General features: G+C 43.6%; 1 protein-coding gene across 2 annotated transcripts; it reads right to left on the bottom strand.

The window, feature by feature from the left end:
* Positions 1–25,908: 25,908 nt before the first annotated feature.
* On the bottom strand, positions 25,909–71,429 carry DOK5 (docking protein 5). 2 transcript variants are annotated; one of them, XM_027813595.2, is made up of 8 exons: positions 70,940–71,429; positions 49,807–49,914; positions 38,798–38,912; positions 38,578–38,718; positions 37,659–37,848; positions 36,185–36,320; positions 29,410–29,530; positions 25,909–26,569 (listed from the first exon to the last, which is right to left on the bottom strand). In XM_027813595.2, the coding sequence occupies exons 1-8, from the start codon at positions 71,003–71,005 to the stop codon at positions 26,502–26,504; spliced, it is 945 nt and encodes a 314-aa protein (XP_027669396.1). In that variant the 5' UTR covers positions 71,006–71,429; the 3' UTR covers positions 25,909–26,501. The 2 variants fall into 2 exon arrangements, with proteins under 2 accessions (XP_027669396.1, XP_027669397.1); XM_027813596.2 differs by having other exon boundaries at positions 38,578–38,697.
* Positions 71,430–72,089: the final 660 nt, after the last annotated feature.

The following is a 72,089-nucleotide window of genomic DNA, read 5'->3' as shown; positions in this document are numbered from 1 at the left end:
GCAGGCTGCTCAAGCCCTCCGCAAGCTCCTCAAACCCTTCCCATCCCGCTGTGCCCAGGCCGTTCTGCACAGACTCTTTATTTGGGGTAGTGGTTTAACTCACAGCCAGGGCAGTAAACCGTCTGGACACGCTGGTGACTGGATGACTATCACAAATCTCTGCAAAGTAAGATTGCTCTGCATCCACAATGCAAAGGAGAATGACTATAGTTTATACCTCCATAAAACAGCCCTGGGTTCCAGGCTTGCATAAACCTGGGTAGCAATGGTAGAGGAGTTTGGGTAAGATGCAGAGGAAAGTACTTTAAACCTACAGCAAAGATAAATCCTAAGGGCAAAGCCAAATAGCTAAAAGGACATTTGCCTCACTACTATTTCTATCTGTCAGCTCCAAATAAGTCCTTTCGTATTATTCAATATTCATTTTAACAAGGTTAGGAATCTGGAGCAGACCAAGATGACTTTTGTAAAGCTATAATAATTTATACCTATCAGAATGTTTTGTTTTGCTTGAGGTTTGGTCAGTTTGTTGTTGGGTTATTTAGGGTTGGGGAAGAGCTCAAGAAAGGTGAATAACATGAAAGGTGACTCGCATCTGGGAAAATACAATTTCAGCTTTTGGGGAAAACTATTGAAAAGGAAACAGAAAACCCCTTTGAACTGCAGCAGCTAGCAATGAAACAAAATCTCAGAACAAGTAAATTAATAAATAAGTCAGATTGCAGATTGTTGCACAGCCACAACAAGCCGTACAGTTTATTGCTCTGTTTCCAGACCAAGGTCTACAGAAAATAAATATATGGGGCTCGGGGCATTTACAGATAATGAACATCCAGACTGAGGAATACACCCCAAGGTATTTTGGGAATCATCTCACTGACAGTACAGAAATCAGATAAAAAAAGCAAGAAAGAAATATGATCTGCGGAGACACAGAGAGACAGAGACTCAAACTGACTGGTAAGTAACAGCATCCTTCCTCCCACGGTACCAATAACTGCGTTTGAAGTTTACAGAGGAAGAGGTTTCAGCCGATTTAGCCCTGACCTGTTTCCGAAGTTTTGTGTATAGAGTGCAACTGGTGAACAGACAAACTTGCAGACCTATTGCAGCCTATGGAAGTAGCAGCGATTCCTGCCTTCCCCACCACCAACCTCCACCTGGAGCCCTTCGGTATACATTAAACCCCACCAACCAGTCAACTAGGTATTTATTCTTCACGGGTGCATTTGTCATGAGGATAATAATTTTGTACAGTCTGCAAATGGCATTTTCATTACTCCGGAGAAGCTGTCTCCGGTGCCTAAACACAGACACCTGGCTGCAGGGACGGCCACCCAGCACCACAGCCCTGGTGCACAGCACTGGCCCAGCCCCATGCCCAGCCCAGCGCCCCAGCAGCTCTGGCTTTGCTGTACAGTTCTGCACCGAGCCATCTTTCTGGTGTGTCATTTCTCAGTGCAATTCATACTGATGCATCTAATAGCCAGTTACAAAAGCAAAACCAAAAGAAAAATTTTACCTGACCCCAACAAGACACCTTCCTACGATATATAATTATTCTGGCTTAGTGCTGGCACCTATAACCCATTAATTTTTAATTGAGTAAGAAAAAAAAATAGCTGTGTAATACACATCTTTCAAGGAACGGAAAATGTACCATGACTCCTGCCACAAACCATCTCCACCAATCTCTAATAACAAATATGCCTTAACATGATCCATAATAAAACCAAGAATGAAAAGAAAAAGCTTCATGAACTCACTTCAAGTGCAATGAATTTAAAGTCATTCTCCAAGAAGAAAAAAGGTTACGCAAGTTTCTTTACAATCAATTTTTTTTTTCAGCCCATTGTACAGCACAGCCAAGCTAACCATAGTGCTGTGCTGGATAGTTGCCTTTGCGTTGTAACAGGAGTTTAGATCCTCAAGTACTGTAAACTGAGGTCTCTCTACTGACTCTGGCACATGGAGCCTTTCTGCTGAATCTTTACACCACATCAATCTTGTGCATTTCGATACTAACTTCAGTTTCCCTTTATCAACTTACAATTATTTAATCAAGAAAGGCTCTTGAAATGCGTTATCACACTTTGAAAAATAATACCAAGGATGAAAGAAAGGAAAAGCAACAGATGGGTAACAGTTCCAGCAGGACAATTCAATTTCCAAGCAACAAGCTATCACAAGCACACGAGCATCCCTGCAGGTTTCTTTTTAAGTTTAGCAATAATGTGTTAAACATGCTTCCAATTTGTGAGGAATTTCACAGCATAAACATTTTGGTGAACCTTTGGTAATTGCAGCAAAGCTCACTCAGATGCACAGCCCTGCTGGGATTCAGCTCTGCCAGAGATGCCAGAGGCTGCCCTGGGTGCTGCGGGGGCTACGGGGGTCTGCCTTTCCTGGGACTTTCTGGGTGAGCAGCACCGAGGTACCAGGGCTTGCAGTGTATTTGCCAACCAGGCATCCCACCTGAGGCTGAACCGTGTATAAATTGAACAGGGAGGGGAGAGGAAACTGGTTTTCTGTGCTGAACTCTCGCTGCCCATCACGATTGTGCAAGTGTTGCATTGTAGCTTCTCCATTCATCTTGGGGGAGATACCACCCACCCACCCCTTTTAATTGTTATCATCTATGTATATTGTTACCCAGCTGAAAAATAGGAAAGAACTGAGAAATCAATATAATCTATTAATTTAGCTCATTTTTGTCCCCCTTCAGGATGTCTGTGGAATTCTTGAATTCTTTCTACATATGAAGCAGAGTATTCCCAGAATTTAAATCTCTGTCAGGAACTACAGAGAGGATATCTGCTGCTCTAGGTTTATTTTCTGTTGAAATACCTCATAGCCTCCTTTCTCCTCTTTTTAAAAGCAGCCTTACAGAGGCAGGCACCTGGTACCAACAAGCACCAGTGCTCCAGCTCTCCCAAGCTGCAAGGTGCTCCAGCGGCATACGCAGACGCAACCCGCTCAGCCCAGTGCTCACCCTCGGCTCCCGTGCAGCCCAGCACAGAGCTGAAGCACACTCTAAGGCTGGAAATGGAACTAGTTTTCTTTTCATGCCCATAAAACTGCTTGTCTGTGTGTTGCCTACACTTGTGACTTCTGGAAGGGAAGCATTACACTAAGCAAAACCAACAAAACCTAAGGAGTTTTACATTGTAGCCAAGGCAGCAAAACCAATTTAAGTCTTGTAGCCAATATTGTGGGAACTGGGATGCTTTCTTCTTTCAATAAATAGCAATATTGCAATGTTTAATTCATTATGTTTATACAAGGGTTTTAAGTCTTACTGTGCCTCAAGCTCATGTCAATGACTGGCAAGCCTTTGGTTTGATGCAGAGAAAGGAAGGGCTTGCACTTGGCTATCACTTCAGGCAAGGTGCAGCTTGCAACACTGTTAAGTAACAATTCAATGAATAACTATTAAGATTTTCTGTCCTATTTCTCCTCGAGTTTCCATCTTCTCTGTGCTAAAAGCCTTTTTCTAGTAGCCCAAAGGATAAATGAATTTAGTATGGTATCACCTTCCTCTTCCTGGTATACATGATAATCTCCAGAATCTCTTACAGGGCAAAGCACAGCAACAAGCTTAGAATGAAAAAAACTGCTCAAACTCAATGTACAAACCTCTGCCTTCCTGCAGGCTTCCAGTGCAAAGTCAGACCATATAGTAAAATTCAGGCAACACTGAGGCATCAAGCTCCTGCTGGATTCAGGAAGCAATATTTACCTATCTGGGCTAAAGTTTCATTGCTACAACAGAGTTTACAACTTCACTCACTCACTCTAAAGGTTTTTGCAGAGATTAAAGAAAAAAACCAAACCATATGCTGCAAAGTAACCAGGTGCAGTGAGGCCATAAACACAAAAAGTACTAATTACCTCACACCTCGAGCACACGGAGAGAGGGCTGCCCAGCCAGGAGAGCACGAGGAGCAGCTCTGCGGGGGGTGACAGGGTAGGAGCCAAAAGGGACGATGTAGCAGCACCCTCACCAGCAAAGGCAGAGCCAGCTCAGTAGTACCAACAGGTCCAGCAAAGATGCAAAGTGATAAGCAGGTCCAAGAACAACCTGGAAAGGCATCAGCAAGCAGTGTTCAGGGGCAGGCAGGGCTGAGCAAAGAGCTGCTCACAACTGGCAAAAAAACCCCACATGTGGCCCAGGGTCTGCCCTAAGTGTGGCTCTGGGGCCAGTGGGTGGGTTGGGATCCCAGGTGACCCTGGTCAGGGCAACGAAGGCCTCAGCAGCAGAGGATAAGATGATTAGTCTCTGTTGCTTTTATGGAAGTTTTGACCCTTAATTTAAAACAAAAAGAAGAAAAAAAAAGAGGGAAAAAAAGTTATTTTTTCATGATGAAGCAGAGTATTTCAACATCCTCAAGCATTTACTGTCTTTATCATCTTTAATATAATTTCTTGTTTCTAATAATTTTCATACATGAAGAGAACTCTCGTTTTACAAAAGCAGCTACAGAAAGAAAATACCTGTTCTACTAATCCAAACTAGGTTTCACTTCTTAGTCACATCTGTCTGCCACTGCTAAGAGATGCCATAAATATTGAGCCCATTTCTTAGGACACCCAGGACAGTTTTTTTACTTGGCGATTCTCCATAGGTCATCTTCCACAACGCACCTTGCTAATGCCACCATTTTTTTTTTATTCCATTAGGGTTGAACAGGAGCAGGAGGTGCTTTCTGAGAGCAGCTGAGGTGATCAGCAGTTTCAAAACGTCACAGGAAAAGCTGGGATAGATTTGTTAGAAACAAATCACAAGAGCTCAAGACACTTCAAAAGTGGAATGTGTATCTGGGGTTCAAGTAACCTGGGTAGGACGTACCCAGACCATTCCCATACAGAAAGGAATGGGTGTCCATGAAATAAAAATTTGCAAATTCAAAGAAAGAGCAAAATCATACTGGTGGAAATGACAAAGATCATCTGAATGAATGGGGCTCTTATTCGGCTCCGTTCTTGCCACAGTTCTCCGTGCATAATGGAAGAGTCAGCACCTTCTTTCTTGCTCTCAGATGACACCGTAAATTTAACCATCTGCTGAGCTTTGTTAGAGCTCAGGGGAAAGGGAACAGCAACAAGAAGAGTATCTGGGCCATCAGTTGTGCATCGTATGTATTAGACAAATATTTGCATGTGTTAGCAGAGCAGTCTGATCTTTTAATTCTGATTAATGTTGATATTGCTTTCCAAATTCTGGAAACCTTTGCAGTAGTATCTGAGTGGTATCAGCACCAGCTTGCTAATGGAAAACAAGTGGGGAGTAGATGGTGAGAACTGTGCCAACATGATTGCTAAATGGACCAGCTAGCTGAGTTTTACAGAATTCAAAGAGCATGCTTCAGAAGCATTCTCCATGATTCTTGCTAAAAGTTTCTTAAATTTCCCCTATTTCTGCTGTGAATTAAGAGTCAAAACAACCTGAAAATGAGGAAATCAAAGTATTTGAGGGCACTGAACATATATCTTGCACACATCCTGGAGGGATATCTGCTATTATATGTGCATTTATACTAATAACAGAGGCAAAACAAGACAGGGAAATCCCAGATCATCCACCAACAGGAAAAAAAAAATATTTTCAGCCCAACCACATCTTTACTCGACTTTGCACCTCTCTGTGGACAGCTGTCAGGCAGGAGACCTGATTGCTCCGCCAAGGTGTGGACAACTCAGTGTTGATCTCAGCGAGACGTTCTTCTGCCCAGTTAGTGAGACAACAGCTCCACATCGGCCGGAGCCACCAGCCACCCTGTGCAGCAGGTCGCAGTGCCAGGCTCCCTCCCTACACAATGGGTGTCCATAGACAGGTTGCCAGCCGAAGCCACGGGGATTGCTGCGGCACTTGGGTTGGTAGGGGGCTGGGGGTAACAGCACCCAGCAGAGGTCCCAACCGTGCCAGTACACCCCGTACAAATGGTGGGGAAACCTTCAGAGCTGTGGCAGAGGGGGCCCAGCCTTCCTAGGGCAGGTCGCCTGATGGAGGGAGAGCAAAAGCCAGAGGGAAATCACGTCTATTTTTTTGTATCTGTCTGAAGCTCAAGCAAAGACCAGGACATCCGAGTATGTATTTCTTACGGATGCTATACCTTTTCCTGTACTGCCTTTCCATCGCTTTTGCCCTTGGAAGAGCTAACCGGTGCTTGAGCGGGGAGCTGGGCTGTGGTCCGTGCTGCAGCCGAGGGTGTTTGTCGCTGCAGAGGAGGCACGTGGGACTCTGAACCTGCCTCAAGCTCTGTGAGAGCACATACCTGAACTATACACTGCTCTCCTCCAGTTGAGTCAATAAGGGTAAGAGAAGTATTGTGATTTTCAATATGCATTTTAATATACACTTTAAACTTACATTAACCATAATGGAAACTTAGATTTGGAAGCGCTCATTCTGCTGCCAATATACATAAATACTGGAGAAAACATAATTTGAAAAGTGTCAGTATCACATACTGACACATTGCATCATTTACTTCCCGTGTGAAGGCATACTACTGATGTACATAATGCATATTCTACTGATGTACATCATATATATATATATTTGTTGTGCTTCAGCCATTTACCTGTAACCAGCTCTTCTGCCACCCTCAGCATTGCCACCAGCAAGAAGTGGGTTTTGTATCATCCTTCGATTTTATATTTTAAAATTCATTTTTACATTTTTTAACAGTTGTCTCACATTAGTTAGAAATCATCTGCTTTTATTTTTCTGTTCTAGCATGGCTTGGTTTTTTTTTTTCATTTCCTGTTTACAGACAGAACCTTAACATCTATTTAAACACAGATACATCCTGCTACCCAGAATAATTGAAGTAGCTGATGATTTTAGGTACTCAGCAATTTACTGATTCAGAGAGCACAGTATCTCGGCATACCTTCTGCTTGGATCTCACGGTTTCGCTGCACAGCAAAGAGAGTTAGGAGTATTTGATCTAGCAAGCACATGTTTTATTAAATTATTGGCATTCTGCAGATTTCCATGGGGTAGCGACGGTTTACATTGCTTATCATTTCCTTTGGCTAAATTGCCTCATTCCATGTTTGACCATGTACAAAACCAAAGTGCCTACTATGTTTACAGCAGAGATCAGTAGCATTTTAATTCAAATATATTAAATGTCCTGTGTAGTATTTACAAACTCTTCTTCTATATTTTTTAGTTAATGAATTGATTAATTTGGTACTAATTTATATATTACTATTAACCAGGAAATTTGCATTATTATGATGATGTAAAGAAATGTCTTTCATGCTCAAAACAAAATTTTTAATTTTCAGGAGTTTTGTTTTGTTGGGGTTTTTTGCAAGGAATTTACAATACAAAATAGATATGAAGGATAGCTCACACCTGGGGGAGGTCAAAATAATCCTTATACTACTGATATAGGAAAACACAGACAACATAAACAAAGCTACTAGGCACGCACCTTACATCAACTAAGTTATACAGATGCTGCTGAGGAGTTTGAGAGAGAAAACAGCCAGAGAGCTGTCACCTCCCTGCTTGGTGTGCCAATACTGGGGGTTTTGTGTGCTGCTTTGCTCTGAGCCTTGAAAATAGGCAGAGAGGCTGGATCCACAATCCAGCAGCTCCCACGCTGCCCAGGGGTCAACCGTCCGTAATTTGGACTGTAAAAAAAGACCCTCTTTGATCTGTAAAATTACTCCCTAGGCCAACAAAAACCATTTTGTTTTTGTAAAGAACATTCTCCACTGAGGCTGAAATGGCACAAGATGCTCAGCTTCACAGGGCAGACTTCAGAAACCGGCCCTTTCTTCCACACGTCTACTCCACTGTCCCAGATGTGGGATCCCAACACCCGGGAGGAGCACTAGGAACAATTTCTACACGTGCTTACAACCTACTGCTGCAGACCGCCCATCACCTTCTGCAGGCACGTTGCTCCCAGGGATGCTGCTCCCAGGGATGCTACCTGCCTCCCACCCTCCAGGGACGCTGCCAGCCAGGTACCGCTCGGCCGCTGCTGAGCACTGCAGAGCAGCGATCCAAGCACGAGGTGCTGGTGGGCCTCTCACCACCCACAGCTCCTCACTCAAAGGTCAGTCATGAGATTTTTCACATTTTGGTATAAAATAAGAATGGGATACTCATGCTGCCAGGTCCCTGTAGGCAGCATGCAGTTTGGCTGGGAAGCGGATCTGGGCCACCGTGCAGGCTGCTCTGCTCTACAGGGACACACACAAATGGATTTTAATAGCAGGAAAACTGGCCACAGACCCTGTTGTTCAGGTCATCACCAGAAGCATGTTTTAATTTATTTTCACAGAAAAGAACCTAACCCCCAAAAGAAATCAGCACCTATGTTTCCATGGCTTTCAAAAGGTGAGGCTCATTCCTTGATGCTCTCAGCTGACAAGTCAATCTTCATACCTGTGCTAAGGCAGAAACATTGCTCTTTTCTTACCATGTAATTAGACGTATGTAGGCAGGATTTCAAAGGCTTCGTGCAAGTGTATGTCCTTCTGTTTTCTTAAGAAATGGCACAGGCATTGCACATGCTCTTTAGTTAATTGTATGACCCCTCAACAGCTGTTGCATTATCCAAGAGCTGTGGGCACCCAACAGTTGCACAGGATTGCACGTTCACCACCATGATCTGTTTGGGCAATTTCTTCTACCATACATGCTCTGTTTCTGAATTTTAAGGGGTGGGTGGGGTTTAGGTCTTTTTAATTGTGGGTTTTTTAAAAACAGTAGGCCTTTCTACATGCTAAAGAGTAAAGCAAAACCAAGAACCAGGTAATGCCTGAAGAAGAAAAAGTAAAATAGGTGAAACTCTGTTTTGAACTAATAAATATGAGTCACCACAATGATCTCATGAGAAAGAGAAGCCAGGTTTGTGTGTGACATTTACACTTATGAATAGCTAAAAGTCAATTCAGCTGGTGAACAGGAATGACAAGTGTTACAGCAATAGTGTCACTGTATTGAGTGACCTCTGGTTACTCAGCATAAGACACATTTAAAAGGGGTTGTTGGCCTAGGGGTTTTAATGTATGGACGCAGAAAGGTGTAGAGGTATTTACAGGAATTTCTGTGACCTGGGTAAGGTGAGGTTTCTGGGTAGCCCCATGGCCATGGCTCTGCAACAGTGCTAGCATCCCACTTAGCATGGTCCAGCCTGTCCAGCCAGAAAATCTGGCACTGATCAAGATGGACTTAAATGTATTTCTGTAGTAGTGAGTGACTGATTTTTTTCATCTTGATAACTGCTTGTAACACCATCCGATTTGGGACATATTACTGCAAGTGCCCAGCACAGGCACACTCTGCCTTCTCCTGTCACTGGAGGGAGAAGATGAGGCTCCTTCTAGATGACACTGCAGAACATCTCAGGCTCCTTCTCTAAGTGACCCTTCCAGATCTTAGGGAGATAGGGGAAGCACTCCAGTCAGATACTTTGATTTTTTTAATGGCCAATGAGAAAAATCTGATGTTCTTAGCAAAGCCTTTAAACCGTTTCCAAAATGGCTTGCTAGGTGCTGAGCAAAACCAGTGGGCTTAATGGAACCTCAGTGGGACTCCAGCAATGCAAACAGACTTCCACCATTGCTGCATTTGGCCCTGTAGTCCCTGGGGTGGAATGATAAAGTTCACATCTCATAGTACATTCTTCTTTCTTTTTTTTCTTCAGTGTTTCATAACATTATGAAACATGTGCCACCAAATGTCTTCCTTGACCCGATGCTGCAGGCGTGGCACATCAGCAAGGGCGTTTGTTATCACACACAATGGGCTTGTGGTGCAGCAGCCAAACAGGACAGCTGAAGCCTTACTTTATGAGGTTAATTACTGATTATCCCAAATGTTGCTACACTTACATACTCCTGCAGCCGGTGCTTCAGCTTTTTGCAAAAGCAGGGGAAAAAGGAAGGTCACAGAGGACTTTTTCCCTCACAGTAACAGATGCCTGAGGCTGATGAGAGATTGCTTCTCCTACCCCACTTCTACTGCCAGCCCCAAAACACTCTGATTTTAACCTTCTTTCAATTCTCACATCCCTGAGCAGTTTCCAGAGGAGAGTGTAATTGTAAACACAGTGACCACGTGCTCACTTTCTTAACACCCTCTGGTGAGCCCTGGAGAGGCAGCTGAGGACACTTCAGAGCCCTGTAACATGGACTGAAAGCCTCTGCCAGCATCAGAATATTCTCAGCATCAGCAGTTTCCAGGCTTCACCTCTGCTTTACATCACCTAAGGCATTCAGATCTGTACCTCCTGCAGCACTGGAGAACGCTGCGCTGGGTTCCCTACGTGACAGCGATGTTGGCACACGGGCTGTTTGTCCACACACAGCCCTGTGTTACTGTGGTTCTACTGTCTTCAGCACCCATGCTTGCTCATCCACCTCCCATATGCCATGGAGCTTCACCCTGCCTCTGAGAGAGAGACACATCGAGATGCTTCATCGCACGCTCCTCCTCTTTTGACTGAGGAGAATCACTCGGGTGTTGAGGTGTTGCAGGTCACTCACTGCTTGGGGCGACTGTGCAGGACAGACTGGAAAAGGCCACTGGTTCACAGCACAGCGATGTCCCCTGCAGCCCTGAGGTTTTCAGAGCAGGTGGCACCTGGAAGGGATGTGACAGCCTTCCTCTTGGGAAGCAGTGGCCCTGAAGCAGCCTTTTCTGCAGGGATGGATTCTTTTCAGACAGGGCAATCCCAGCTTGTAAAACCCACATGAAATCAATTGTATAGGATTTGCTCAGGGCCAAGTCTATTTATCTAAAATAATGAGGGGGGAAAAAAAGGTAAAAAACCCCAGTATCTGCACCGGTCATTCAGGGAAGAAGATACAGTATATTCCTGTCTCCCCTGAATCAGGTGGGGACGATTAAAGGCTCCCATCAGGAATGGCACAAACACTAATAGAGCCAGAGATGTTTTATATACAGCACTGCTTTGGCTGACAGCTCAGAATTTCCTTAGGGTGCTTCCCTGATGGAATGAATTCTATCTCCAATCTATACTGCAAGGGGAGGAAATGGGTATTTAAGTTATCAGTGTGTTGCTGTGGACTTTTAGACTTGCTACCAGTAAAATAATATGAGGAACTCCTGTTTCAGTGGCTTTCAGTGCACGTGTTAAGGCAGCACAGCTAATTCTCTGCAACTTAGACCCTGCCACTGCAATCTGCATTACATTGCCTGGTGTTATCATAGGACCAGGGAATTCTGAGCAGTCCTGAACAAGCCTGATGCCGAAGATGTTTATTTGTGATGGGCTTGTGCAAAGTCACGACTGAGCAAGTGCACTGGAAAAAGCCTCTGGCAGAAATTCCGGTCACCAGGCGGTTGCACTATATTTTAAACAATTAATTTCTGCAAAATGTATGCGTGCTGGGGAAGGGGGGATAAAATACACCTATTCAATCACAGCCCTTCAAAATATGATGTCACAACAAGTCACATCCTATTAGAGGAATCAGAAGATAAATGTTTGCTGTGGGCTGGTGAAAGAAGCCAGGAAGAAAATAAAGCTTTCCACCCTGCATATAAATTGTAAAGGATGACTTCTTGTGTTGCCTTGCTTCTGCCACAGAAAAAATTCTTTGCTAACTAAGAGAAATACAGCAGAAGACAAATATCACAAAGACAGAGACAGCAACTGAGGCTTTTGAACAGAGAATGTCAGTTATTTCCAGATGCAGTTGTGTATGGTTTTGGTTTCACGCCACAGAGCCTGCTGACCAGGGCTTTGCTTTAATCCAAGTGACTTTATCCAAACCTAGAGGAAAAGGTTCCCATCTCAGGCTCTGGCTTCAAACATTACACAGATAAGAAACTGTTAAGAAAGGGAGAATTTGGGATCTGAGATAAAATTAATGAAGACTCCTGTTTAGACCAGTACGTGCTACTCAGGCAGCACTGGGGAAGAGGGAGGACAAGGCTAAAGTTTCACATTCCTGGGAATGTTTTCTCAGGATGCCAGGAGCCAGCGGGAGCACTGCCCAGGCATGGCACCTGCATCAGCATCTCGGGAAATGGGCTTGTTTTTGCTGTTGTGAACTTCTGCACATTTCCGTATAAGAGCTGTATCTGGTGAAACTGATGTGTTATGACAGAGCTCTCTTTTTTTATTCTTACATATCAGATTAAAAGATGCATTGCAGGAATTACACATTGCTGTCATGTCTTTGCTGCGCCCTGCTTTCCACAGATTTATATTGCTCAGAAAAGAGGAGCAGCTGTAATTCTGCCAGCCTGACAGCCATTGACAAAGACAATGAAAGCATTCTGGGCTCAAAAGCAAATGGTTATTTAATTAAAGAAACAGGAAAACTCTCTTTCTTGCGATAGTCAGCAGCCAGATGGGCTCCAGCCCTGTATCTCTCTTCATTCCTTGAATCATCTTCTGGAGGAGAGGTAAGCAAGGGTGACTAAATAGTTTTATACACTACATAAATACCAGGGACCAGCCTCCCAGGGGTCTGTGTCCTGTGGGTGAACTGTCAGGTGGGAGCTCTGCAGCACCTGCCTTTGCCTGTGTGGGTCTCTTGGGGCATCCCATAAAAGCCAAGTCCACAGATGTCTTCCCCTCTCTGGAAAACCTTCGCTCTTCTTGAAGTTTGTAGGAAGTTAATGATCTCTGAAACCATGACCACAGCATAAAGTCAAATGCAGATTACACTCAGTATCTTTCAACAGCGAGGTGCTCTGTTCTGAAAAATCTTCTATTTTGCTATAAAAGAGTGCTGATATCTTTTCAAAATATCTCTTCTAAGTTGGGAGTCAATCAGATGTGTCCTTAGAAGCTGGCTCCTAGAGCCTTTGCTGCATAACCTAATATAAGGGTTTGCTGGAGGCATATATTAATGGTTTTTAAATGAACTTTCAGCAAACGGTGCCTTGGGAGCACCCCTTTAGCCTGTGCTTCAGAAACATTTTGAAATTAAATATAGTGAAACAGACAGCTAGAAAAATAGACCATATTAATACTAATAAAACCCCTAATAGACAACAGACTCCAAGACCATTAAAATTCTAGTCATGGCTGGGAGACCAGACTGCAAACTTTGGAGACAACAGCAGAGAAAAAGCAACTAACAGCAATTTTGAAGAGAATTTGATGTGATTGTAAGAACATCAGGTGGTTCTGCCTTGGTTGTGGTTAATAGACTCTGTTGCGACCCCCTGCACGGCAGAAATATAACGTAATGAAAGACAAGGCATATAAATCAGCAATCAACTCTTTCTTCTTCTCGACACATCAGTAACAACGAAATGAAATGAAGATCTGGGATGCTCCCCTGAGCTAGTTCTGCACCGCTTAAATTGCACCCTAATCTGCCATATTTATAATGCAAGCGACTTCAATGGATTAGGTTCTTCAAAATTCTGTGTAATTTTGTAAAACAAAGTAATTATGAAGCCAGCACTCTCCAAAGGGCTATTAAGGCCACAGCTTAGTACAGTGATAAAAGCATCTGATTCCATGGAAGTTTGAATCTAATCATAAATACTTTTTGCCTTCATTCTGATGGTGGGCTCCAACAAATCGCTTTGTGATCTAAAATCTCTTTTACTACAATGTATCTATCACTGCGTTCTGTAGAAAATGCTTGTGGTACAGGGAAAAACAGGAAGGAATGATGAAAATTGCAGTATTTTAGATGGAAATAACCATCCTGATACCTTGGTGTCTTTTTTACCTCATTATACAACTCAGATACCTCCATAGGTGTTCATTACACACTCAGCTGATTGATCACCAAAGGACACCTTAAAATGGCATTTCAGCAGGACCCTGACAGGTGCCAATAAACGACAAAGAAAAGAAAATCTAGCTAGAAATTCTGATTCTTGAATATAATACTGTTTGTGAAAATTGACGGGACATGGTGGGAAAACAAGTGACATTGCAATAATGCAGCTGGAAAACTCCACTAAGCATCATCAGAGTGAGAAAAACAACCTTCTTGCTTTCATTCACTCAGAAGTAACTGATTAATTCTTTAAAGAAATCAGTTCAAGCTGCCAGCCTAGTCGGTATTTTTAACAATGTGTGGAAGTGCATATTGGCCAGCTGCCCACCTCGGAGACCGGCTGGTTCTCTGGGAGGTTCCCGCTTTGCCAGACAGGGATAGAAACTCCTTTCTGACAGGTTAGTATAAAATAAGACAATTCTTGCTGTTCTTGGGCTTGGCGCTCTTCAGAACGTGTGGAGAGGTCCCTTCTATTTTTCACTGGAAAAAACACCTTGTTAAGTTCCATATGAAGGGAGCACATAAGGAACAGGGAAGAGGGTTCTCCCACTGCTGCCCAAGCCATAGCGGGTTGGTGAGATGCCTTTTGCTGGGTACCAGCTCCCACTTCCACTCTCACCTGCCTAAGGGCAATGGCTTTCCAATGGAAGCAAGCTAGCCAAGAGTTGGGAATTGCAAGGCAGAGGAATGCCTTTTTCAGGGTCTCCCCTCCTGGGACTGAGACTCTGCTTTGCAAACCAGGATGACAGTGCTCCCTTCCTATGGCAGAGGCTGAAAGGAAAGTGAGAGTTCACTGAGAGATCCTGAAGCTCAGGCACTGCCAGTGCCAGCACACCCAGCTACCCAAATAGCCATTTAAATGTTAACACTTAGTGGTTCACCTACTTTTATCCCATTTCTCTTTACCCTAATCAGAGTTTGGCACTCAGACAAGTACTTCCAGATCCAGCTGATGAGATGATTCCCTTTTCGAGGGCATCAGGAGTTAGAAAATGTTCCTTGCACAAAGAACCCAACAAGCAGTTAAAATGTGTTGCAATGTCAAAAAGTATGTTCTGCTTCATTCAGCAGCAAGAAAGATCACACTTCCCTGCACAGGAAAGCCAGTGCAATTAGCTGTTCGAGTAACGCTCCGACTTCTTTGACTCAGGCTTTTCACAAAGGAAAAAAAAAAAAAAAAAAAGCATGTAAACCTGATAAACTGCTTTTAGTTTATCAGGAGATAAAAGGAAAGGGGCTTTTTATTACCCACCAAGATGTTTTTACTGAATCAATGTGAAAACACACCTTGGTGTACTGTGTCAGAGACAACATTACTTGGGATTTTTGACAAGAAACTGCTTATTGACTTGCTCACAAGCTGCAAAAGTGATAAAATGTAAAATGCTAGAAAAAAAATCATAAAACAGTGATGGTTCAGGTCTTCTTGCAGTTAAAACAAACAAACAGCATTCTACTAAATTATTCTTTCCTAATGACATTCATTAGAAAGTGCTTTGGCTCAGGTTATTCTCTATGGTGAGAGGGAAATCAAGGAGATGCCACAGTTTAGGAAGATGGAGAAGGACCAGCGCAATCTGCAGTAAATTGCAGGGACCAACAGGGACAGGGTCTAATCTTCACACATATTGCCTGTGCATTGCAGCTCCTGGATTTTTCTCCCAGTGATTGTCTGCTGGTTTGTATGGTATTTTGCTGCTCACAGAAGCAGCAGCCAGATTTCCTACCCTACAGACAGCAAAACACCGCCTGATCCAACTCAGAGCAAGCCAAAAGTTGAATTAACCTGCAGCTGCTTCTAGTAACTCCAAGTCAAACAGCAGAGGTTGCACATAGGTGGTAGGTACTGACGGATACATCCAAAGGATCCATGTGGCATCTTTGCTGGAGAGCTACCGCAGTAGTAGCTACCAGAAAAACCCCAAAACTTTATCATATTTTACTATCACAAAACAGCTCGTCTCCAGCTTATCATGCTGCTTTAAGTATAAGCTTCGGTCCTTGATTATATCTGGTTTTCTTAGATGCACTTTGAATGATTTCTCTCTTGCTTTCTGACCAGTCTATTTTTGTCTTCCTTCTCATTTACAACAGGCCTGGATGAGATATTGCTCCTGGGAACAGAAGTACCATCCCAGCTCAACGATGGAAATCAATACAATTAGAAGATGCTATAAATCTAGTTTTCCCTGAAAAGCAGGGTTGTATTTTGAGCTCTAAACCTGTAAAATCTCCCCACACTTTGTAAAGCAGGTGAAATCACATCTGCAAGTACCTTCTGGAGTACTAGGGGTTTTATTCTTGGGCTATGGGGTAAATAAATGAACACACATCAAAAAGAGGAGGACCACGCACAACCTCTCATGGATAATGACATGTCAATCTTGACTCTTCTAATAAAGTAAAAAAAGCATTATTGTCCAGCATCACCTAATCATAATCAAACAAAATAACTAGCATAGAAACATAATCAAATAATATACAAAGGTTTGTTACCAGCCTATTAGTTGATCCAGACAGGTTAAAAATAGTGTTGTGAGCCGCCTTCTCCTAGATTTTCTGTCTTTATTTCTACCGGGCTTGGATTTCTTGACTCATTTGATGTGTTACAGACCTAACATTCACGTTGACATTAGCAGTGACAGGTGGTAATAATGCCATTGTCATTCACCGTTGTCTTCCTGCAATCCCAAGAGTGCTAAGAAATGGTTGCCTGATCCAAGGCCAGCAACATCAATGCAAAGGATTCTTGCTGCCTCCCATGGCTCAGTTGTTCACTTTTCCAGTTTAAGGTTGAATTAAGAGATGACTATTGCAAATAAAAACATCAGCTGGGCTTGCTCAAATGTCATCTTTTATTTTGGGCTGTGTAGCTCAAGGAAGGAGCCTGGAGAAACCCTGACACTGAAGGCAACCTTTTCTCATATAATTTGCTGTACGCTCTTACTTAAACAATGGCTCCTCAGGAAAACACCAAGCTGTCCCCAGGGGAAAGACGACACACAAAAGAAAGAAACCATCTTCTGCAAATGCATCTACTTAATGGGTTCTTAATTCCAGTTTTCTTACAGGTAACAATTTTTTCCAGCCAAACTCTCCCCATCTGACATGAAGCCTTTCTCAGCAATCCAACAAAACAAGCCTACCTGCTTAGAAGTTAATGAACAATCGTATCCTCTTCTGGCAAAAATAAAGTGAAACTTTTCAAAAAATCTGAAACTTAAGTAAAACTCAAATCCAAAAGCGCTCTTCATACTGAACCAGATGTAAAGATTTTCAGTGTCAAAACTGGGCGATCATGCCTGACTTACCTTTGTTCCACTTCTGATTCAGGCACACACCAAACTCAGTAATCTTCGTAAACCAGCACAGCTTGGCACTGGTGCCAAAATTCTCCCCTTTATTTATTCTTGCCTCTGTTTTGGCCCTCTCCACGCCAGCAGCCCCAGAGTGAAAAAAAAAACTGAGAATTAATTCATTTAAATAAACTCAAGAAAAAGCCAGACCCAAATGAAACATTCCCCAAAACCAAGTGCCGTTTTAAGCAGATCAGTCTTCTGCCAGCGAAGAACAAACTCTCTCTGTGCCAGAACAAAGATTTTAAGACAGAAATCTCAATCAAGGCACAGCTTTTTTTTTTTTTTTCCTTTTTCCACCACCCAAATGAATATGGTGTGCGATTGAAACGTTCCTAATACCTGGCAGCATATCAGCATCATAGGAGCCTGGTTATGACAAAAAGCTGAGCTTTAGGTACCTAGGCTGCCCTATGGGAAAAACTTCCATCCAGATCAGGCACTGGTGAGTAAGTGGTGGATTTCCATGTCAAAAATCATAGTTCTTCAGTAAAACCTATTTCTGGCCTTAAAAAACATCGACTAAAATACAACATAACATGTGGGTCTGCATTAACCCATCTCGGGGGGGTGTAGGTATTTAGTCAGCAGCTGTAGGGATCAGGCCCATGTTAACAGGCGTATTGTACCTTCTTGCTAACGGCTCAGCTGGACAGAGACATATATAAGCACGAGACTGAAAAGAAAACACATTCTCACACGCCGGTGAACTGTGCCGTTTCAACCTGTGCACCTGGTTCTCCTACAAATGAAAACACACTTCAACAGAAACCACTGAGCAAGTAAAGAAATAAAACAAAAGCAATCAGAGAGCATCAAATCTTCCAAGATAATTAAACTCTAATTAAGCAATCTGTTCTCACTTTGAACCATAGATCACACAATTCAAGCAATTTTCCACAAGGATTTGACAGTCACGTGCAGCAAAGGAAAAGCAACTTATGATTGATTTTGTTTCACTCTGTAAGCAACTAAATTGAATAATACATGGGACAAACAAATGCTAGAAATAACAGACCCCGCCCCGACAAAACTAAATGGAATTTTTATTTTATATATTGCTGCTTTAGGTGGACCCTGGCCTTGGATTGATCTTTGTTGGCTTACTGCAAAAGGTCAGCAAAGGTCTGCCATGAAAGCATTTTTTTCTTGCAATTACTTGCTACCTTTCTGGTACAGAGAAAAGGATAGGCTGTGCTAGAGACCTGCCACGGCTTTCAGGAAGGAAAATGACTCAACCCCTCTTAAAAGTATGCATTCTGCTTGCCTTTGGTTTGATGCTGAAAACGCCTTTGGTAAGAACTCCAAATGTCTCAAGAAGAAAGGGAAGAAAACAGTGAGTGTGCAGTTAGCCCAGGTCAAGGCATGTCACTTGGCAGTATTTCTAGTAAAGCATCCCTGCCTGACGATTGCACCAAGTCAATTTTCTTTCCCACCCACAAGACTGCTGCTTGTGTCTTGGAGGGACCACCCATGAGAGCAAGTCCAACCCATTCCCCATGGATGGGTGCCTTTGGATAAAAGAGAAGGAGAGTTTTCTTCTCGAGAATTTCCACTGGGAGTCTGTATCCAAAGAGGAGTTGGGTAGCTCGGTGCCTGCCCAGCCCCAGGTCAGCAACCACTGGCTCTCTCCTGGGAAGGAACAGGCTCTGCTGGATCCTTTCCACTGGCGTTGTGAACTGCAGGATCTGTACAAGAGAGCTGGTAACTGGAGGCTGTGGGCAGGGATGGACTGCGGCGTGATGGACAGAGCCCAGTGAGTTACTGCAGCTCATCCTCCCAAGGTGTGCCTGTGTGACATCGTCCTCTTTGTGGGCTGCCATGCTCGCAAGGTGCGGCGGCGTCTGGAGCAACCACAGACTTTGTTTTTTCCAAATCCACAGATTTTTTCCAAATCCATGGATTTCTCCGATCTGCCTCTTCATTTGGTTTAAGAAAGGATGTCATTTTGCTGGGGCTATAGGTGGACATCGCTCCACCACAGCCACTCCTGCTCCCCCTCACTGCCTATGTCCGGGGGCATTCCAGTATCTGAATAAACAGAGTTCCTTTAAGCCAACCCCCAATCCATGTAAAAGGCACATGAAAGTACAGCCTGGTCTTCATTTGGAGACCAATACACGAAGGAAAGGATAGGTTACTCAAGGGCACCAAGAGGACACCAGAGCAGAGCCCTCAGCAGCTCTAGCTATCATAGTTCCTTCCAATTTCTTATCCTTCACAGCTGGCAGAGGGGCCATAAATCTAATTTTGCTCCCTTTTCCCTTCCTACACTGTAGAACAACATTTATGTGTTTCATTTATGCTAAATGTAGGTACACTTTCATTTTACTAAATGTGCCAAAAATAGAGATCATACATCATTAATACTGTCTGGCTTTCAGCTGAGTCATTACACGTTTATGGAGAAATAAGTATTTATGCATTTACCTCAGTTTTATGGACAATATATTCCAAAAGGATCCATTGCCTTCAGCACAAAGGGTTTTCTATATCATTCGTTCTGTATACAGTTTATCTCATTATGTAAAATCAAGCACTCTTTGTTCAGTCAAAAAGACACAATAAATTATATGAGCAAGTGAATTTCTCTTACTCATTTCTCTTAGCAATTTTGTAGTGTCTTTCATCCAGTGATCTCAAAATACAAACAATCTGGTTAGAAGCTGTAATTTCATACAAGCATGGTCTCATCTACTACACATAAATAGTGTGTCCACATCTGTGGTAGAGTATGCTTGATTTTTTTAATTTCACAGCAGAAAATAAAACTTTAGGACAGGAGGTTAAGGAAAGTCAACCTAGAAAACTGAGAGACAAAATTCAGGCAGCTTCCAGAGTTTAAGTGTGGCTAGGGTGCAATTCTCTTTAAAGAAAAATACCAAAAGCATTTTAACGAGCACAGGTAATTAGAAGCTCTTTTTTTATGTGTCCTTTAAAATATAATTTGTCCAACAGGACCAGAGGTCTGCTTCACACCATTTTATGTGGTCCTTACTGTATTGTTTCTGAAAATGACAGGACTGTTACTACACGTTTATCCTGGGGGCTCCTGCCTGCGGACACGCCATTCCCATTTTTAAAATGGGGAAAATCAAGTGGGAATCTCAGGACAGACTGGAAATAGAGCCTAAGCCAAAAAATGAGCCCATTTAGACATCGCTAGTTTCTTCACCTGAGGATATAAAACTCTTTACTTAGGTTGTGCCCTGCAGCAGCAAGGCAAGGGGAGGATGAATCACCCACCGCCCCATTCTCCCTGCGCTGCCGTGATGGATCAGGTCAGAGGCACACTGTTCCTTTCGCTAGCAGGTGGCTTTCTGGAAGCTTTATAGACGACCCGCTGCAGTTGGGTGACTGTGACCTCATGTCTGGAATAATTTAATAAAAAAAAAACCCTAAGCAAACAAATGAACAGCCTTCCTGCAGGGAAGCCTCTGTGCCTGCCTCCCTCCCCTGGGACGGGACGGAGCAGCTGTATGGCCGCGCTGGGCCGTGCCAACACGGGCACCCTTGGCGGGCGCTGAAACCACAGGGTCAGGGCTCATTCACAAGCTTTGGTTTCTCAGATTGATGTCAGAAGCAGAAGAAATTGGTGCAAATCCACTTGTTTGCCAGCTAATCCTACCACCCCTCCTTTCTCTGTACCAAGCCCACCAGATGAGCGGCAATCTGCCGGTGGGGGGCTTGCACCGCAGCCCCCTCAATCTTCTTCATATGGTGCAAAAACTGTACCAGGAGTGCATAGGAAAGCATTTTTTCCTACACATTTATTGCTTGTACAAAGGCAAATTATAGTTCCTTTATAGAATCCTATAGATTGTGTTTCTATAAGCTTTAGCCACAGAAATCCCTTTTCAAATAACCCACACGCCTCACTTTGTTTCTATTGCTATGCAAGCAAGGGGAGAGATAGTGGGTATAGGCTTGATACGGAGGAAATGCGGGAAGGCGGCACAAGACAGATAAAAGAGAAAAAAAAAAAAAAGGAAAAAAGGATGAGCTATCTTGACATTATTAGCTAATAACCACCAGCGCAGCGGGCTGCTGCCTTTCGCACGGCAAGGCTGGCACCCTGCGGCCGCCCACCGAGCGCCTCCGCTCCCACCGGCTCCAGCGCCACCTCAGCACCCGGGAGACGAGAGCTGCCAAAACTGGAGCCTGGCACACTCCAGGCTATTTTTGGTTATCCCATCTGATATTTTCCCACAATCACATGGCTGGAAGGCCAGGAATTCATTTCACCAGAGACTACAAGTTTTTGGAACAGCTCAGAGTGAGATGAACACGTCGCACCTTTTCTTTCTAAGATTTCCAGAGTATTTAAAAGACAGATAGCTGGAAAAATACTCCTGTCCAAACCCAATCACCCCGAATGCCTCAGCACCCAACTCCCTTTCTTCAGCTTGACAAACAGAACACCCCACAGGCTAAATACCAAAAAACAAAGCCACTACAATAAACTTTTTCCTGGCAAGTTTACTTGCCAGCATTTGTAAATCCACTGAGAAAGTATAGTGCAATCAATACAGCTGAGGCCCAAGTTCTAATTAGAGCCTTCTGTTTGAAAACAGCTTTTCTTTAAACACTACGTGGCTAGTGATAGTGATAGAATATTCCCTAAAAATAAGAAAATGATTCATTAGTGTTCATGGAAACAGAAGATCAATCTGCCCTTGTGAAAGTTAATGAGTACACAGAAATATCACATTGTGACCCCTGATCTCGGTGCCTGAGGCAGCACTATTATTATGCACTCACCAGAATTGCTCAGCAACAGGACTCAGATACAACTCTTATTGCATTAATTTTATCTGTGTGATTATTTAAATTAATGACATTCTGGCTGCAAGTCACAAACTCCAAGAGATGTTAATCTGCTTAAATATTAATGATGCTTTTCTGCTGTAAGGTATAAGAAGGGAAAGCAAAACTAAATACTAACAATTTTAAGAATAAGTATTAAAAACAGTACAAGAAATTAATAAAAACAGTACAGTGAAAAATAAAGCTGTTTCACTCAGACAAATGCCGAAACAACCCACTCAAATGGCTTCCCTCCCTCAAGGAAGCAAAAATTTTTTAAATCTTAACATATAAAAAATCTTAAAAATTTGTGAAATCTTGGTCAAGCAAAAAAATTAAGATGTCCTTTATTTAAAAAAGAAAAAACCTACCAAACAAACAAAAACCCCAAAAGTTTTGAAGTATGATGAAAATACCTTGAAATCTTGAGCAACTTTTGGCAAGTCCTCATGTGACTCCCTCTCCCTCTATAAAGCAGAAATGGAGAGAATGTCAGCCATCCCGTTTCTCCCAGCAGCGCGATGATTTACGGTAGTTATGCTGCCCTCTATGCTATTTCAGATAACGACATTTGCATTCTGTCACCTGTAATAAGAACGTCTAAGAAAAAGAAACGTAATTCAAAGTCTTGATATTATGACTTTTTCCTCCTAATGTACTTGATTCCAAGATTAGCCTTTTAAGATCATTACCTGCCGAGTTCTGCTGCAGTCTGGACCATCTCCATCTACCCACTGTGCTGTTACCAGTTTGCTGGTTCATACCTGCTCAAAAGACAGAATAACTTTTTCAGTCTGGATTTGAAAAGTGGGGTAAGCAGCTCTATATGCTTTCTCTTCTAATCCCTTTCTTCTTTTACCCCTAAAACATATTCTTCTGTCTCCACTATTATGACTTGCAGGTTGGCCAACTGGTCTTTTGTGTGATAAAAGGGAGCAGGGGCATGCATTTCTGTCCGGTCTTTGAGGAGCAGCCGTTGGAAAAATGGCACAGTGCTACTTCAAGCTGTATGAACAGGAGAGGTTACAGGGAGCCAAAGACCTGCTCATTGGGATGATTTTGCAGAACACTTTTGTGCCTTTGAAAAAGTTATCTAGGAAGATCTGTGGACATTTGAGAAAGAACAAGGTCAAAGGATATAAAAGGCCATGCTGGAATTTGGTGGAGCAATTGAAACTAGTCCATAGAATTGTTATCCTCCTTTTCACACACAGCACAAGCTCAGAAAACCCCTTGTGAAATCCTGTTAACGTGAAGGGCCTGTGTGCAGGGCAGAGACTGGAAAACAGTTCTCCAGGGTTTGTCACACACTGAGCCTCGAGTCCCACGGTAACCCTGAGCCCCACAACTCTACAAATGGACTTGCAGCACCCTCTGAAGTACATCTCTTCAGACAGAGCATAGCTCGGGTACCTGAAGGACTTCCACTCCACTTCTGTATCCATCTTCACCGGCGTATTGGGTACCAGGGACACAGCTGGCGCACGTGATGGCATCACCGTTATCAGTGCTGTACACACGCAGACTGCTGTACAGCCTGAACACCCCAGCTCCAAACACTGTGAGGACCTTCCCCTCACCATAAAGCTAGTAACTGTAGGAGCAGCAAACCCTCTCACCTCCTTCAGCTAAAGACCTTGCTAACCAAGCAAGTCAGCATGAGGCAAAGACTAAGTAATCTGTTGGTACCACAAACTGAAACGAAGCAACTTCTCCATATCGTGGCATACACACACAGCCATTCAAAGCAAACTTACTTCTAGGCCTTTTTTCCATCCTTCACAGGCGGTTTCACTAGAAAGAATAATAACAGAGCCGGTTGATTTAATGACCCTTCATTTAAAGGCCAAGGTTAGAGTGGCTTTTTTTTGGTCTTCTTTGTAATTGGACTGCTCAACCACAGATAGTTTTACTGTATCAATCACTGCATGAGTGAAAGGTGAATAAAAGCATTTACTGAACTGTCATATCCATGATAAAACAACAGATGCTGTCAGCTCTAAAGGGAATACATTAGCAGAAGTAAACCTGAAAGATAAAGACCTATTAGTCATAACATGCCTTTCAATCACTTATGTTAGCAGTTCAGCTTTGAAATAAAGTGAACATAATCCTTATTTACAATAAATTAAGCTTATCTTTGCACTACGGTGCATCTTAAACAATGATGGCATATTGATTTTTCTCCCTCAGAAACACATTTACCTTCACCACACTCACCAGGTTTGCTTCCCTGAAAACCTCCCTCCCCTCCAGTTCTGTTACTACAACCCTTTTGGATGCAGAAACCCAACATCTTACATGTTCCCAGTGTTTTACTTCACAACTGAACATAAGTTTATTAAACTGATACACGAACCCTAAGCCCAAACCAGTTAAAAAAAAATCTTACTGGAGTGACTGGTTACTTCAGGACACTGTAACAAACAAAAAGGCTGAAATTTGACTTGGAAATATCTGTTCCTTCCATATTCCTGGGCAGCAAATCTGTTTCATAAAGGAAGGTAAAGACATTTTTCAGTGCACAGTGCCATTCCAGAGGTGAACTATCCCAGCGTGCCAGCACTGCACCAGGGCACAGCTATCTGTCGTAGCTGAGCACATAGCTTGGTGCTGGCCACCGTACGGGGGACTCGAGCTGAGACCTCGCCACCCTTAACCAGAACAGAAGAATGACTTCAGCGGTCTTGAAAGCTCCCTTACGGCATTTAGTTGTTTTGCAGCAACATGGACTTGTTACCTCGTATTCCACTTGTAATGAGCTATAACCCTTACAGCCTTTCTAAAGGGCTGCTGTCTCGCTTTTCTTCCCATTACGCATTTGTGTAGTCAGTTAGCCTTGCTTAGAAGCACTTGTCCCCATTGAAGCTCTTCAATTTGTCCAGATCATTCTGTATTCTAATCTTACATGCCAGTGTTCTTTCTTCCCGTTTTATAGATCTGCAGTTTTAATAAGCACGCTCCCTACTGCTCCATCCCAGTGATTAACCACGACTGGAAGCAGACACAGAACTGCATGGATATCTGCCTCTAGCACTGAGCACCAGCAGCATCCCTGAGCACGGCTCACCGTAACTGTGAGCTTTGAAATCTACTTTTAGTCGTGGTGTGGGTCACGATCAACATCATCTCCTCCCAGTCTGCTTTGAAACTTCATATTCAGAATTAAAAGCCAAGATATCTGCTATTTTCATGCCAACCATAAGGCCATGTCATATGAAAAAAATTAGCCTGGGCTAACTTACTTTCTACATACATGAACAAATGAAGCTCGTTCTCCACAAACCTACCCTGGCCTACTACTTTTCTTCCAGGGTACCTGGTGAAAAACTACCTGCTAACATTATACATGCCTAGATAAATTAAATTATCATTAGATTTGTATCCCATATTTTTTTCAATTAACAATATGCAGAGACCATATTCCCCACCAGTGCAATCAAAGTAAGACCTAGTCCTTAAGCTTGTTAGGTGAGCATGAATGAGATGGTTAGAGATGATCCGTCTGACTTGTAACCTGCCAAGGCATTCTTACTCAGAACTTGTTAACAAAGTGATTTAACTACACCTCACTAAGCGCAGTGCTTCACTTGCATTCAAGGTAACCATAGCTTTCTATCTGCAGCTGTCATACGCCTGACCATTTGGCATAGCACACAGTAGTCAACCATGCTACTTTTGAAAAGTCCGTTTACCGTTAAATTAACATGCTGGTGCCAATCTATGAAATCAGTGCCTAACAAGGATGCTGTCACCAAACAGAAAATTCAGCTTTCTGCCACGAAATAGTTTGTGGCATTGTGAGATTCCTGTTGAATCTCTTCACTCTGCTTCACCAGGACACCCAAGGAGCGGTTGTGTGGCTCTAGACGTGGAGGGGGGATCCGAGCAAACCACTGTCCCCCACCATCCGTCCTCCCAGTGCCACAGTGGTTCCACAACAGCTCTGCTCACGATGCCAACAGCGACGACAAAAAGCACTGTACCACAAACGAAGTGGGCCTTCTTTTTTTTTATTTTAAACATTCACAGAGATGGAAATAAATACAGGAAATAGAAGATAGAGAGGGTGCTTTTAAGAGAAATCAATCAAGTCTTCACCAGGCTTCAAACAGGAAAAATTGTATCCAATGCTTAAAACTGGCCACCATTTCAAAAGCCAAGGATTAGGCTGAACAATAATGTAAATAACTAAAGATAAGCATTACAACGAACAAGGGTGACACAGCTGACATCAGTGAACACACAGCTGTAATAGACAAAATGGAACCACACTACAACAGGAAAGTCTCATATATTTACAACATACCTATTATACAAAAACATCTGGAAATATTTAGGGAGTGATTTCTTCTCTGTCCAGCTGTAAGATACAAAAGATACACTGGAGGGTTTGTTGGTTTTGTACCCCTCCCCGTTATCTACAGAATAGTTTCAGCTTTTGGCGAAGTTTTAAAAAAAAACTTTATATTGCAAGAATTTTTCATCCAACCTGAACTTTTCAGAGTTTCCATCCTTGCTTATCATCATCACTGTCATCCACTGGGGTAGTCTGTCAGAGGACGAGTTTGTAAAGTTCTTTACAGTCTTTTATCGATGGTCTGGCCTGTAGGTTGGAAAAGTGTCCGTGCGATGAAGCTTCACTGGGCTAGAAACATCTTTGCCAAGTCAGATACAAAAAAACAGAACAACACTCAGTAAGGCCCTTATTCAGCATTTTAGAAAGCACTATGTGAATTACAGATTACAGCCTTTTAATTAAACCTATCCTGGCTTAACCTGGTGCTCCATCTCAGAAACACCTCTGCTCAGTTTTTCTTCCCCAGTTCCTTAAGAACAGAAAGTTGTACAAAGCAAATTAGTATTTTTTTTAAGTTCTGACTTTGCATTTTAAATGCAAAAATGCACATTAGCTCACAATATTAGCATCAGTTCTTTCCAGTTAGAAAAGAGGACAAGAGCCAATTCAGAAATCATAAATTCTAACTCTGGTGGAAGAAAGTTCTTGCATACAAGCTTTCAGGCGCCTCTGCCATTGAGTGACATACATACGGAATTACACAACTCAGTATAACAATTATTTTGTCTTTCTTTTTCCAGTAGTAATTGAAGCATTTCAAGATTTTGGCAACCTGATCTAATTAGAAGCACTCAGAGTACCACTGAAGCAGCAGCACTGCCTGCTGAACGAGACAAGGACTTCAGTGTCTTTCCTAATTACAATGCTGGCTGCATGGCTTCCCTATTTCACAAAGACTTTTACCTCATTCTCATGACGACAACCTCCTAGGATCCTTTTTATCCACTATAACAAGCAAGCTATTTTTCTAAATATAAAACAAGTGGTTTGTACCCATACAGTCTATTTATCTTGTGTCAACTCAGTGCTGAATTATTGTTTTAATAAAGGACTCTACAGTAAGGCGCAGTAAGACCAATCCACCGATTGTGTCAGAGTGCTGCAAGCAGCCTTGTTCTCGTGTGCCACAGGCTGCCACCAGCAGGTCATCTTCCCATGCCCTAATTTATTGAACAAATTTGAACAGGCATGTAAGTACTGCTTTCATCATTCGTCCCTCCTCTGGAACACTGGCTGGCTTCAGCTGGGGCTTTCCGTGTGCCGCCTGCCCCCTCTAGTGTTGCCAAAAGGAAAAAGGGAAAAAAAGCAACTTTCACGATTTGCTGAAAATCAGAGAACCAGAACAAAACACGGCTATGTATGTCAGGGCTGCCGGTGCTTGCAATTTTTAATCACAACTTGTGATATTCCATGTTCGGGAGATGCTAAGCTCTACAATCTTCAGCTTTTTTAAACAAAGTAAAATAAATATCTATCGCTCACTATTCCTTGAGAAACTCCTTGCACCTGAGAGGAGGAAAAACAAAACCAAAAAAAAAGAACCTCTAAAAGTTTTCTAAATGAGGATGTTGAAAAGTATCTGTGTAGCGATTCCTGATAAATCTGGTAAATGGTATTGCCATGTTTAGCACCAGAAAGCCCTGCAACCTCCTGACATTTTCTCCTAAGCACAGGTTTACCTGTGGGGTTTTCTGGATGAGACACCAAGAGCAGGGCTGCCCCTTGGTGCCGCACACACCAGCCCTGACCTTCAGGGATGACAGGGAAACAACCCGCACCCTGATGGCCAAGCCGAGCTTCACTTTCTAATGCCCCTGTGGTGAAAGGTCCATCTGCATCATCCAAATGTTTAATCAAGCTAAGGCTTTATTCCATACGTTGTGAAAATAAAGCTATGACAGGTATTGGCTCCTTCCACTCAATACGCCAGGCTGGCGCGCTTCTAGTAAGCATTTAGCCTGGTTTCTGCTGGCTTTTCTGGACAATGCCCTGATCCTGGCTTCACACCTCGGCAACATCAACTTCTGCCCAAACCCCAACTCAGCCCATCCACGTAGCTTACAGTGGAAGAGTGTGTTCTGAAATACAAACGGGGTGTTGGTTGTTTGGGGTTTGTTTGGTTTTTTTTAATTCTAAAAATACACCACTACAAGATGCTGACTGTGGACCAGCTCCTCAGAGGCACGCAGCACCTGCAGCGCCTGCTCCAGAGGTGCCCCTGGGGAAAGCAGCACCAACATCAGCAGTGCACGTTACCTGCTGCTTCTCATTCTCCCAGGAGGCTGAAGTTCAGTTTTGCAACATGCTCCGATGTACAGGGGCAGAGGTGGCCCCGTCAGCACTGCGGGGAGCCCCTGTTAGCCAGAGCCCCGCAGGGGAGCTGCGCTCGCCCCTCCAGCTCCCCACCCATGCGCCCAGTAACCACTAGATGTCCCTTGGTGACCACGCAGGGACAACTGGGTGCGGAGACCTCCCTGGGGAGCGATTCCTCCCTCTCTGCAGCCTGGGGAGGTTTTCAGGCATGATGGGATGGAGCTGCGCTGCTCCTTGGGTTGACAGCAAGGAGGGGCTTTGGAGAAGACATCTGCCCATCTTCGGGCCACGCTGCGATGCATGGTGGCAGCACTGCAGCTGTTCAAGCAACAGTTTTCTAGGACTACATATGATGGCCATTTCCTTTTACTTTCCCTAATTCAGCTGTTTTCGAGGATGCCATTGTCTTAGTTGAATGTCAGCAAGCACACAAAATGAGCAACAAAGGCTGCATTGTACGTAGTGTGAGGCAGCCATCCAAAGGAGAGGGGAGCGGCGTGGTCATAAGTCTGGCAAAAAATCAGGTGCTAATAAAAGAGTTTGGTAGCAGAAATGATTGGGCAAGCTTGGTAAATGGCTATCCTGTAAAAACTGTCAGAATATTTGTCATGTGAAGGATCGCACTCTAATGGGAAGTAAGAAGAGCACCTGCTGATGACAGCCCCTCTGCGAAGGTAGGACATACCCTTCTCTCCATCAACCAGACAGCAGTGACAATTGGCTGAGCCTGAACATCAGCCTTCAGCGAGATGGACAGACACTGAAATGATCCAACAACGTCATGACCTGATTTGTGCATTGGCTCTTTCCAACCCAGCCCCTTACCTTGCAGACCGTAGAGCTGGCCAGTGCTGTGCTGTCGTGTGATGTGCTGCCAGTAGGCACTACGGGGCAAGGGCACCATGGTGCTGAGGGACACCGCTCGCTCACTCATTTTCATCTGAATCTGCAAAGTGGTAAACTGACGTGAAGGAAACGGTCTGAGAATAGCATGACCACTGGCTGCAAGAACTTCCAACGAAACAGCCAGCACAGCCTCTCCCTCCCTCCGCCTGCCCACCCTACACGAGCAGCAATGACTAACTCAGGGGTTAGTCTCCATGGGCACACAGCACTCGGGTTAGGAGGCCACGCTGCTGTTGCACACCAACGCTCACCTTGGTGCTCCCCTGGTCCTGGGATAGCACTGCTTCCCCAGTGGGGAGTTTTAACTCAAGCAGCTGAAACAGAAACCGGGGATCAGCAGAAGGTAGGAGAGCGCCGGTATGCTCCCCCTTCAGCAGCAAAGCCATCAGAGGGTCTTCCCAGCTACGCAAGCGACTTCCCAAAGCTAAATACAGCCTCAGCCCATCAAGAACCTGACTGGAGATGTTTCACACAGATGAGGACAAGTTTTGAAACATTTCTATTCATCTCCTCTCTCCTACAGCTGAGGAGCATGCCCGCTGGATGGCACAGGAGCTCAACAGGAGGTAACTGCATCCTTGGGCTGGATTCCATGAAGGAAGAGCATATCCAGGCACAGGGGCTGCAGCGCATTGCTGGAAGCCCCGTCTCACACTTACCCCTCCACACAGCGCCTTCTGCTACAGTTTCTCACATAATCACAGCCCCTTGTTATTTATACTAAACACAAAAATACATGAGAACTGACTACTTCAACACATGGGGTTTTTTCCGTTAGTTCAATAAGATGTATGTGCAAGCTGATAAAAATATTTGGATTCCTAAGCTTCACAATACCACTAGAATTCTCCTCTCAAAGCTCAGGAAAACATCAGCTCAAACATACCAAGGCTGCACTCGACTTTTCTAATTTATCAAGACAGCTATTTACAAAAGAGTAAGTTTTACATTTTAGTTTAACAAAACCTGAGGTGAAAGAATTTTTAACAAGAAGATAACATATTTTTGTGGGGAAAAAAAAACCACCGGCAAAGCAAGCACAGAAAAGAGGTGAGGGCTGGCTGTATCCAAAAAGACCCATTTCCAAGTTATTTAGAGGTGCCGGTGGACACTGTCTGTGATGTGAAGGTAAAACCAAACCAAACCAAACCTGCTCTTAAAACACCCACCTCCACATCAGCTGGATGTGAATCACTGCACCATGCCAGGTTCCACCTACACCGTACAGTGTATTTGTTACGGCTCCTTCACTAAAAGCCCCGACACCCTTTGCAGTGTAACCAACACACACCTCAGCACGGTGGAAGCAAGCAACGATGAATCTTTTACTGGGAATAAAAATCAGCAGAACATTGCGAGGATGGCATTTCCCAGCTGTAGACACATTTTTTGGTGGTTTTGTTCACTGGTGAGTCGGACAGCAGGTAAGGTAGTTCAGCTGTCAGGAGGGGTGCAAAAAACCAGCAGGCTATCTTGGGAGAAAAAAACCCAAAGAGACACAGCTAGAGAAAGATTAGATAAAGACACAGAATAAAGGCCAGAAGGGCTGTGCCTGCTGAACTCAATCAGCATTGGAAAAAAAATGAAAAACCCACCGCTAGAGAGAAGAATTAGCATGTTATGTCCTGAATACACAGCGTTTCATCAAAACACCTCGGACTGCGAGCAAAGGCAGCTTTAATGATGATCGATTTCATTCTCACAATTAACCTACTGTATCTCTGTGGCAACAGAAAGAGTAGGAGTAACTTGATAATGCCCTGGCTGTATGCCGCAGAAGCACCCAGCACCGTGTGCAGGTCGAAACCAGTCAGGATTGGGATGCTGGAACACGCATGAGCAAAGGCAGTGAGCAGAATGCCAGCGGGACAGGCAACTCCACGTATAATTAATACAACAAATAACTCGTTAACTGGAGGGCACCTAATCTGTAGCCTCTCACCCTCTTCTGCCCAGGGGAGCAGGAGAATGCTGAAAGCTGGAAGGAGATCAGGATCCCCAGAGCAATTCAAACGCAGCTCCCAGCACACAGGGCAGGCAGGCGTTATGGTAAGTCACAGAGAAACCACAGGAGCAGCAACGGAGATGTGGGGTGCAGTGAGGGGCAACACAGAGCCACCGCACAGCTCCGGTGGCCACAAGAGACGTGCAGAGGAAGGGGATGGAGAAGCAGCACTCGCAGCCATCGGCAGCCAGTGCTGAGAGCAGCCAGGGAGCTGCTGCCACCCCAACAGGAGCTTACTAAGGCAGCTTCCCATCCTGGGTGACACACAGGGTGTGAGTGGTTCCCAAAAGTCCTGGGGGGACAGGGAAGAAGGATTTTGTTTATTGGATCCCAACTTAACAAATAAGCAAAACTGCATTTACAAAATTTTAAACTTTAAAAGTATTGCTAAAAAAAAACCCAACAACCAAAAAAACCCCTGCAACCCCCGCAAAAAAAATCTAAAAGAAAACCCCTGCACACCAACATTCTCTCAAGTTAGCTGTGAACATGGCTCCAAAAGGGAAGAAAAGAAAGATGATTTAAGATTTGTTAGGTTTGGTTGGTTTCCTCAGGCTGGACAATCCAATTTGCAAAGATTTTGCAGAACAACTTGCACTAGGTAAACGTTCATCTTGAGATTCCCAATTGGAGAAGATTGCGCTCACTGTGGTTTTGAGGGGATTTTTTTCCCCAGTGAAGCGAGTTCATCTAATCAACCAAAATCAATTAGAACAATAATTGCTTAAGAAACATTTGCTAAATTCATTACAGCAAAACTATAGAATGACAAACAGAAACAACTTCAGAAATTAAAGGGCACTAAAATATTGCGGCTGGTTTGGCTGCTATCCATCTTACACTAATCCTCAATATTCTCCTCTTATTTCGAAACAGTGAGCACCATTTCCACGCCTAATTCTGAAACTCTATGGACACAGCCAGAGCAAACAGCACACTCCAGCCCAGACAGCAGCACATCAGATGGATTAAGCGCACCGTGCACACCTGAGCTGCCAAGAGGGGAAGAAGAGTCAGGAAAAGCTGCCGGTAACCTGGCTGATAATATCTTGCCATGAAGCACTGAGCTTTAGCTGCCAAAACTGGGAAGTTCACCGTCACTACTTCTTAGTGAGATGTCAAGTTGTAATGTATTTTTTAAAGCAACCTGAACTGAGAGCAGACATAAATGACAGCAGTCAAGTCACAGCGCTGCTCCTGTCAGTTTTCATGGCAACCAAATACTCCTGAAAATATAACTTGAATAGGTATTTTTTTCCATTGTCTGGCAACGCAGAAGTGAAAGGAAAGAAAGAGTCGGATGAGATGAGTTACCAAATGACCAGAATGGCTTCATGCATTGCTAAGCAAAGCCAGCTCTTTCTATCCCTTTAAAAGAGAAAAGGGAGAGATCTTTGAATTCACTGAAAAGGAAAACAAATGAAACCTGCTCGTGGAAGTGTCACAGACTCTGGTCAGCATATGCTTAGACCTCGACAGAAAGCAACAGCGCGCTAACAGCAAGTGTCAGGGTGAGGTGCCCAGCCGAGGAACCACTATCGCATCGATTTTCCACATGCATTTCAAGAGCCAGAGCCCGTTATGGTCATGAACTGAACCACCATACTGTAATATAAAGAGAGCGACTGCTAGGGAGGTGGCAGACACATTATAGCCCACGTTCTCAACAGTACTTGGCAGCTTTATTTTGCTCTACCAGCATGGGATATTCACATTTTTTTATTATTATTTTTTAAATTTTTTTTTTTTTGAACAATCACATCACTGATGCAGCACTGGTCAGGATTACAGGACCAAGCAGAAGACGTCTTTTCTCACCACCACACCTCCTACTTCCTTTTTTTTCATTTATCCTTTCTGTAAATAATAGCTCAAGCTTCACTAATACAAAAACTCACACCAGGTAAATAATTCTGGGAGACAGAAACAATACAGACAGCTGAGTGTGAAGTGCAACCATCTAAAATGAACTCCTTATTGAGGTGTTCAAAAGCAGAAGAAAAATATGGGGAAATCAATCAATCTGGACTAAGATGTACTTTACAAATAATTTGTAATCAGCAAAACAAGCCACCTAAGTTCTACACTGAAATAACAATCCTCTGCCTAAATTTCTAAAACAGACTATCCTTGAACCCCAGAGAAGTCACCAAGTCTTACTAAGTATTTATTTTGGAACCCCACAAGGTTTTTATGACAGACTTGGGAAACTTGTATTCAGGGACATGTGGAGTCATCTGGAACAGTTACATTCTGCTACTGAATTACAAGACTTTCAGCTCACCAGGAATATGTTCCTATGCCCCATCTAGCACTCTGGGGTCTGTAAAATTAGATTTAGGGGTTGTGGTTGGACACTGTTCATGAAAAAGCTTTCAGAGGTTGTGCAGCTGCTCTCTGTTGAAATGTATAGCAACTGTGCATCTGCTGAGTCTACTGGCACTTGTAAGAGGGAAATTTTACAGTAAAGCATCAGCCATCACCTAGTAAAGATGCTATTACATAAATTAAAACAAACAAACAAAAAAACCCACCAAAAAACGTAATTGCCTGTAAGCCTAGTCAATATTGTTATGGAACTTATGCCTGTTTTTTGAAGATGAAGTGCTGCTCTCAACAGGTTACTCAAATGCTTCTGATCCTGGTGGGCTACAAATGTTGGCTAGTTATGCTGACTTAGCCTAGGTTAATTTTAACCTCCTTAAATTAGTTACTGTTGAGTACTTGTATCATCTACCCATCTGTCTCAGCTTTGATAATTTTGGGTATTTTTGAACAAGAACTCCCTTCGTTAACTAGAACTAAAAGGTTCTTGGTTTAAAGCAAAAGTCAAAACCAGCAAAGACGGTGTTAGATGATGCTCTACTGGGAAACGGAAAAATACCAGTGCTGCTGGCTGCGGAGTTCACCTGATACTTCTAATATTTTTGAAAGAAAGCAAGCAAAGCATCAAGCTCTTCCTAGTGAACCTGGAAGTGCTGGGAAAAGCAGGTGGTCTAAAGGGACACAGGGCACAGATCGTTACAAAGGGTCCAAGTCAGTACTTCATTCTCACAGACACAGCATTCTCCCAGGGGCTCTACAGAAGCGACCACATTGTTAGTGACACCAGCCAGAAGTTAACAGGGGAGCATCAGCTGAATACTGGTATAGCACACTCTTTCATAGAGTGGAAAATGTATATCTATATGTAAAAACCACTAACTGGTCTCTTTCCTGTTGCAAGTAAAGACACTGCATGACCTACATAGAAACAGATATTACTTTTCCTCACTTTCCCATCTCAGTTATCCCACCTACTCTACAAATGACACAATTACCCATTTGCCTGCGTGCTCTGCTGAAGCAATCGGTTATCCAGTCCACAAGACCGGTTGGGACACTTGAAAAGACTTTCCTGTTGCTCCTCCTCTCCTCATTTGCTCCTCCTCATTGGACTTTTATTAAGAGAAGTGACTTTCCTACCATGTATTTGGCTTCTATTCTGTCTCAAGTCCAAGACAGTGGAAGAACAAAAGACATACAAGTACTTAAGGCAATTTGTTCCTTTCTCCATTCCCTCAACATCAACTCTCATCTTTTCTTAGGTTTCCACAAATAGTAATGGCATCTTCTGTTTCATCCTAGCCGGGTCTTCCAGTTAATACTAGGATAACTCATCACTACAATTTATTCCTGAAACCAAGACATTAGTAAAATTACTGAAAGTCTGCGACACGGATGTGGGTAATGGCAGCACTTATGTTTACACCAAGAGAAAGGTGTGAGTCTTGTTGCAGATTACATGATCCAGTCACTACTGCCTGGAATAGAAATGTGGTTTATAGACAAGTTCTTCCACAGTTGTCCATTCTGAGCATTTTATACATTCCAGAGGGCCTGTTATCTTCAAGATACTAATTTTGCTGCCAGGGTGACCCTGTGAATCCTGGAGTGTAGAGAACAACTGTGATGTAGGATGAACAGAATATTCTTTTTTATTCTACAGGCTTCAGGAGAAAAAAAAAATAATTTTTTTCCCCAAGTTATTAAGATCCTGAAACAAATCAGGTGAAAGTGCCATAGAATTGCCTTCCTTCAACATACTTTTGCAGATCCCATACTATCTTTTCTGAAACTGTATGTTAGTTTTGCATCTTACACTTCTATATTTCCTGCCAGTCATATGTGTCATAAAACAAGTTTTAGATAGACAGAGCATTTGTTGAAAACAGACATCCGCTGAGAGATCAGACAAACATCTAGTCCTCCCCCATAGCTTAATCTGAACCATATGACTCTTTCCAAATCATCCTTGGAGTGCAAATATCAATTAGTAAATGGAAAACTGAGTATGAGCCACAATATTTTGCAAATAGATTGACGAGAGAAGCTTCCAAACAAACTCATAATGCTGATTAATCAAAGGAATGTAATGAGACTGTGCACTGACAGGAGCTTATCATCTCTGTATTAATTCACACTTACTGATCGCTTTGCAAACACAAAAATTAAGGACTATAAGTTTCCCGTTCTTTTGATTCTTGAAAATCAATCCATTATATATATATAACCCTAAATAATATAATTGAGCAGAATTTAATAAAAGCAATAATCGGACTGCTTACTATTTGTGAATCAAAACTTAAAATCACATTCAAGAAACACATTGTTCATCAGTGCCTGGTGTGAAATAACAAGTAGCCGTACCATTGAGTTCTTCACACTCTGCAACAAGCGCTCATGTTGTTCTGCTATGGCCAAAGCAGCCGAGTGAACCTTCTGATAGATCGCTTCCCCATCTCTGGTCTGAAAGATGAATAGTCCTTCTCCTGTGTCACACATCCTGCCAAAGCAACAACAGATGGGTTCCAAGTGTGAGATTTAAGCTTATGAACAAACAAAACTTTACCATGCTCCTCTAGAAATGCTACTGCACAAGCAGTAAGAAAACAAAGGTTGTTGAAATAGGGAACAAAGCTATCTAAAGGTCTTTGCATATGCATCTTGGCAGCCCTGGTCCAATCTTACTCTTTTAGCCCATATTAGTATTGCTCTCACCAAACAGGGACTCAGCTAAGTACCGCTGATCTAACATAAGTGCTTAAGCTCTAGAGAGTTCAGGCACAAGACCCAGATTTTTAATATTCAGACTCTATCTAGAATCTGTGCCAGGTAGGATTAATTTGTCTTCTCCTTGCAGACTTAACGCTGCCTGTAATGAGTTTTGAAGAGTTTTGTCTTCCACTTGAAACAATCCTCGGCACCCCAATTGCATTGTCCTATCAGGGCTAATGCACGATCAGCTAAATAAAAATGTATCCTTGTCCTTCCCCAAGAGGACTAAGTTCTACAGTAATATGGAGATGGACATTTAAATGCCTCTTCCCTTTCCAGATAAGTTAACTGTATGATCAGTTTCTCTTTTACTATTTCAATTCTTTAATGTGCTTATCTAAAATAATGCATCCGTGTCCCCTAGAAAGGATTTGATAGCTCAGTTCAATAACGAGCGCTCCAACTTCAGCCAGCCAAAGGCTTCAGCTGATTAAGACTGAGCTGCAGAAAGCAATACAGAATGCCACCTCTAAACCAAGGAATTGCATTCAAATTTCTTATAAATCCATTTGTCAAAAATGATGGGAAACAGGAACATAACATAATCGATGGAAAACAGGAGTTCCTTCTCCATTACTTTAGGTTGCTTTTGGGAAACAACTTGGCACTCCCCGCTGCCAACTTCAAACTCCTCCTTGTACAGAACCCGTAACTCTGTGCCCAGAGGCCCACGCTGTACAAATTCTGGAATGATGCTTACCCCTTCCTCCCAGATCTGTCCATCCAAATCTCTTGCTTATATATAGTTTTATTTAAGAACAACCCTATACAGTAATACACAACGCTGCCAGCCTCCGCCCGGCAAGCCTCTGGGATCCCTCAGCTCTCCCGCCCCGTACCTCAGGCACTTTCATTCGGCATCTGCTCCCATTCAAGATGCAACCTGAGATTAACAGGGGTTTTATTCGGTTTTAGGTTTGTTTCCGTATTTTTGGAAGATTATTCTTATAGACTAGCCTCTGCCTGAAGAGAAGCTCTCATGACCTTCAACAACCTTCCAAAGCGGTCCAGTGCACCGCTCAGCACCACCGAGGCAAGCAACGCAATATAGCGAACGCACACCTACCTCCCTGCTTCAAAGGTGAACCAAGATGGGTCCCGCCCATAGCGTCGGAGGGCACTTAATGGCCAAGAGATGAGTTTTACTCTGGGATTCTGGATGTCCCAAAGACAGATATTCTCAAATGTTATCTGCAAGGTACATTCCCCATGCACATCTAAGTTAGGGGATGGCATCAAATACACATTGAATCTCTCTGGGAGAAAAACAAAAGGTTAGTCTAAAATCCCTGCCCATGAAATGCACAAGTCATTAAAGGAATTTCCTATTTTCCAGCTCTAATACAAGATCTTATTTCTACTTAGCACAATTAATTCAAAAACAAAGACTCAATTCCTTCCAGTAACTCAATATTGGGGCAGTCAGAATGCTGCACTCAAAGGGCGTCAAACATTCATGCGTGCATTCAGCCAATGAAAAGAACTGCACCATCATAATCCTGCTATTTGCAAACACATAATAAAATTGTGTGCATGAATAAATACACTGCAGTTGCATTTGTGCATGTAGTTAATTTGCATAGGAAAGTGAAGTAGCCACAGGGTCAGGTTTTGCATGCAATTACTATTATTATTTGCTTTACAGTGCTGCCAAAGAGCCTCAGTCACAGACTGAAACTGTTTTACAGACATCAGACAAGAAAAGACAGTCCCCATCTCCAAAAGCAACTAACTTGTCTGAGAAAGAGAAGGGCTACTCCAAAATAATTCTAGCTACCTTACTTGTTATTTCTGGTAGCAATTAAAAAAAAAAAAAAAGCAAAAAAAAACCCTCCAAACAAACAAAAACAACCCCCAGAAAACAGGAAGGAGGGCTTGGAAAAAAAAATCTTACTCCAATTTATTTCTGGTGTTCATATGCACAGTCCAAAAGGCTTTAAAATAATGCAGTTAAAGATTTAAACGGTCAACCTTTATGTACCTACCACTCTGCTCTCTCTCTACTCCAGATGCCAACAAGTCAGGCTCTCCAAGGCTAATGTCATTAATTCGTGTTCCAAGACATTCCATCTGCAGCACCTTGCACCACTCATCTGCCTCAAGTTCTGTATAAATGCCCAGAAAATCTGTGTGTAGGTATAATACATTTATAATTTCACAATTAATGCTCTTATGTTTTTTAATGTGCGTTGCCATTTTACCCACCTGACTCACAAGCAAAGGTTTTCGACGTGTCATCATTAAAATAAATCCCAACAGCATGCTTCTTTGTGCTTTTTGGCATTCGTAATATATTCTTCACATTATTGAGCTCTGTGACCTGAAAATGCACAATTTGAAGTTTTAATTAGGAGCTTGGAAATATATATATATCCATTATTGACTGGAGAAGGAGAGAAAATAATTATATCATGTTGCAAAGGACAGAGAAAAGGAGAAACAGCATGAAAGTGCCTATGGTTGTTCTTGAAGAAACACAGCCTTGACACGGATCACCTTAGAGAATCGACTTGAAGACCCTGGATGATGAAGGCACCGTATCCTCCAGTTCTCTCCTGTCTGCATGTGAGCTTCAGTGCAACACCATCTGAACAGCATTTTAGCCAAGAGGCAGGTAGAAACAAAGCTCACTCCTGTCTGAGAAATATTTACATGGAGGGCATGAGAAAGACCAACCTGATGTGGCAGAAGCAGAGAGGTGAAGATAAAAATCTAAAGGATTCACCCATTTGGAGGACCAAGTCCAGCTCCAATACAGCTTTCATCGTGGAGGACCAAAACTGTAAGAATGGTGAACAGCTGCTCTCTAAATTATTTTTTGATGGGAAGTTGAGGATTTGTTAGAATGGTCCACTTAAAAAATAAAAATAATTTTTAAAAAATCACAGTTTTAGTTATTAGAAAGCTTTTTAGCTTTAAAGATTTACAGACTTGTAAACACAGATTTCCATTGCTTGGTTGCCAAAAACTGATTGGAAAAATAGCTTTGACACCAAAAAAATAAACATGTATCTGTTATAAACCTTGTATACAGCTTTAATAAATACATACCACAGTTGCTTCATATATTTAACATCCACTTTTCACCCTCACAACTGTAAGTAACACTCCTAAATTTGACTGAGAAGGAATTCTTCATTATTTAATTTCCTTGGATTATAAAGGCTAACACCCAGAGAATCAGGAAGTCATATTTAAATATTCATTATCAGAAAACATTTCACTGATCCTTTCACATGGTAGGGGTTGAAGAAAGAGAGAAAGAGGGGAAACTTAACAGAAATGTTCCCACAGCTGTACAGCCTAACAGCTTTGCTGCTGTGGTCTCACTAGTTCTGTGGAATAGTCCCATATCAAACTGTGTCAGCTCTAAAAGAAATGCAGAGATTGTCTTATCTATGAGACTCAGAAGTATAAAGTTATCAGTGTTGTAGAATACAGCAACAGAAACTGCTCCTCTAGAGCATCTTGGGTTCACCGGTGCACCCACTGCATCTCTCTGGTCCTTCATCCTAGGTCAATTGCTTCTTTGAGTCAATTTATTGCCGATTCCCTTCCAGCGGGAGAGAGCAGCCAGCCAAAACCACGTTTTCCAGCAAACCCCCTGAACAGGTAATCTTACTGTCAATGGAAGGAAGAAAGAGCAGCTGGCGGGCAATGTCTCCCCAAGATAAAAATAAAGAATAGACCCAATGTCCAGAAACTCATTCTGTAGCCAGCAGCAGAAGGAAATAACGGAAGGAACATCCCATGGGGAACACATCAAACCTTCTGCACAACTGCCAAATTTAGAACTCCGGTTTTTATAGCCTCCAGGTTCAAGATTTTGAGAAGTGTCAAAACTGAGACTTCCTAATTGTGCTTAATTTTGCATGAGCATTTTTTACACTTCCAGGAAATCCTGAGATGGAAGCACATCCCCCAGTCCTAACAAGACGCCAACAAGCGCATTGTGAAATATGACAAATCTGTCATAACCTATTCCCATTGTGCTCAGCACATGACAGGTCAAGCACAAATTGTCAGCTGCCAAGTTCAACTCTCCTGTATTTTTCTCATATGCCAAGAAAGGATTTGAACGCAAGAAGAAAGAAAGAGCCAGACTTTCTCATTCAGGACAGCAGCTACCTTGGCATTTATACTGAGCTCATTTACATTTTCTGCAAATGAACATGCTAATGAAGTTTTGTACCTAGGAGTACAAAAGTTAGGAGAAGCGGAATGTAGCCATACATTTTGGTAATATCATTTAGCTATCTAGGAGCTGTCCTAATGGACAGCTCATTTCTTAAAATCAGGCATGTCACACTCCTACTGCTGGATATCCCAGTGATTGTCTCTAGCACGATGAATCCTGAGGATGCTGTGACAGGGCTCCATGAGATTATGAAAGGTTTATACTCGTCAGGGAATGTTAAGCTGCCTCCCCACGCTCACTCAGGAGCCAAAAGCACTTTTCAGTCATTAGGAGACTCAGAAGTACCAAGCAGTCAGCTGCTGCCCGTGACCCCACCAGCCCCTGGTGATGGGTAGCACGTGCTGCCTCAGCCCCGGGCAGGGAGACACGCTGCAGCCCAGCGAGGGAGCCGAGGGACACTTGGCCATGCAGGATGTTGCTAGCTACTGCACAGGGCTGGGACAGAAATACCAGCCAGCCAACCCAGACAGCATCACTAATGTCCCTGTGTGCAGACTGAGTCACACGCCTCCAGGCCAGATGGGAGCAGGTGTTTGTAACACTGCTGGGAACATGCAAAGGCCAAGATTAAAACTTTTGCTTTGTCTGCCTACGCTAAAGGAGAGACATTTCTGACCACCGTTTCTTTTACTATGACTCCAGCCCTTTACATCTTACCTTCACCACTCCCAGCATCCCTACGACAACACTTTACCCCCCAGACTGTTATGTTTTATTCTCATTAGGGCTGCAAGCTGCAGCTACTTCCCAGTCTCCCTACATGAGCTCCTGCAGCCTCTGCATCCCCGGCACAGAGTATCCATCACCCATTTCCTCTCATTTCTGTACCACTAGAGACATCCCACACTTTCCAGTCTCGGCACTCCAATCCCCAGCTCACCCCTACCCACCCAAAGGCTCCCAGCCTCACGCACTGTTGCTTGTGCACGACATCCACGTGGCAGCTCTAGCACCACGTCATCTCTGAACCCAGCCACAGGGACTGGGATTTGCTCTGGCCAGTATCTCAGATACCTGCAGTCTCCATCCACTCTAGGGTTTCACATCAGAAGCAGCTGGTCATTCCAACAAGATCTGCACAGCACACAGAGTAGGACAGAAGCCATGGACATGCCTTGCAACCACAAATTTTCTTTCTCTAGATCTTTCAGTCAAGACAAGTTTCACCAAAACTTACACAGCCACTCCTCCTCCACCCTATGGCCCAGCACAGCAAGCTCCCGTCTCCTCCCCCAGGTGAGGACAGCCACCTTTGCTACAGTCACTTCAGCCGACCATTCAGTTGGGCAAAACTCAAGTTGTCCAGAAGTACAGTGGCTGGGTGACTTGACCTCATGACAGCATAACTTGCAACTCCTACGCTCCCCTTTAGAAACAATTGTACTAAATACAAAACAGCATGAATATAATGGCATCAATGTTTTGGAGCTGAGAATAGCAATAATTCTTTCCTTCTTACCATAACTTCCTCTCAAAAGCCAGTTAGTTACCACAGTAAAGTACTTCTTTGTAATCTCAAATGCAGAGTAATATATTCCAACAGAGTCTTTACAAGAATCAGCTCATGCTTGAAATCCCAAATTTCATTTTTCTGAACAGAAATATTTGTTTTCATTTGAATACGCTTTCTCCCGCATTTGCTTTTTATTACTGTACTCCCTCTAAGCACACCATGTTACGAAGAAGACAATGCAGATTACCTAAGACAATATTTATCTCTTATCTATTGCCTTTGCAGTATTCACAGTGGTCTGTTTTGCTTTTCTGGGGTATCAACCAGCAGTTAATTCATCTTTCTAAGTGAAAACTCTCCCTAAGTCAAGAGAAGATGGAGAGCACGTGCGTGTGCTGCTGACCTGGCTGTTAGTGGAAGGGCACCTCAGACCGATGGGCTTTTCCCTGGGTCTGCAGGGTGGGAGTACAGGTAAGGGAGGACAGAAGAAGGGCCACAGAGATGGGGTGAACAAGAATAACTTAATTATATGAGGACTACTTTTTTAATGTGTTTATAGAGCTTTATCCTAAGTCCCTTCCTCATCACTTCTCCCCACCTCGGAGTGCTACATGCTGGGAGAAGGGAGGGGGGCAGGGAACCAGCGTGAGTCCGCACGCTGCAGCAGCATGCAGTAAATCAGGTGCTTCCAGGAGTCACCTAATGCCCTGTGTGAACGCAGACTGACTGCCATGTACCAAAAACACGCTCCGAGAGCCCTGGCCTGACTGCCATGTACCAAAAACACGCTCCGAGAGCCCTGGCTTACAGCCTGGTCAAATAAAATTGCAGGCAATTTCACCCCTTGGATGACATCTTGAAGAAATACTGAAATCAATACTATTGTGTCACTAATTTCACTGATAATCACGTCCTTTGCAACTCATGTTTTAGCTCTGAACTGGGGAGAAAAATAAAAAGAGTATTTCTATTTGGAGAAATGCTAGCTACAACATTTGGCAATTCCTGGGTTATTTGCGCTGCATTGACTGCTTGAGAGCTCTTGTACAATGGCATTTCGCAGAGCACAGTCTGCAAGTCTTCACATGCATCTGAAGATCTGATGGTATTTGCTTCTGTCGAGCTGCACAAGCTGACACCAAAGCATCTCCCTTTGAAGCATGACAGAGAGGTAGCCCCCAGTTCTGACCTCCAACCCACGTCCAACTGTCTCCAGTAACAGGCACATACTCCAGCCTCTTCCGAGATAGTTTGGAACTAAGGTTTTCTTCAGTACCAGACCTCACAGGCACAGGGAGAGTAACAGATGGACAAAATCTGGCACTCCGGGACTCTTCCTGAAGTCAGTGGCACAAGTGATAGCATGCAGAACTGCTCGGATTCAGTCTTTCAGCTCATGAATGCCTTCTGTCCTGGACACAACCTTGAGGTGCCTGATTTTTGCGTCTGGCAAAAATATATTCAATAAGCAGCTGCCCTCCCCAGGGTTGAACTGCCCAAGTTGCCTTCACCTCTCAGAGGTTCAATGGCACTCCAGAGCCGTAACTGCCCCTTCTGAAAGATCCAGCTTTCACCAAGAAGCTGTTCCTGCTGCCAAAGCTCAACAGTGCACATGCATTCCTGAGGGAGAAGTTGTCTAAAGATCATTTATATCTGACCTGCTGTGTCACCCGGCGCGGTGCTTCAAAACACCATCGTTATCCCAGGTGCCTAAATAGCCACCTCATTGGTCACCCTTGTGCAACAGATGGTTCAGATCGTCTGGCACATATGCACCGAATTCACACTGAAGTGGCAGGCTGCTAACATCCCCTGCACCGCGCTTTTGGAAAGGAGACAGGAGCAGACACCAAACACCTGCAAATATTTGAGGCTGAAGTTTTCCTTGTTTGCACTTCCAAAATAACTCTTCTCCTGCCAGTCTCCTGCAAAACAGTGTTCCCATGGTTAGTTGAATTCATGTCCATTTTATTTATCCAAGACTAATAAATAATGTAGAATTATAAATTTAACTCCAAAATTAAGTTTATAAACTGTGGGTAAACCACAAATATCAGACCTAAGACAGTATGAACAGAGAAATCACAAGAAGAATGATATTTTGTTAGGGGTTAAAGACCTCCCCTTTACATTCTTCTTCCCTCCCCTTTACTTTCAAGCCTCCTTTGTGTTAAGATGACAAGTCATATAACTGAAATACATTTCCTTCGATTAAAAACTAAAATTCTTGCAGCAGTGTGTGGTAGGAGAGTTCTGACCCAGGAACAGGGATTAATCACCCATTTCCCAGCCAACAGCACAAGCAGACAGAGCTTCACCCTGACCAGATACACTCAAGACGAAAATGCTTCCACCCCTCCCATTCCCCTCAAAACCATGCCAAACACACAGTTTACTAAAAATGGTCTTTAGCATTCAAACCATTGTTTGAATTAGTACATTATTCTCAAATATGGGTGGCCTTTCACAACACAACACAAGGGAGTATATTTATCACCTACATAACTGCCACATTTAATGTTTTCAAGCATCTTGTGTTTTAATCTTAATTAAGGACTTCATGGTTCTGTCTTGGCTTCCTGAAAATTCCCCCCACAATGACCAGAGGTAGAACACTTCCCAGGACACACCAGGGGAACATTTCATGGAAAACGCTGCTACCACTGCTGCAATTCCAGCCCAGTCCTGCTTGTAAGATTTGCCTGTACATAACTAACTTACTAGATATATGTAACATACTAAAATTTTATATAGTTTAAGTATTTATTTAAAAATATAAATATATACATGAATAAAAAATAAAATCTACAGCCTTGCCTACATCTCCATTTCTTCAGTGGGAGAAAACATCAGCTGCTAATTTTTCACTTGCTCACATAAGGAATTGCACACACTGGCTGTAACCACGCTGTAATCCAGTATTGGCTTATTTGGAGAAATTAAAGCCAGGAACAATGACCAGATTTAGAGATTCAGTTTTTACCATCGCTCTCAGCGGCTGCTCTGCCACTCACAGGATCAGTTGTCCAGGCACAAGGTATGTCCTCCCCTATGGAAGGACACATACCTGCCCCACAGACCTGCAGTGAGCATCGCTGTATGGCATGACCATGAAGATACCAAAATATCCTGACAAGTTACATTAATTCTTTTAAAACCTCAAACTAGGTATTTCATTCATAGTAAGTGATAGTATTCATTAAAATAAATGTTTAACAGCTAGTTATTAGCAGAGTGGTCATACTTCAAACATTTAATTTGCCACCGATACAGTTTTGCATCAGTAAGCCTGGAAAACAATTTACAAATTACACAATTCAATTTTCCAAATGGATTATTCCATAACTAGACAGAAAGACTGTTTAAATTACTTCTGCTGTTTCAAGGCAAGATTAATACAATCGGATTAAAACTTACATCCCCTTGAGGAATCAGTATATTCCTGTCAGCGGTATGCAATTAGTTGGTTTTGTATTGGAATATTAAGGGTTCTTCTGGCACATAGAGAAGTCAAATGTCATTTGGAGAAATAGGAATTTCTTCTCTCCTCCAATACTATTTCGTTAAAGTACATGGTAATTTGTGGTTGATTATTTACATTTAATAGTGAAAAGCAGACAGCTACCTGAAAGGCAATTCTCTGCATAGATTTTGTAGCCTGGATCCTAATTATTTTTTCTCCCTTGTGGGACCAAACGAATTAAGTGGGCAATTCGCTTTGCGTATGCAAATTTCCAGTTCACTTCATAAACTACAGCTGGCTGTTCTCAGATGACCTGTATTTCAGGACACTTTAACCTTTCCACTTTTTAAAAAAATAGAACAAGATTAGGAAGTATTTAAAGGTCAATATTATTTAAAAAAAAAAAAAAAAAAGTACTTCTTTCTTTTGTTGTTTTAGACTTCCAGTGGCAAGGATGCCAACAATCAGCCCCTGGTACAGGGCTGCAGAAAAGGGCACGTACATTATAGATTCAAAAGTGAATAAATTGGAGCCCCCAGTATAACAGAAATGCCACCGAGACACCTCAGAAATGCTGCTTGTGACCCAGACCTTGGATGGCGAAAGGAGAGACCTTGACTGGACAAAGGTGCCAAGGAGATGTGGCAGGGTCTCAGACCACAGCAGCTCAGCTCCAGCGACTGATACCACCAGGGTGCAAACAGAACAAGTGCTCTGGACAGCCTCTTCCTGCTAATAAATCGAAGTAACATTTGCACTTTAATTCATCACAGGGGAAAAAAAAAAAAAAAGAAAAAAAAAGGCAACAAAATGAAGCAATTTAACACTTCAGTGAAGGAGGCAGGTGCTATTGAAAAATTAGCTCCATTCATCATTTTTCTTTTTCTACCCTTTACAGTTTTATGATGGATTAAACCTTTCCTGAGATTGATGGGGTGAGCGGGGGCTCCTTGGGTTTCTAGATTTGATCCTGCTTTCAACAGCATTTGAGAATCACTTCAGAACCCAGGTAGGAAGTTAATGACCATATTTCTGAAACACTGGTAATCTGTGAGGCTTTTCTCTTACAGTATCATCCATCAGAATGGACTGCATTCATCCTCATATTCATTAGCACAAGCTTATGACACAGTGACACTTGACATGTTAACAGGACTAGCTGGACCTCTCATTTGTAGGATTAACTTTATTGCCAGGAAGAAGTAGCCTTCTGTCCAGGAGCGACAGAATTAGAATAGTCACCGAAAAGCCTCTACGCACCATCAAGCTGTTATTGCAACAGCTGCTCTTGCTGACCAAATGTGTGTCAAGACAACAGCAATGACCATCCTAGACCTCTGGATGATGTCTTGAGTACCGAAGTCCCATTAATATTATATATCAAAACCATGTGACAAGTAGTGTTAGTTGAAGACTCTGCCACATTAAGTTGTTTGTTGTGGTTTTTTATTAATAATTAACTACGTTTTTTATAAGAACGAGTTCAACTACAGAGCAGTATAGCACAGCAGTGACGTGTTCTTTTCCAACACCTCATATTTAACACTGTTAGAAGCTGCATCATTCACCACCTTAAGCTTTATAAATGTGTGAAATTCTATTTTAAAAAGAAACTCATTTTTATCCACCTGCGCTCTTCGTAAGGTAACACATTTTAACCAGAAAATGCTATTTAATATTCATTAGCTTCCTTTCAGTAAGGTTCATTAAAAATAAACAGGGCCCATCAACTTGTATAGCTGATGACAGCCTCATTTACCATCACAGCACAAAATCGGGGATGCTGCCGAGCCCCACTGCCAAATAGCAACACCGCCTAAGTGACAACCCACTGTCCTGGGCCACTACACTGAAACCACCCTACTCGTTTAGCACTGCTAATAGAAAAATAATAAATCATAAAATAAAAAATAATAACATAATAAATAATAATAGAAGAGAGTGTGGCAAAGAGGAGCGATAAACGTGGAGGGCAAATGCTTCCTGGGGTAGCTCCCACAAACAGCAGTGAGGTCGCAGCTCAGTGGTCCAGCCTGCCTGCATCCCCGTGGGCTCCCAGCAAGAGCATCCACAGCATCCAGGCTGGTGCGGTGCTGGGAAGCGAGATCTCTCTGCTTTATACAGGATGACTACAGGCCTTCTGGCAGAAACCTCAGCACTGCATCCCGTGACTGGGGTCTACATACCTGGGACCTGAAGCAGCCAGAAGTTACAGGGAAGGGCTCAGTGATGGGAGCTGGCAGTCCAGCTCAGCAGGTCCAAGACTCAAAGAAAACACAGAGAAGCTCAGACTGATCGTCTCAGGTATATTCAGCTTAAGACTCAGACCCCAAGACACCCCACCCGCCCCATGAAAGGAAATAATCTATGAAGTCACCCCCAGTGGAACCGGTGCTTTCGGGAGTACACCTACATTCCAACTGGGTTTATTCCTCCAAAAGGTAGAAATTTCTCTGCCCACTTCCCCTCTCGATGTTTGGGTTTAGGTCTCCATCCTGCCTCAAATGATCTCTAGACTTGACAAAGTTCTGATAAAACCCACACAAAATACATGTGTAAGATGTCTTACTGCTAGGACAATGTTTCTCAAAACTTCAGCCAAGACTAGGGTTTGCTTTAATGGCTGTAACTATTAATATCACAGAGCCGATGATGTAGTTACCGCTTTCAGAAGCGGCCACTTAAGCAAACAGCCGATTCCCCATGACTGATAGTGGAGTTTGACCATTGTTTATTCCTGTCAAATAAGCTACCAGAGAAGTACAGAAACTTTAATGTATAGAAGACATAATAGCTTAAAATTAAGTAACTGTTAACTATAGACTAATCTTGACTTAAAACTGAAAATCCCTCCAAGCTAGTGAGGCTTTCTATGGTGCTTTAGCCTGCAGATCCAGATATTGGAAACTGCTGTTAGGTTATATACGTGACAAATGAGCGCTAACCTACAGAACTTCTTGGAAGAAGATAAAAAAGTCAAGCCTCATTTAGATTCCTCTTGGATTCCATATCCATTACCTAATGTGAACTTCAAGTCAGCGTGTGCTGCTAATGTATTGCATTAATACAGTGCAAGAAATACAGATTTGCAACAATAATTGACAGAATCATACTAATATAAAATCAGCATTCCACACAGCACTAGAAATTGTCTTATACGCACTGTGCCGCCCTCAAACATGTCAAATGCAAATTAAAAAAATGCACTTCTCGTTACTTTTGAAAGTTGCTTAATATAAACTTGAATGAACTATTTCTGGGCATGACTTACTACAAATAGCCACAGGTTCTATGACCAATCAATTACAAATTACATGGCATGTAGACAGACAAGTCTGAATTCAGATTCAGTATTCCTCCAAGATTTCCTCCTAAATGTATGTCAGAGTGAGTAAATGCAGATCAGCCTCACGCCGAGCTGTGCTCGCCAACTCCTAGGAATTTATGCACATAATTCCTAATCTTCTAATACATTAAGCTTTTGCCAACAATGATTATAAATTAAAAGATTTCTTATTTTCATCTCCATGCCCAGGAGAATTACACATGTAAATTCTCAGCTGAATATGAAATATGCACGTAACTCCAGGGAAGTGATTAGTGGGAAAAACTTTATTCTTTTAATAGCGGTGAATTTAGCGAAGGTTTTCACACTATCATTGCAAGAAAAATTTGCACGTTGTCCTTCATTCCTGTCGCTGTCTATTTCTTCCCACAGATGCAAAATCCTAGTAAAATGGGAACCTCTAAGTATCCAACTTTTTGGATTCACATGTTACCTTGGATGGTTGTCACTGTAATTACGATGAGCAGTAGTCACCACAAATTATTTCAGGTATGATTTTAAAGGGCTAAGGAGAGGAAAGGACATCTTCTTTAAAAATAAAGTAACTTCCCATTAGCTTAGCAAGACATTCACTACAAAGCAGAAAATATAACACCATGCCTCTACTCCACTAAAGGAAGGAACACACATGTGGGTTTAGGACCTTGACAGTAAAAAAAGTTCAAATTTTCAGGCCAATTAATACATGTCAACTTCAGATTCTACTCTTAATTGTAGGTAATAAAAAGTTTTCAGAAACAACCTTGTGTCTTACCTTGTGATAGCATCTAAAGTAAGCAGCTCGTTCATCTGAGAATTTCTCCAGCCTCTTTGGCCCTTTGCTTGAAGCTTTTTTGAATACTAACCAGCATCTCTGGTAAATCTAGAAACACAAGAGAGTAAACTTGGTATCTCAAATGACTCAAATATCACTAATATTCACATAGAAGTTAAACTCATAAATCAGCTGTTGCTCTGGAACTACAATTAATGACTCTCAGTAGATTAGACAAAACATAAAATCAAGCTAACATCCTATTTCTTTTGAATTATGATACAATCAGAAATTTCCATGAAGACAGTGCATGCTTGTGTGAAAGGTGCTAGCAAGTAAGCTGTAATTATGGCTGCAAATGCAGGGCTTTCTAGGAAACAGCTTTTAAAAAATAAAATTACACACTTTTCTATATGGATTTGCTACTGGTTTCAGTCTTGCATGCTTAAGGCAGACATGAAGAAAGCTTGAGCAGACAGGTAGGAATGGACCTTCCATCACAAAAGTACGAGAGGTAAAACTGTAAGTGTATATTCTACACATAACGGTAAATGAGGATACATAAGGGAGAAGGAACTGAATCACTGGGTAATGAAAAGGACAGATCATTTAACTGCAGAAGCCAGAACCATTCTGACAACCGGCATTTTGCTTTCAAGGTCCAGCTGAATTTAAATTCAAGTTACTTGAGGCAGACTCTGACTGTACAAAGTGGTTGATAAACCACCTCTCCATCTACAGCATGAAGCCACTTCGATTCTCAAACTTCTGCCACCATTTCTTGCAATCCTCCCACCTATCCTTTAACCATGGTGCACTTTCTACCATCCTCTTACATTCAAAACCACAGCTCTCATCTTAGATAACATACTGCCTGTATAGAAGGAAAGAATTATAAGCCTTGACAACTGCTCACAGCCTACATTTGATCAGTAATTCCAAAGTAACACCTGGTAAGTTAGAAATAAAACAAAACTGCCACTAAAATTAGTGTGATTTCAAAGAAAAATATCTGAGCCACCATTATCAAGTAGTTCACAGCTCTGGCAGAGCTCCAGCGCAGCACAAATTCACAGGAGTGATCAGTGACGAGACCCATCAAGACCTGTCACTGCCTGCAGCTAACAAGCACCCAACAGGTACCAGCAGACCATGCAACCCCATCCTTTGAACCCTGGATGGGTTTCAAACCAACACATTCATCACAATATGATTATGTCCATGAAAAGTAGCTATAACTTTCTTTCTGTACCCAAAAATGGCTGTTGGTTGAGTAGCTGTGCTTCTTCCACCAGCTTTTAACAGTTTCTATAAAGCTGTTCAGAGAACCACATTACTCCCCTCCGCCCCCCCCCCCCCCCCCCCCCCCCCCCAGCTTTATTATTCTGCCTCACATGTGGGCACTCACACTCCTGGCCCACTTGGCTGCAGAAACATTTAGCAGACGGACAGGCTGCTCTGATGCCAGGCACCAGCTGAACCTATCAAGATTTTCTTCCAATTTTCCAGCTTATTGGCCACTCAACCTGTTCTGTTTAATGCAAGGGTTTGAATTGAATCGTTTGAAAATTATGAGACACTGACCAAAACAACAGCTCACCACCAGAAAAGCAATTTAGATATGCACCCGCTTCGACATCTGCCTTCTGAGAATTTTGTGTGCTGGGCCCAGGTAACCTCAGCACACTTGACAAGAAACACTCTCCAAAACCCCACCCAGAAGAGACTGTCAGAAGTTTGAGTACTCAGCCTTTATGCTTTTCAAACCCATATAGTTTTAACTTCAGCAATTAGAAGCCCGTAGAAGAGAACGGAATCCTTTAGTAAGGCATTTGCCATTGTACGGCACACACGAGGACAACTACAACGTGACGATGTCCTACTCAGACCATCTGCACTCAGAAGCACCTCTCCGGGTCAGCAAGCATCTCAAAGCTGTAGCTGCAACAGTGAGCTCGGCAGCACACAGAATCAGGGGCCAAACAGGACAACAGCATTCTAATACAAATAAGCAAATAAAGTTTTGCTCTGCCTCCAACTGGGTACAGATCCAGTATGGTTATTGCCCTCCCAAATGGCACTAGGAGCATAAGTACTATTAACAATCCGCTTCAAGCATGGTAGATGGCTCTGAGTTGGTGCTACTGGAATTTATGACTGCAGTTCACCAATTACTAATCCGAGAGTAATTCCTGGATTTAGATCAGAATCAGGGCACAGCTGGAGAGTGAAAAAAGCCTGTCACATATAAGTACCTCCAAGGATGTGAAAGCCAAATCAGCCTACAACATAAATACTGGTCTTTGAGTTTTGGTTCTGATCCCATATTACAACAATTCCCTAACAGAAGAGTCCCAGGGTTGGAACACATTATGCCAGTAACTCAGGACAACACCATCACAACCCAACTACACCTATAAAGAACAAATGGCATTCACGAAGCTAACTCGAGCAAACTGGTGGCAAGTCAGTTCATGAAGGTCCTTCCCCTGAATTTCCTCCTCCTCTGGATGAGCCAGTCTCTCCTCCTAAGGAACCTCTAGGCAGAGAGATTCTACCACAATAGTAGTTTAAAGTAGAATGAAGTATTTTGTTTTCATTAGAGACAATGAACATGGTTTTTTTGCCTGAACATACAGTTCAGAATCCCATTGATGTTAGTGATCTGATGGTTAACTCCTCTCTCATGAGTTTATATAAACAAACTCAAAAAGATCTATTCCCTCACTTGAAACCTGCTTAGCACTCTCAAAAATGAGATAATGGAGCCATCAAAAAGGGGTACTATTATCACAGTCTCATTTTTACACTCCCATGACACACATATCTCACAGGTGAACATCCAGCACCACCTGAACTGAGCATAAACTACATGATCCCCTAAACCTCTAGCAATAAAGCAATAAAAAAAAGGGTGTTGGACTAGGTGACCTTTAAAGGTCCCTTCCAACCCAAACCATTCTATGATTGTATGAATAACCAATTTGGCAGCATCTGCCTAGGAGCACTGTAAGCCCTTCAAATGCAGTCGATGCACAGAAGAGCTGTTGTTGTGCCCAAGACAGAGGGCTAATCACAGACCCTGTTACGAGCTACAATACAGAGCAAGCAATTACGTCTTTGATGCCATTATGATCTAGTGTGTGTCTGAAATGTGTCATTATTTCTTCAAGTTGAAGATGGCATGTGAACCGCCTACGTTGTTACAGCTGTTTTGACAAAAGCAACAAGAACCTGCCCCAAATGCTCTTAGGTGCCTATTCCATCATGAATCAGAAACGGTGTGGCCAGCAGGGCCAGGGCAGGGACTGTCCCCCAGCACTTGGCACTGGTGCGGCCGCACCATGAATCCTGTGTTCAGTGCCGGGCCCCTCACTGCCAGAGGGACACGGAGGGGCTGGAGCGTGTCCAGGGCCGGGAACGGGGCTGGGGAAGGGGCTGGGGGGCGGCTGGGGGAGCTGGGGGGCTCAGCCTGGAGAGGAGAGGGCTCGGGGGGACCTGATCGCTCCCTACAGCTGCCCGGCGGGGGCTGTAGGCAGGTGGGGGTCGGTCTCTGCTCCCAGGTAACAACTGACGGGACAAGAGGAAACAGCCTCAAGTTGCACCAGGGAGGTTTAGGTTGGATATTGGGAAAAATGTCTTCACTGAAAGGGCTGTCAAGCGCTGGAACAGGCTGCCCAGGGATGTGGTGGGGTCACCATCCCTGGAGGTATTTAAAAGATGTGTAGTTGTGGCACTTAGGGACGTGTTTAGTGGTGGACTTGGCAGCGCTGGGTTAACAGTTGGACTCAATGATCTTAAAGGTCTTTTCCAACCTAAATGATTCTATGTTTCTATGAATACTTAGCTCACTTATGCCTCAAATCAACATTTTCACTACTACTCCATGAATAGGAATTAGTTGAAAGTACTGCTGTAATTACTTCCACTCCAAACACTTGGGCTGACAGTGATTAGATAATCCAAACGGCAAATCAGGATCTGATGTGCTGAGAGAGAACAGTAATAGCTGTCATTTACATAACACCTAAAACTTACAAAGCTCTCCCTGTGAGATCTTCTGAGAAAGCCTAACTGAAAATTTAATTCAAGTATCAAAAATTAGCATCTACTTCCTATGGTCTCTCCTGAAAATTTGCAATGTAAAACTCATGGGAAATAATGTGCTTGTATGAAGTGGATCATCCAAAACCCAGATAGGTGATCCAATATGTATGTCCAAGGTCACATCAAAACACTTCTATTTTTGGCTCTAAAGATCAGCTGATATAAATCATTAGCACAGCTGAAGTCAAAGGAGGAGTGACTTCAAAGGAATGATGCAATCTGAGTATCTGGATTCCTGCCTCTCAGTGCTATGCCTTCAAAACCAGGCAGCATTGCTCAGCCATTCCCATGCTCCCGATGCTGGAAATACACTGAAGCAAAGGAGATATTAACCTCAGCTGGAACTGGTCCCCATCTGGCTGAGTGAAGTGGAAAAATTTCTTTTGACTTTCCAGTGTTTCATGGTTCAGTTGCGATTTGAGAATACTCTCGTGCAGAGAGGGAAACTGAAACCAGAGGCTTTGCTGTCCTACGTGATGACCCAAACCCCTGCACCATCCTGGAAATGAGTGTGGGGAGGGAGACCGTCCTCCCCACCCCTCAACTGGTCAGAAAATCAAGATAACTAAGAGCTAGATTTCTGAGTGCCTAAAATGTCATTCTTTATACGTGGAGCACCGTTCCACGTGAGAAACAAACATTTGAACTTTGTAAAATCTGCATTGCAATCCAAAGCGAGTTTCCCCCACCTCTCAATACTTTTGTTCAGCAACTGATCTAAATAAAGCATCTGGAAATAGCCATGTATTTAGAAATCGGAGGGGGGAAGGCTATTTTTTATATCTTGGGGAAGGGGGGGTTAAAACTGGCTATTTTTTAAAACTAAGATACGTGGCTTCCACTACACTATAGCAAAGCAAGGCTATTTTATTTCAGGACCAAACAATCTCACCCCTTATTTGTTTGTTATTTAAGAGGGATATCGAGGTCAGAGACAGTAGAACAAAGACTCATCTGGCAAATTTCTCCTTTGCGAACAAGAGAACCTTCAGGGAAAGCTGCCCTATTTTATTCCTGTGTTGTGATTTTCTGCTCTCTGCCCTAAAACAAAGAATTCCAATGAACTGCATTTACAGGGACACTGAACTTGCTGTCAAATAAACACAAACTCTGTTCTTTTTAAAAGCTGAAAGTACCATCATGCAGCTTGGGATGATGACCAGAAAGTCTGGGCTACTGCCAGGAACTTGCCTTTTGTGACCCTGATAACCTCTAGAAACAGATAATCTGGTAAAGGCACGGCACGACAGCACAAGCTATTTCTCACAGTGTGTTCTGAGCTTTTATTTTTTGGTAGGAAAAAAATGCTGCCACTTTATCCAAGGCTGGTAGCTAGCTCACCCACTGAAGTACCCCAGTTGCATATTGAAAACTATTTAAGTATTTTTGCTGACCTTTGCCAGGGAATCTCCAGTGGGCTGCAGTTCCAGGTACAAGGTCCCTTCCAACAGGGAGTTGTTCCCACAGGAAATCAGCCAGCTAGTGCCAAGTGTTTGGATCTTAATTCTTCTATATAAAAAAAAATGCCTTAATATGTCACTTCTGATTCAAAAGGCGGTAAAAAGCCCTGAAATAGAATTTGTAGCCTGAAGGAAATTTGTGAGGAGACTGGATCTAGAATTTTGCTTCGCATCTAGAAAAATGAAATACTGCCAACAAAGGGAGACTGCAGCTCATTCATTGAATTCCAATCACTCCTCAGGCATATCTGAAGCAGTACATCTCCATTAGGTAGCTGTTTCTTCATGGAAAACTGGAGGATTGCTTTCCAGTGAAGAGGTCTAGGTATCAGCAAGTATGATGATGCCTTATGGATCGTGTTGAATGGGACTGTGCGGCTCTAGTGAAGACCCCACAACCTCTCTGTGACTTGACAAAATCGAAGTGTTCCATAAGGTTATGACTTGCCTTTGCTTTTCCAGCCCAGCCTTGTCCCTGGCCCACTTCATCCCCATACTGGCAGCTGTGTTCAGCTCTATTTCATTCTGAAAAAACACAGTGTAAGTATAAAAAATTACAAGTAGATGGATTTCTAGAACCACATAGCCGTAAACATACCTAACTTGTACTGAAATGTGTTGAGCATGACTTAGAGTGCACAGAAACATGGCCTGGTTCACTGGCACTGTAAATTAAGCAAAGTTGTCCACATGTCTGTAAAGATACTGCTGCACTTGACAACAAGATGAATTCACTTTCCCAGAATACCCATTTAATGTGAGTGTGTTATGAGTAAGCAATAATGCGTTATTCATTGTGATCAGGTTATAATGACTATATAAATCAAAGTTGGTTTATATCAAGCTATCTTCTTCTCTGGGGGACTAAAAAATAACAAACCATAATCTAGATTTCTCCTTCCCCCAAGAAACACCTCTGTGGAGAGATAAACCTCACTGCTTCCACTCATTCAGTATACATCTTCAGAAACAATATTTTACGACTAAGAAGTCATCCACGGCTGCTAATAGGGAATGAAGCTGTAACCTTGTCCCTGTGCCTGTTCAGAATGCACAATATTGCTCAGTATTGCAAAGTTTTTTCATCAAGTTACAAAATCCAGCTTTTGGCACTGGCCAGAACTTGCTATAAGGCCAGCGCACAAAAGAACACTTCACAGATCTTTATGAATCTATACGCCTTCCTTTACTCTTACACTTATTCATACAAGTCACAACAGGTGCCTACTGTTCTAAAATATAAGGCATTTTAACTAGTCTCTGAAACTCTCCAGAAAACCTTTCTTTCTACCCCTTCCCTCCCAACTGGAATTGCATCAACCAGATGTGGGATTTCTGTTAATGGTTCAGGCTCAGAACTCAAAGCCATTCCCCCAGCCTTAGTTTAAAACACTGAACAGCTGGATTTGAGCCTATAGATACATTCCCATTTGGCACACTGGTCAGAAGGCAACCTTGCTCTATTTTATTTTTTTTTTTGGGGGGGGGGGGGTCCCCTTCATGATTACATGGGATTCATTCCACAGACAAGATTTAGTTAGTGCCAAAACATGTCAGCAACTGCAAGTCTGTGTGCTGTGACCTAGGGCACACTGTCCCAGCCATGGCAGGGTGGTGAGGAGCGTAATCTAAGCACAGACAGTACAATGGCTCAACCAAGATTACCTAACAGTTCAGTAATGCAGCCTTTGTTTTATTTTGTGTCTGCACTGTGCTCCGTGACAATGGACATTGACGGGGAAGCACAAGCAGCATTTCACAGGTTTTGCTTGTAACTGGTATATATTAGTCATTGGTTCAGACAAAGGGGAAAAAATGCTCAGCAAAAATGCTGCCGGTGCCGGCACAGGTCACCCCTGGCAGATTTCAGATGAAATGGCAAGAAGGGATTTGCTGATACATTCCAGCCTGGTAGGAGATTATTTTATTTTTTTATTTTTTTTTTAAAGGGACACCTGGGAGCTTATGAGAGCCCTTTACAGTGAATCACTGCAACTGTCAATAAAGTAGTTTAGAAGCAATGTACCCCTTCAAATTGCTGATGCACTCAGCAACTGGAAGTCTGGAGTTCAGAGGCATCTTAATTACAGATCCTGGCCAGATGATGAAGCACATCAGAAGTGAAATCTCTCTGATGTACAACCTCTTGGGAGCTTTGGAAAGACACCGCGGTTCAGTCCGGAGAGGGTAGAGAAGACACCAGACTTGGGTGGCCACCTAACGCAGCATTCTGGACCCCAAGGGGCAGGGAAAGGGCTCCAGGAATGCAGGACACCCAGGAGGATGGCACCTGGAACAGAACAGTGATAGCTGACAGTGCAAAATGTCATTAAGAAGACAGGGCTGGGATTTAAGACTTCCTTATCCCACATGAGTATCGTGTTTTGCAAAGGAGTCATTTCTTTCCCTCTCTACCTAGTTCATGGTGCCTTGAATTTGCATTGGCAGGTGCTCCTTACATGCAACTCACAGGAGGCTTGTTGATAAACTAATGTGTAAATAAATTACACTGTGTAATAAACTACACAGGAAATGTAAGGGAAAAGCAATCATGCTGTTTGATGTGATGGAGGGCAAGATGGAACTTGACTCCATTTTTTAGTTTCTCTAATGACTGTCTAGAATTTCAGCACCAAAGACATTAAAGGCAAGACTCCAACTTCCACTTTACTCTCCCTGCAAAAATTATGAGTTGGATGCAGTACCATTAGAAAGAGAGCATGACCTGAAATACCCTTCTACTTTCAGGCCCTTCTTTATGGACTTACAGCCTTCAGAGTACAGGGTTGCTGGTTTGTTGGTTGTTGGTTGTTTTTTTTTAACTCATACACAGAAAAGGTTGTAATTCTGGGCTGCATAAGGCCATTAGAGGAGAGTGCCTCCATGTGCCAAGAAGCACTTAAGAGCAGAAACTCTCTCTCGCTAGTGACAGTTTAAAAAAAGTCAGACCAGAGCTAAGTATCCGATTTAGTTCCTTGAACATCTGCTAAGCTTTATATATGGGCACAGTTAATTCTAGGCATGAAACTAGATAGGAGAAAAATCAGCCTAGGACTCTTAACTACTAAAGAAAAAATACTAAAGGCTTCAATGCAGACTGAAAACTGACTGTGTGCAGCCCGCTTGTGCTGGCTGAGCTCTGCAGAGAGCAGCTGGACGTGCTGTCCTGCTGGGTCAGGTCATTAGTGCGGTCCAGTAAATTAGTACAATTTAGTCCTGTGCTAGAATTAGGTAACTGCTGAATAACTTAAAATGACTGTGATGAATTATGGTTTGGAATTATTCTTTTTTGTTATTAAGTATCTGATTTGGTTACTCTAATTACATGGGCTACAGGGGGAAAACGGCATTGATACAGCTCATTAACAGTTCACAGAGCTCACTAATTAGTACATCAGATGCAAAGAGGCGGCAGAGCACACATGCGCTAGCCCTTGGTAACAGCCGCTCACAGCTCTGCAAGAACCCCCGCTCACCTGCTCGAGCCGCGGCGGGGAGATGCACCCCTGAACCCATCTGTCAGAAGGTGCAGACGGGACCTGCTCCATGTCTGGAGAAGAGCTGTACTTGCCCACCAGCTCCCAGCAGCAGGCTTTGCTCCAGCCCCCCAGAGCACACGACCATTTGTAAGAGCTGTATTCCAGAGCTGGACTTGTAATTTCAAGACTACACGCAACGAGACCAAAAAGGGCAAAGAGTGCCTGTGAGTTAGGCTTTGATGGCACTGAAGTAAATTCTCCAGCAGTAAGCTGCCAGCATCCAAAGCCAGGCACGGGAAAAGGGCTTTCGTTTCTCAACCTTCAGCGTACGACTAGAACAATTCTGCTGTACCTGTTGCCACTTGCCCACCTGTTAAATTCAGTTAATGATGCTTGTTATGTGCTGCTTGGAGAGCCAAGGATGACAAATGCCCTGCAAGCCCACAAGGAACAGATGGGTATAACTGCCCATTTCTGGCCTGCTGTCATTCTTTCCCATTCACCAATTAATTTTCCTGCAAGCTTCAGAAAGCAGCGCAGGTTCCCTGTAACAGAGAGATTACCTCCATCCCTACAGACACCCTCCAGACACGTACTTGAAGTCTCAAGGTTAGTTCATCATACTGTCCCAACACAAGATAAACTTATCTTATTCCTTCCACATTTTTCTTTCCATCCTGACATCAAAGCTATGCAGTCATAGGTCATTCCCCCAGCCTCTCTGGCGCTTGGATCAGTTTTAAAATCAAAGCCAATCCGCATGAAAGAGCAAATAACGCTATCAAGTGAGTCACTGCAAGCTGGACTTCACCAAAATATAGGGCTTTGTTAAGAGTGACAGAATTACAGCCCATTAAATCATAGTAACAAGCACTTCGGCATTGCCTTACAGGAGTGCAGCCAGTAATGGAAGCCGTTTGCCTAGGCTGCTGGATGGGCTGACACTGTTCGAAGCTGCTGCAGGGCAAAGTCCACAGCAGACAAAATGCATTTCCTTTTTCAAGCACCTTGGTGCACTCAGAGCGATAACCTGCAGCGTACCCTGCGTTACTGAAGGTACGTGCAAAAAAGATCCAAGCCAGAGCAGAGCCCAGGGGGGCTGGGGTCAGTGGCTGGACCCCATCCTGGGTACAAACACCTGATCCTGCATGTAAGAGCTCCATCGCTCTGCCAGAACTTTCAAAGCTACCGGCCAGATGACACATGTCATCAGTTTGTCCCATATTTTAAAAACAAAATTCAGTTTTCTAGTAAAGGCACAACTGAGACTGGGCGGAGGATTTTCTTTGTTCATTGTGGAGGAGGGGGGAGTTCTTTTGTTTCGGGTTGGGGGGGTGGACCAATACTGACTTAAAGAACCAGAGATTAAAATGAGGTTCCCAGAGCCAGTATTTCCCTAGTCGACTTCAGCTTTCCGCTGGCTCTCGCAGTCCTCTTGCATTTGTTCAGGCTAATCTACACATTAGTTTAAATGGACAAACCCAACTTCTACTAGTTTCTCATGTCCCAGCTGTGTAGTACTAATTAAAGAAAGAGTTCAAGAGTTCATTCACATTTAGGTAGACTCCATCCCCAAGAAAGTATGACTGCTGCGTAAAAATGCTACAAAAGCTTAGCAGAATAGTGTCTTAATTTGCACTACCTCATTTAACAGAGAATAGCCACTTGTATTTTACCATAAGCACTGTGCCACTGCCACTCAATAGTGTGCAGTTAATCGAGTACCATCAGCTAACACCCATCCTCACTGGTGTGGAGACATTCGTGAGAGCATGAAGAGGAATTTTTCCTTTGCCGACCATAGGACATTGATAGTTCCCCAGATAAACATTACTTGGTAAGTAAAGGGACAATTTAATCTCCTACGTTAACATTACTGGGGAGAAATACTACTGATTTTATTGTATTGGTATTTTATGAATTGAACCAAGTTACATTATTTTCAGTAAAGGGCAAAAAAACCCACTATTCATTCCAATAGCTTGAACTTTCACTGGTATTTCTGACAGCACTTGATGAAGTCAGACGAGAAGATAATAGAAACAGTCCATCAGCTTCCAAGGAATAGCTAAAACCACACACACAAATTAAGATGTCAGTCTCAGGTGCAGACCTTGCATCTGTTACTTTCTTTCAAGTGTTTCCACAAACACTGCAAAATGTTAATTTATCACCCGTCTAACTTCAAGGCAATGCCCATATACACCAGCAGGAGAATTACCTTCACACTCTGTAACGAATTGATGATGAAAAGGCATCAAAATCACGAAAGATTAAATTCCACCTGTTTATAATGGGCTTTTCTTTTTCTTTCGCTGCCTTTACAACCATTCTTGGCATACCCACCCGTATGCAGAGCAGCCAGTGCGGTCTCCTCCAGAAACCAAACAGACCTTTGCCCAGCAAAGGATGAGTAAACTGCAGGACTGGGACCCACAACTGGCAGCTGAGGGAAGTGTTTGAGAGAAAACCAGAAAGAAAAGGGTGTTCTGGGCAGGTTTGCGTTGGACTTGGTAAAACGAAATCTCCGTCTTTAGAACAAGATAGCAAATGGGTAAGAACCACTTGTTTACTAGTTAACTCAGTTCATGAAAAAAGGCAAATTTGGAACCTCATTGTTTTGCTTCACAAACTAAGCCTATCTTCCAAAGAAGAAGGTGGAAGGTAATTTGCCAGAAAACATATGCTGGAAAGCACAAGAAAAGCTGTTGCTGCTCCTAAAAAGAGCCACCATCAAAACAGGAATTTCATCATCTCCCATGTTCTACCTCTTGGAGAAAAACTGCAACTGTTCACAGGCTTGGTTTTTAGGATTTTGGTGGTAGGGGGTTGGAACCAAATTAGGCTCTCTTTTGTTTCTGTGCACACAATCCTAAAGATCAGATTTGCCTATTTTTAAGATACACGAATCTCCAGACTTCCCAGTTCCATTTAGAATCATAGCTTGGGCTGTGAGTGATACCCAAACCAAACTCAGATGCTGTCCCAAAATGAAACTCGCATAGGAAGAACAGTGTGATGGAAAGCCAGGGGGCATGGGGAAAATAGCAGACCCCTGCTTGCCTATCCTGTTTTCACAAGGCAAAAATTAAGATACCTCAAGAGAAGAAACAAAATGTAATTCCACCATGTGAGTTGCAAAACCTCCTTCTAACCCATCTAGAATGCAGTGCTAAGCACCCTGGTCCTCTAACACACAGATCACACAGGGCGAGCAGCCCTGAATGACAAGCACTGCTCGCTTTTCTCCAGCTCATCTTCCGTCCTTCCATTCCAGAGGTAACCCCAGCAAGATACCTACTGATTTGGACTCAAATCCCATTAACTTTGTGCCAGAGGAAATCCAAAGAGGACTTGCCCATGGGCTGATAGATACAATGCCAGCTGCACTAGGTCTTGAACGTTTCCTGGTATCCCACCCCTTATCAGCTGAAGGGTAAAAGCTCAAACTTCCTAAGCAATACCCTGGATCCTATCCCTGCTACCACTGACAAGTTCCAACGGTAAGAAATCTTAATATCTGTGAATATGTTTCAACACCTTATTTAACAGTTTTCTAAAAATATGAATATCCAATGAGCTTATTATCTTGCAGGTTTAAGTTGGTACATAAGAAATTTGCTCAGTTTTTCTCTGTCTCGATGCTTCCAGACTGAAAGGAGCTGTATAGGTGAACACAACAGTTTTATTAATAAGCTGCTTCAAATGTAGATATAAGCAGACAACTTCTCCTTCTCCTTCTCCCCACTCAGCCTTACATCATTCTTGTTTCCAGTTTTCACAGCTCATACTCTTAAATCCCCGTATTAACTTTCTGGCATGCTTATTCCAGCACCAATCTCTTTAACCATATGGTTCTAGTCCTGCAGATTGTCTCTCCCCCATTTTACCTCTCCTCCCACAGGGTTTCACAGAAACAGTGCTATGCAAAACTTGTAAAAGTACATGTCATTTTAAATGTTCAACACCAATCTTCTCATCTTCTCAATGAAGTTACAGAAGTCAGTTTAATTAAAATCAAGAACAGAAACCCCTGAAAGCTTTATGTCTTTTTAGCTTTTGACAATCAAAAATTTCTGCTGAAGTTTAATGAAAAAAAAAAATGGCTTAAGTGGACAAGTCCAAAACTTTATACAAACGTTCCTCCAAACTTCTAAGCATGAATCAGAAGGTTTCCCATCTAGTCCTAAATCAAAGCATATGCAGTAAGCGTTAATTCTATACTTCCTGAGGAGCAGTCTATAGCACAAAATTGTTGTATTTTCCCACTTAAATCGAGCATATGGCCACTGTCCAACACATAAGTTCTCATGCAATACTCAAATACACAAGAGATTGACATCATTCTAATTATAGGTGAATGATCAATATTGCCAGGAAAGCATTAATCAAAGTAAGAAGCAGGCAGTCCAGAAACCCAAGAACATTTTTTCATTGAGTTTTTAAATGAAGCCGGAAATATCCGAGTACTTCTCACGCCATTCCACTTAAGCAAGCATTTCGTAGAAACAAGCAACTAGTTACAAAATTGTGAAGCAGTCAGCTCCCTCCTGTCACAAACTGAGGATGAAACTACTGAAAATTCCTGCTTGGGGTTGACCCGAAGAGCCCTGGTTCCGCACGGGAGGACACCACTTATAACACATTCCTTCACACTGATGTGATTAGGAGGTTTTGGGCTAGTCAGACCCATCGAGCAAAGAAAATTGACACGCACAGATCTGGTTTCTGTCCTCAACAAGTTTAACTAAAGAGGGAACAAGTCTACTGTTGCAGTTCAAGCAGTCGCTTCTTTTAGAATAGCCCCAGTTACTCTTACCTACTAATTTTTACTTCCCCGATTTCACCATGATCAGGACCTTACTGAATTTAGTTAGACTGGTTCAGACCAGCGTTAAACAGCGTTCAGAACTACAGCACCCACACAAACTTTTGCTACTATATGTTAATGTGATCCTTGCACCAGTGAGATCGAGGGCATCAACACAGCTGCTTTCAGAAGTACAACTTTCTGATTTTTCCCTACTGAGCAGCCACATTCCCAGTAACATTCAGCACTGGCATAGGGCCACTCTTGTCACGAGCCATCACCTAATCATGCCCAAGTTGATTTGGAGAGGTACAAAAGAAACCAAATCATGCTGCCCCATCAGCACGGGCAAGGACACCGAGGAGGAAAGGCTGAATGCCCTGACCCACACCACCCCAGCACCGCCAGGAAAGGGCCCTGCAGAAGGAGCAGTCGGAAAGAAGAGGTCTGGGCTGAGCTTAGTTCATCTGCAGCTCTTCAGACAACCTTGTTGCTAGACGTATGGGCAGAATTTTCTCCATCTTTAACACAGGTGTTGAAAGCCCTAATTTCAAACTCCATTCTACACATCTGATCCCAGAAGGTCTGGCCTCATCAGAGGATAACGACAGAAACCCTCCAGGCAGGGCTGCTGGAACATGCCAGATGCTGGACAACCCGGTGCTTGCCGTGACTGAAACCCTAGAGGACAACGGCCGATCTCCGTGTCCTTAGGAAACTCCCATGGACAAACCCAAGTGGTATCAGAACTGCACTTTGGGGCTTCAGCTGCTAAAACCCCACAAACCCTCACGTTGGGTGCTTAGATCTTTTTCTTGGATCCAGCCCAAATTTCTGTGGAGGACCCACTCTAACAGACAGATGAGGCTGATCATTCCTTGCATAACAAGGAGGTGGCTCCAACAGATGGGGTTACAGACAACCCCAAGAGCTGGCTGCACCGACTGCGGATTTAATTAGAAGTGTTGTTAAACAGATCCAACTGCAAGCACAGTTCTGTGCCTCGCCTCGTAAGTGCAAAGTGGAAGATAGATACCTCTGAGACAGGATTCTGCAAAAATCTGTTAGCACCGTCTCCTTTGCCAGACAGAGGTACAAGAAACAGACTGCTAGGTAAAAAAAAAAAAATAAAATCTACTTTACCTCTCTCTTCCTGTCCGTGAGCTTTATTCTGTGACAAACAGATACATAAATCTCTGCAGAGACCTGCATTTTTAGGAACAGGACACTTAGCTGTTACCACAGATCCATTAAAGTCAACGGATCCTCCCAAATAAGTGTTTTTAATAGCCTGTAATAATTCAATAGTAATACAAACTTGTGGAGCAGATGCAAATCTCCACATGCAGGCAATGCCTTCATAAAATCACGGCAATAATAAAACAAACCAGACTGCCTGTTAATAATACCCAATTTTGAGAGCTCCAAACATTATTTTTAGTGTTCAGATTGTTTTCCTGGGTTGTAAACATCCCAGTTATCTAGTTAGCAATAGTATATGTTCTAGAAAGATAAATACTTTCTAAGTCTTTTCTAACTAACAGCAATTTGCCAGGACTATTCATTTTAAGTACCTCTGTCATGCCAAAGCAATAATCTATGTATATTAATTCAGCAGCATATGCTGCCCTACACTTTTCTAATTTTAATAAACCTGCCTTCTATAAAAGAAAAATCTTCATCCTCTTCTAGAATACAGGTCACCTTAATTTTCATATGCAAATCATTTCAGCATTTCCTATTCTGCTTTTAGATAACACACGACCTTCTGTTTTCTTGAATCTTTGTGAAAACATGCATTTAAGCTTGGGAAGGCTACTTCTACGCCTGCGAGAGTCAAAATTGTTTTAGAGCTCCAATTCTTGCATCTTCACCATGAAATTAATAGACAGCCAACCTGAAATAACATGTTATGAATAGCCAGGAAACAGGAATAGTTTCAATATTGAAGAGAAGTTTGCTGAAGCAGAAAGCATCACAACTGTTACATTATTTTTGCTTTATAATGAAAGAAATAAGTATGCAAACAACTATACATTCCATTTTTTTAACCATAATTCATTCCTTGTTTCAACCTGGATTTATATTGGATTATAGCAGAGATGCGCTGTATCAAAAGTATTCCAGAAAAAAGACATTTTAGGGGTTTTATTAGCAAGACAGATAAAAACTGCTTCAGCGTGGGGAAGTTTGTGACAAAAGGGAAGAGCACATGAGAACGCAAACTATGGTAGATGGCTCTACACCTATTTTTAAGCCTTAAATTTTTAAAAATGCTGTCCATTCTTGCTGTTGGATTTTTCTTGGAAGATTGTTCAGTAACACAGTCTCCTCACATTGCATAAGCAGAGCTTTGATCCACCTTCTATCGCAGCAGGTCAAGCATCACAGTACACACAATGAAGCTCAAAACAATGAGTTTTGAAGTGATGCTCTCTAAGAAATGGGGATACAATGGAAACACTTGCACATAAGCCAGATGTGTTCATAGTAGACAAAGGTTGCGTGAAAGAGTACAGTCATATTTGTATCATCTTAAGGTAAGCTCAGAAAGGTATTCTACTCCTCCTGGAAAGCAGCAACCCGTAAGCCACCACAGCCAAACCCTCTACTGGGAAGAAGATCCTAGTTTCCAAGGAAGCCAGAGAGAATGTTTTTTGGAAGCCAACGTTTTCCAGTCAATCAAGTATCGTGCAGAGCCAAACCAGACTCTACAAGGCTCTGCATAGCTGTGAATATGTACAGCTCCTTAATAGAGACATCTCTGCTCACCACCAGCACATCTCAGCTGGTTCTTTGAGGCACTTCTGTGTGATCAGCACTATTTCACTTTTAGCTGCAGACAGCTCAAGGCAGTTGCTGTTCATCGAAGAGATTGTTTCCCTCTGACACTAACAGTACTTCATCACTTAATGCAACAAGACACGCCAAGTGTGTTACTGGCGTACCAGAAACTGGGGGCTGACAGCTAACCCCATGGCATCTTGCTCCAGCAGTCTCCCATACATCAAGAGGCAGGGACAGGCCAGATGCCTGCAAACTCCACGGGGTCTTCCAAGGGGAACAGCATAGTCTTGCAAGCCCCGCATGCAGGAGGGCAGCCAGCTGTCTCCTGGTGCCACACCATCAGCGCTCCCAATGCTGCCTCTACCCTGAGGAACAGGGTTCAGGAACATCACCTGCCTCCACTCTGAGCCTCCAGCACTTACTCCAGCCGACACCTTGACAACGACAGCAGAAGACATCCTTAGAGCAGCTTCTGTGCTGCATAAGCCTCGCCCAAATTGAAATACAGTGTCCAGCAAACCTGAGTTTAGATGTGGACGCAGGAAGGGTAAGCTAAGCCTTAACAGCAGGGAGTTCAATAAAAGGGTTAGACTGCAACCAACACACACCTCTGGGGGCCTCCGACCCCACCAGGAGAGGTGGGCTGGCTGCACCTCGCAGAAGAGCATCAGTTGCCCATTTCCTTTTAAAGTTCTTCAGGCTCACCGGTGTAACAAAGGCCCTCTATTTCAAAGATTTGTTCCTGTTTTCTAATTGTTATTTGAACACTCCGTTGAGCCAGTCCAACCTAAAATGAAAGCTCAAGCGTGTTCACAAGCGGTGCACATCCGACCATCCTTAAAATGAAAACACAAGAACTAGTCTTTTCATTAAGGAAAGGAAACATCTCCATAATATCTTCCCCCACAGAAAGGTCACATCTGTATCACAGAAAAAGACATTAGTTGAAAATCATAAGCACAAAAAAAGCCTTTTCAGGTACAGAGGCTGTAAAATTACTCCCTTGTTTCACTTGTAGATACAAAGCACTTCACCAGATGAAAGGTGACTGCAGGCAAAAGCACTCGGTGCAACAGCACATCTTCTTTCCCAAAACACAGGTCCAGTGGTCAGCAGTGGTCACTGATGGAAGCACTGCTCACCCAGTAAAGCGGGGGGGTTTTGTTTTAGGGAACTCTGGAAGGTTGTGCTTTTACACCGTCAGCAGTTTTCTAGCACACAACCTCCTCTGTGTTACTGCTAATGACATAACAGAGAGAGACCGTTGGCTGAGGGAATTATTTTTTTCCCTATAAGGATGGGCAAATAAGGAAGAGCACGCTTTCTCCTGAATATATTTGGCGCTGCAGAAGATACATGTGATACAAATGTTGCTATGGAAACTATTCTATTAAATAATATTAAATTAAATTTACATATTTGAAGTGCACAAAAACAGTCCAGGTACAAAACTAATTAGCCTAAATTCAGTCTTGAAATTACAAAGTGGGGCCTATCAGAATTGTCATTTTCCTTTTAAAAGAGGTTTGGGTCTCAGCAAGCTGCTTCTCCACACCCCTTGCTTTTCAAATGTAGCACCTGCACCCCAGATATTCAGAAAAGTCATGTCTTGAGATAATCTGTAGATACAAGGTCTGCTCCTAGTTCCCTTGGTGATGGAATTACCATAGCATTAGAGAGAAAAACCCAGGAGCTGAATTCAGCCTGAAAAGACAATGCACTGATTACAGCTGTGCCACCATAATATTGGAATGTATTTTGATAACTCCCACTTACATCTCACCACACACACTATTGAAATCCCTCTGAACTAAACAGGAGTCCTGCAAGGGGCTGGAGTAGGCTTGGCCTTCCTCATGTTTTCACGGTATGGGGAAGTTCTTTGAAAGTTAGTATTTTAAGGTCCAAAGTTTGGGGGTTTTTTCACCTTCCCACCTCCAGCTCCTGGGTGTCCAACAGCCCTCACCAACATAGCTACTAAAAAACAAGCCCTTTGCATAGTTCCTTCCCCCCTGAAGAAGCCAAGCTCACATTAGCCACTGAGTAAGACTGAATTCAAGCTCTTGCTAAAGCCAGGCGGCAGCCCCAGGTGCTCAGCCAGCTTCAGCACCAGCCCTGCACCCACACACCTGCAGCAAGGAGGGGAATGCACAAAGGACACGTTAGCTAGGGCTGCACACCAAGGAATGGGTGCTAACAGCTACGCTGCTGCTGCAAGCAACACAAGCTTGTCCTGCATTTAAAGAACTCGGGTTAATCATCATTGTCCATTTCTGCTCAGGTGTTGTCAATCAGGGCACTGGGCTTTTAAGCAGCTTACAGAAAACACAAGTTACAGGAAGAAATCTGCAGCCAGGTTTCAACCATCTGTTCTTAAGCAGTGGGCCAATACTCTAACTGAAAACTACAAGGAGAGAAAAGCATTACTCCTGATGAAACTACTTCTTTCCAAACAAACAGAGCAGCAAGATTTGATTAGGTCAACTCTCCCTCTCAGCACAGGCCTCTGTCACCAGATCTAAAGCAGCAACAGGCAGACCACAGCAGTTACTCCCATCCCTCCTGATGTCCTCCACAGCACTGGAAAGCCGTGGGGACAGCACACCCAGAGTCAAGGGCGCCTCAGGGCAATGAAATCCGAACAAATGAAGACACTTTAACAAATCTAAGACCATGGGAACTCTCTAGGACTTTACTTGGACTTCTCCACAAAAGCACTTTCCATCACCCCTTTCACGCTTTCCATTGATAACGATATAAATCTTTGGGATCAGAAGGAGCACAACCAAATAAAGAAACCATCTTTTCAAAGAAAACATTTAACATTTATTCCATTTCGACGGCCTCACTGTCATACTCCATTTCTCCCCGTATTTTTGCATCCAGCTGTAAAATGCATGTCTACTGAGAAAGCATAGAACTCTTTTGCTCCACCCCACCCCCTCAAAGTGTTTTGGAAAGCCTTAATAAAGGCAAGGCACAGGCACGAACAGAATTCACACCTCTCTCAGAGTTCACTGCGCCTTATCTACGTGCCCATTGGGTTTCACTGTTACAGTACGGAAAGATGTGTTGAAGTTTAATCTTACCCTTCATTTATGCTGGAACAAACTGAATACTAATATACATTCGGCAATGAAAGGATAGTTGCAAAACACTAATTCTGCCGAATTTACTACAAGTTCTGTCATAATGTTATTTCCATCTGTCACAGAATCATGCAGTTCTTAAAGAATGAACTATGCCTGCAAGTCCAGGTACGAGAAAAATAGCCTGCTGGAATACTTTAAAATGCTTTCCAGTTTCCAAGTAAGTCAGAGAGATGCAAGTTACCAAAACTGCAGAGAAGCCACTGAAGACGGATACAAGAGAAGGAAACTATAATTGTACTGAGCCAGCAAAAGCTTTCAGATGACTGCGTGCACCCCCCCGTAATAAAACTCACGCTACGGACAATTCAGAATTGCCAACCCATCAGTTCTCAGTAAACCCAAGAAAGTGGTCCCTTTCCCGTCCTGAGAGGCAGATATATCTATTAAAACATTTCATGCACACAAAGCCTCCCTCCCTGGCCTGGCTGGCTCCCAGGGGTGCGCAGCAGGCGTGGGGCGCGCAGGTCCCACCGCGGCTCCGGGCAGGGGACAGCGACCGCCCACGCGCGGCGGGACCAGCCCACGCGTGGGGAGCGCACAGCCCAGCCGGCTGGTACCTGCCCCTGCAACGGGGAACGCGCCGTGGCAGCAGCAGAACAGCCATAAAACAAGTTTAAAATTAAATAAGGAGCTAAAGGGGGCTTTGGGGCTTTTCCTTTTGCGCCACTCGGGTGAACTCAAAAGCCCTACAGACACCGCAGGGTCCTCACCCGTTCTACGTAACCCTCCAAGCCCCGACGTGCAGCAGCCCGCTGCCGGGCACCGCCGCACTTCAGCAGCCACAGCGCACTCCCAGCCCCCAGCGCTGCCCGCTCCCCCGGCCCCGCGGGCACCCCCGGCCCCCTCCGGCCAGCCCGGCCCCCGGCCGCTGCCCCGCTCTCGCCGCGCAGCCCCGCCGCGCCGGCCCGAAGTTGGCGGCGGCTGCCCGGCTCGGGAAGGGCAGTGCCGGGCGGGGGGGGCAGCCCAGCCCTCCGGGCAGGCAGCATCCCCCTCTCCCAGCGGGAGAGAGAAAGAAAAAATATTTTTCTACACACACACACATATAATGCATATATATATATATATGCGCATTTAGCTACATTTATCCTTCTCCCCCTCACCCCAATTTTTTTTGTTTCGTGTCTCCCCTGTGGAGACACCCACTGAGCTCAGTTGGCAAAAAGAAAACAAAGGAGTGGAAGAAAAAAAAAAAAACTGAAATAACAAAAAACCAACCCAAGCAAACAAACAACAACAATAAAACACACAACAACAACACACACACACACACATATATATATATAAAAAGCCCAAAGGCAGGTGCCCCTCGGGCGAGCCCGGGAGGGGGCCAGCACTCACCCCCAGCCGCCGGCTCCGGATGCGCACGTAGCCCTGCTTCACGATGTCGTTGAAATTGGAGGCCATCCTTCCCCCGAAGTTGGCGGCGGCCGGCGCCGCTCAGGCAGCCCGCATGGCGCGCAGCAGCCGCCGCAGCCGCGCCCCGCTCCGCACCGCACCGCCCCGCGGAGCGCCCCGGCCCCGCGGCGGGCCGGCCCGGGGGAAGGGCCGCCGGCAGCGCCCGCCCCGCGCCTCCCTCCGAGCCCCCCGGCCCCCCCCCCGGGGGGGCTCCGCTCCCCTGCGGCAGCGCGGAGCGGCCGGGCGCCCCCCGTGCCGTGCCCGCGGGAGGGGCGCCTGGGGGCCGCACCGCCGTGCCCGGGCCGTGCGCTCCCCACCGGGCTTTCCCCCGGGGGAGGGGGCTTTTCCCGAACGCCCTTCAGGCGCCCGCCGGCCTGCGGGTGGCACGGCCCCAGCCCCGCGGCCGCAACCCCAGCCGGTGCGGAGCGGTGCGGAGCGGTGCGGTGCGGGCACCCCGGCTGTGCTGCGTTTGCTAGGCAATGTGCGGGGGCGGGGAGGGCAGAGTCGGGCCGGCCCCGGCCCCGGGGTTGCCTTCTGCATCTCCCGAGCCCTCCTCCAAGTGCCAGCAGATAGGGCCAAGTGCACCAGCGAGCCCGGGAGAGGGGGCTCCGGGGGCTCCCCATGGGTTACCTGTTAGTGGTGCGCTATAAATACTGCGTCCTGAAAGAGGGACCGGTCGTGTCTTCACAACATCTTTTAATAGCATTAAAAATATAGGCAGCCTGAGGAGGTCAGCCACATAGATGACTTCAAGAATTCCCGTGCCATGGAAATCACGACATCACGACGGGTCAGGGGGCAGCGAGGAGGAAGGCAGAGCAGAGGCTCACCAAGGAGCAAAGGGAGCACGGCTCGCCACTGTGCCCGGCGCAGGGCGACATGGAAGTGATGCCCCATTTTATTTAGTTGTTTAATGACTACAAAACTCACCTACGATAAAGCTGACCCCTTTCTCATTTAAACATGCAGCTCCTTTCTTCTAGGAGCAGCCAGTAATGATGGTGGCTGCTTTGCTGTGGTAACAGCGTAGTGCTTTCGATTCTTGCTTGAAGAGGTGATTATGCTTTGCAAGGCTTTGCGAAATATTAATTGA

The sequence above is a fragment of the Falco cherrug genome, chromosome 10 (assembly GCF_023634085.1).
Source record: "Falco cherrug isolate bFalChe1 chromosome 10, bFalChe1.pri, whole genome shotgun sequence".
NCBI lineage: Eukaryota > Metazoa > Chordata > Aves > Falconiformes > Falconidae > Falco > Falco cherrug.
The sequence above is the reverse complement of the archived record's forward strand: the minus strand, read 5'-3'. Positions and strand labels throughout refer to the sequence as shown.

Coding starts and splice junctions, on each gene's coding strand:
- DOK5 (XM_027813595.2), bottom strand. CDS start 71,005: ATGGCCTCCAATTTCAACGACATCGTGAAGCAGGGCTACGTGCGCATC. Junction 49,915..70,939: donor TCCGGAGCCGGCGGCTGGGG/GTGAGTGCTGGC, acceptor TTGTGTTTCTAG/ATTTACCAGAGATGCTGGTT. Junction 36,321..37,658: donor TTCACCTTTGAAGCAGGGAG/GTAGGTGTGCGT, acceptor TTGCTTTGGCAG/GATGTGTGACACAGGAGAAG.